The following is a 72,089-nucleotide window of genomic DNA, read 5'->3' on the forward strand; positions in this document are numbered from 1 at the left end:
CCATATCCAGTGACTTTCCTGAAACCAGTAAGTGGCTGATCTGGAACTAGAATCTAGTTCTTCCAATTATAAGTCCCATGGTCTTCCCTACAGAGGCCAACTGCCAACCTTCTAAAGCTAAAGACATCTAAATGAGAAAAATGGGAAGATGCTGGAGAAATTGGTCATGCTTATTTTTCCAGGCAGAGAAAAAGGCTGAATGGCAAAGAGATTTTTTTTCTAGCCTCCTATGTAAACTGGAGGTCAGGTGGTAGGGAACAGGGGTTGTTAAGTTACCTTTAAAAATGGCCCCATCTCAAAAGTCCTCAAATGCTGTAATCAACTTAACAGGCTCTCTAGAATCTGAAACAAGAGTCCAGTTTGGTACCCACTGAGAGAATGTCCATCTTTATCCAATGATCACCTTCAACATTCCCAGTGATGGGGAGTTTATTGCATCCCTTAACCACTATCATGTTCAGATCCCATAGATATTAAGTGTTTTCTTACGTTGGGCTTAAACATGCTTTCTCCCACATTATAGATAGTGTTACAGACTCAGAGACATAATAATCTTAATCAGGTATTACATGAATATTGCTCATGGAAAGTTATTTTCTTGCAGAACATTTACATTAATTTGTAAACATATATTTGTCTAATGCTTGTATCCCTTCTAGATCATAAATTCTAAGAAGAGTGGATGATATTGACTGCTTTTGTTTGTTATCACTAGATATCCCATACTAGCACAGGGTCAAATACATAGCAGATGCTTAATAAATATTTTAATTAGATGAATAAATAACTGAATGAATATAGAGTATCTGAGGTTTCGGTGGTTACATCCTGTTATCTTTCCTTTTTCTCATAACCTGTCCTAAATCTCTTTAGCTATTTCTCAAAGGGTCTGACTCTAGAATTCCACACCACAGAAGTCCTCATGTCAGAGTGACCAATGGATTAGTCCAGTGTAATATGAATCAGCATTGTGATTAGCTTACAACAAATCTGTAGTTTTTTCTAACACTATTTAGCAGAAATAATAACTTTCTCATCTGTAACTTTGTAATATTTCACACAGACTTTTTCTATTTTATTAAAATTACATGTTTACCTCCTTCCTGTCAGATTTTGAGCTCTTTTAGGAGCGGATTTGTACCTGGTTCATCCTGACCTTCCCAACACATGAAATGATTCTGACACAAAGATATGCTCAAAAAATCATTAATTAATAAAATATGAATATACTACTTAGGCTCTAACTGAAGTACCTTTAGTTCTTGCTTCTATATTCTAAATAAGAGTTAAACTGTCTGCATTACATGCAAAAAGTAAAGGGAACGAAGTCACATTAAGGACGTTGAAGGAATGAATGATGCTTCATTTTGACCAGAGGAGACTGCAGTAGAGACGGGTTGGGATCAGTGTGACAGGTGCTGAGCCATATATGGAGGTCACAGGGTGACAGTCTGGGGTTCATGTAAGAAACATTTTTTCTAAAATCACAATGAAATAATAAGCTTCTGGGCAGTGAAGGTGTTCATGCAAAGACTGAATAATTCTTCCTGCAAGTTGTGGAAAGAGAATGTCAGCATCTGCTGCATCGGGGTTAATGGACTTTAAACTCTCTTTCTGCTCACAGGCCTAAGGTTCCAGACTGGCAAGGTCTCTCCTATTCAGTGACAGAATCCCATGCCTGTGGATCTGTGTGGGACAGAAGAGAGGCAAGTTCTCAACTCCTTCTGTGTGATCATCCATGTGTCTTTCACTGCTAAAGCAGTCACCAGCAGGTTTATCTGAAAGTGGCTGGGAGATCACAAGGGTATTTGAATGAATATTGTTCTTTTTATAGAAAATCTAAGTAAAAGTGAGATTCAAGGATTTTTAAATTGAGGCCAACTATGCGAACATACACAGGTATTGATAGAGATTCACCCAAAGATTCAGAGACATGATAAGAGAATTTGAGAGAACCACACAGAAGCACAAACAGAATCATAGATAGAAAAATACTGATGGTATACATAACTCAAAGATTCAAACTGATCAAACTCACCTGAGAGAGCTTTGTGACATGAGAGCTGGACCAGAGGCAGAGGACCAGAGCTCACAATGGCTTCAGAATGGGCCTCAGGTGGGCACTAGCCAAGGGAGGAGGCTTACTTTATGTCTCTGTGGGAGAGTTCCCAGATGCCAGGACCCCTGGGGTCCTGTTTTGCCTGAGTGTGATGCTGTGCTGGGGATGGGGAAAGCAGAGGGGTTAGACCTTACCTTGGGAATAAAAGGAAAAAGCAAACAAAGAAACAAGAAGCCACTTCAGCTGGAGATACTGTCTTCTCTCCACTGAGAAAATGAAATTTCAACTCCTTTTTTATGATGAAGAAGTTGGAGACAAATACTCCAAACTTCATAGCAACACTCCTACAGCTATCCAGTCTCAAAACTGGTACTCGGTGCCCAGAACCCAGAGTCTAGATCCCTGAATTCTGAGCTTAAAACTCGGACCTCAGGCAGAACCTAAGCTTACATCTCAGAGACCAGAACTTGAAAGCCAGAGACAACTCCAGGATTTAAGCAATAGAGGATATGACCCGGCTGCCTCAGTTAACTTATTACTACACTTCGCTCCTGAATTCCTGCTCCCAAAGCCTGCCAAGTTCCCACAAGTTCAGGGTCTTCTCCAAAAGAAACATTCCAGGATGCTGAAGGACCATGGGCTCAAATCATACAGACCTAAGTTTAAGTCCTGGCTTTGCCACCTATGAACTTCCTATTTTAGAAGATTAATATTCCTTTAACTTAGAACCCGATTTATAAAAAGGGTAGTACCTATATACAAGGGATTGAGGTTCAAATGGGAAGAAGGAAGTAATAGCTTTGTTTCTTTGAATTTACCACACATGCTGGTTATCATAAGTTCTCTTGCAGGTTTCAATTTCAGGTCTCCCAAAGAGATTCTTTTGCCCAGCACCTGAAATTCCCATTAAATAATCCATTTTACCAGTTGTTCATTTCAGTTTTAGAGTGAAGGTGTATTGAGAGAAGGAACAGCAGGACGGCTCTCTCCCTTTTCTATCAAGTGGTGGGATGGTTCAGGGAGGGAACTCTTCCCCATGAGGGGCACTGAAATTTCAAAGGAACAGTTGCAGAAGAACACCTTCTACTTTGTATTGTTGTTATAGGACTGGCTGGATAGAAAATAATGAGTTGGGAACCAGGAGATGAAATTCAGGAGAAATCATGAATCATGACCTTATAAGTTAGGTCACAGAATCATGGACAAAGGAGAAAACAAATAAATGAGCCTCACATTGGGCATAAATCTCTGGCAAGGAGAGGCAGGGTTCTGAGAAGTCGTGATGTAAAATGACTTTAGCTATGTTATTAGAGGCAGCATGAAGGGCAGCAAGCATTGATCTGGATCCAGGTTTTTCATTCATTTAAACAGTCGTTTGGTTGTTCCCTTAATTCACATGTACTGGTGTGACTGACTCTGTGCTGGGTGCAGAGTTTTAGCTTGAACTGCCATTATCCATTTTTTAGATATTTAAAAGCTTTTTCAAAGCTCAGTTTCTGCTTCCACTAAACGAGGGGCTAAGTCAAGAACAACACTAAAGATTTGTTCACTCTGATAGTGGTAACACCGAACATAACATCTAAATCTCAAGACTGTGTTTATTGTGCTAAACGTCATTTGTGCCAAAATTTTGAAGCTTTTCTCCCCACAATAAAGTTTAAATAAAAAATAAATATATCCTGTGAAGTGGAGTTGAATTTTTAACAATGGGGCAAAGCAAAGATAGATACAATCTGCAGGTAAATGCTTGGTAAACAAAAATACAACCAGATTAAACACATCCCATCTAAAGAGAAAAAAAGTTAATAGACTGCAGAAAAGTGAAAAAAAAAAAACTAATAGACTTGCAGAAAAGTCCCAGAAGACTTCCTGACCAGGAGATTTTTATACAGTGACAAAGTTCTCTTGCCTATCTCACTGAGACAATCAACCCCCACCCCCGCCTCAGTTCTATTTGCCTGAATGAGAGCCCTAAAGTTGCAGTTTGCCTGAATTTTGAATGTCATGGGGTAAGAATTGAGGGAAATGAAGGAAATCACAATATGGGATTATGACTGTGGAGTGGCTGGAGATTGTTTATCAAATTCTCCTCTGCAGCTTTTTCTGTCTTCCACCAGCACTGCCTCATGGAGACATTAGGCTATAAGTCGGCTCTTTTTCCCTTAACCAACAATATCATATGCTTAGTTGTGATGCATTCAGCTTCCCACTTTAAATGTCATTCACAAGTTTACTTTGGCCATCTCTCAAGACCTTGTGCCCAGTGTCCCAGTTGGAAACGTCCCCTTTGTCTAAACAGTTATCTGCAACCAATATTCTAGGTTAAAATTTCTCAACCTTTAATAGGTATGGAAAGAACTTGGAGAATGAATTAAAACACAAACTTCTTGGTCTCACCCCTGATAGTTTTTTGTTCTGGTGGTCTAAGGAAAGTTCTCAGAATTTGCATCCCTAAAAAGTTCCAGTGCAAAGCTGATGACGTTGATCTGGAAATCACATATCAAGAACCACCTTTCCAAACCATCACTCATCATGAGTTTTGTTCTCTTGTTGCACAGCATATTGGCATCAATCTAACACCTGAGTGCTGTTAGAGAAGAGAAACACTGTCCTTCTCAAGCTATAAACACCCAAGTTTCTTATTAAATGCAGTTCTCATTCAGTAGGAGCTTTGTGGGGCATAAGAATCTGTTTCTCCATCAAGCCACCAGAAATGCTAATGATATTGTTTATTGGACCATTCTTGGAATAGTACTATTCTAAACCTTTCTGCCTAAGTCTTTCTTCTCAGGCAATTATGTCTACCAAAATCAGTACCCTTCTTTCTCCCCGACATCCCGAATCAAGAATTCTAACTTCGGCCGGGTGCGGTGGCTCACACCTGGAATCCCAGTATTTTGGGAGGCCAAGGCAGGTGGATGATGAAGTCAAAAGATCGAGACCATCCTGGTCAACATGGTGAAACCCTGTCTCTACTGAAAATACAAAAAATTAGCTGGGCACGGTGGCGCGTGCCTGTAATCCCAGCTACTCAGGAGGCTGAGGCAGGAGAATTGCCTGAACCCAGGAGGCGGAGGTTGCGGTGAGCTGAGATCGTGCCATTGCACTCCAGCCTGGATAACAAGAGAGAAACTCCGTCTCAAAAAAAAAAAAAAAGAATTCTAACTTTTCTCATTTTTCACAAGCTACTTCATAACCACTCAACATAGTCTGTTTTTATGACTACAAACCCAAGTAGATCTCTCTTGCATGCAACAAAAAAACCTCCATATATTTTGTCTCTCTTTAATATTTATCTCCAGCAGCAGCAGAATTATTTTTGCTAAGTTCTGTTTGCCCTGTAGAAATTCCTTTATTCCAGAATATATCAAACAAGCATTTTTCAGGATACCTGTTGCTCTTTTTAATATTTTCTATTCACATGTCTATGTGGTTACTTCACAATATTTCATACTCACCATTATAACATGCTTAGCAACTATACAAGAATTTTCACGTGATAAGTATTGAATAAATGTGCCATTTTATAGTCAAATATTATTTTATTAGTGATACATTCACTGCTATCAAGATCCTGGGTCCTCGTCCTCCTTACTTTAGCATTCCTAAAGTTGTTAACAGGTCCTAATCCTTCCTCCAAACGAGCTCTCTTGGAGCCTTCAGCCTTCCTCAGGCCTGGGGTTTATGGAAGAACTTGAGAATCCCTCTGCGGATCGCCTTGGTTTTCACACTGTAGATGATAGGATTGAGCATGGGTGGTACAAACAGGTAGACATTGGACATCGTGACATGAACAATAGGTGGAGCACTTTTCCAGAAGCGGTGAATCGTGGAGACAGCAATTATGGGTACATAAAAGGCCAGCACTGCACAGATGTGTGACATACAAGTGTTGAGTGCCTTGAGCCGCTGCTCCCGGGATGTGACGGCCAGCACAGCTCTCAGGATCAACGCATAGGAAAGCAGGATGAAAGTTGAGTCCACACCATAGGTGAAAATGACCGCGAAGAGCCCATAAATGTTGTTAACGTGGATGTCTCCACATGCTACTTTCATGAGATCTGGATGGAGGCAGTAGGAGTGGTGCAGAACATTGCCTTTGCAGAAGGGCAGTCGTTTCACCAGAAAAGGGAAAGGGAAGAGAGCGCTGAAACTCCTGGTAAGGATGCCCAGACCCACAGCCAATATACGGTTATGAGTGAGCACAGTGGCATAGCGTAGTGGATCACAAATAGCCACAAAGCGATCCAAGCTCATGGCCAGCAGTATGCCTGACTCTGTGAAAGAGAAAGTGTGGATGAAGAACATCTGAACCAAGCAAGCATTAAAACCAACATGGTTGGAGTTGAAGCAGAAAGTAGAAATCACAGTGGGAAGAGTAGAAAGGGACACTCCCAGATCATTGAGACCAAGCATAGAGAGGAAGTAGTACATTGGCTGATGCAGAGCAGGCTCCCAAAACACCAGAATGAGAATGCCGAGATTACCTACCATGGAGATCATGTAGAGGATGCAGAAAATCAGGGCAATCCAGGTGAGGCCTGTTTGTATCCCAGGAATGCCCGTCAGCTGGAGTGTTGCTGGTTGGAAGGGGGTGCCATTGAGGCCCAGCATGGTGGGAGAACACAGATGGAGAATAGACCCAAGAGGGTGTGTTGTGAGACTTCTTCACTTTCTTTTAGATATCCTGTCTCCAACAAAAGGTCATAGATTGAAAATAATTGCCTATATCCCTGCCTTCCCAGTAAGACACTGATCTCTTTAAGGAAGGAACCAAATTCTAATAGTTTTTGTACCACCAGGGCCCAGCACACTATCTAGGCCGTAGTAGAAACTCTGTGGTTTGATGATCAAATGAGTGCCCATAACACAGCAAGGCATAACAGGAGACAACAGAACAATTGTTCTTGGTAGACCAGAAAGAAGAAATACATCCTAGGCTTCGGAAAGTTTTCAGTAGATAGTATAGATGGAACATCTACTACTATAAATTTATATATTCAATAACCTGGACTCAGATTTCACCCCAGCCTCCGAATCCCAATGGCTGCCCCTGAACTTGTCATAACAAAAAACTTCTATCTCTGAAATCCTAGATTTCCTGTTTTCACGTCCTTAGGAAGCCTTCTACCTTCCAAGCTTCTCCTGCACATGCACTTGTTGGGTCTCCATGACTCCCCCATTTTCTCCTGGCCTATCTATGAACTCTTCTTCCTCACTTTTCTCCTGAACTACCCACCCACACTAAGACTGGTATTTTTACCTCCTCTTTACCTCTCTTTCACATTCACACAGTAAATGCCAACCTTTAATAAATTATATAATCAAATCGGTATGCAGCTGGATAAAATCAAAGAATAAAGTATTTTCTGGGAATGTAAAAGAGAGAATTAGTACTTAACCATTACCAAAATTTTAAACTTGTGCACAGCTTTGTCCTTCTTAACCTCTACTTTCTGAGAAAGAGATTTCCCTCCTTCTCCAAGAACAGGCTCTCCACCTTCAGGATTTCATATCCTGTCACCTCCTTCAGAGCCTTTTTTACTAATCCAGTGGATATTCATTCTCGCTCTTTCTGCCTCTTTTCCTTCAGACAATAAGTGTGTGCAAGACCATTCTATCATAAAGACACAATAACATTCTTCTCTAGCCACTGCTTTATGACCCTTTTCCAATTCTTAACCAAATTTCTTGAAAAATTGTCTCTCCAGGTACCTGGAAATAGGAGGTAGTATTTATTATTATTATTTTTTAGTTATTTGCCTGCTTCTCCAACTTGTTTCTGAGATCTTCAATGTCAGGATTCAGTCTTACTTACTTTACCTTCTAGCACTAATCATTTCACTATATTGTGACTTCCACACTCCCCTTCTCCGAGTTGTAACGAATTTCTCTATGGTCACCAAGTGACCTCTTTGTCTCTGAATCTAATGAAAACATTCTCTCTCCTAATTCACTTGATCTTCCTGCTACAGTTAGCACTGTTTTTAAGTCATCTTTTCACCATTCAAGGGCACTATTTGTCCACAGTTGTGTTTCTTTCTGGGTCTATCCTTCTCTACCATCTTTATTGAATTCTCTTTTCTGTCTTTTGTTTTTTAAGAAGCCTCAGCCTAACTTCAGGCAAAATAAATAATAATCAGAATGATGCAAACTGAGAAGTCACACCATAAGAGACTTCATCTCAACTTTTATTTAAAATAGCTCTTAAATCAAATTTTCATGGTATTTGAGATCTTAAAATTAAAACCCCATAATGGAATTTAAGCATAATGTCTCCTTTATTATTTTTCTCATTTTAGACTTCCCATTTTATTTCTACCACTTCTCATAAACACAGTGAAATTAGATGGTGACAAGGGGCTGGATAATGTCCAGATATCAGTCATAATCCCAAATATATATATAGGTAGTGAAAAGAAATTCATCTGTTCCTTGAGTTTCTCTCTCCTTCCACTAAGAAGGCAAATCATCCATTTAATAAGTAGTATTTTCTCCTCATGGGTTACTCTCCTTGCCAAACCTCTCTTCCTCCAAACCCCAGTATAAAGTCCATGTCTCTAAGAGGTCTTTTTAAATCTAACCTATTCCAATCTGCTTTCTTTTTTTCTTTGATTATCTTTGCTCCAAGATTTTCTTTGAGTCATGAAGAAATAAAAAGACTCTTGGTGGTACCAACAGACACTAAGAACTCATCCACAAGATAGGTTTACCCCACTGTCTGTAACCACTGGCATGCAAATCGAGGTAATCTAGAAGGGAGTATTTTATCTATTTTCCAATTTTTCATCGGTTAACAAACAACTTTGAAAACTTTTCCTCCATGGAGAAAATTCCACACAACCACCTACAAAATAATTTTTTTTTTTTTGTCCACAGGAGTGTTCATCAGAACTTCCTAAATGTGACCTATCTTGAAAGGTCAAGAAGGTGGAGAGACACAAGCAATGCACAGGATATTGTGAGCGCACACACACACACACAGAGTCATTCAAAGGTACCAGGAAAATATACATTTTTACACTCATATTTACACACCCAGGTACTTATAGGCACTATATCACATCCAAACATGCACTATCAAACACTTCCTTACTCACTGGCATTATGCAATATATTTCAAATATCTCCTTATGTTTAAGCCCTCTTGAATAAATGTTTACACACACACACACACACACAGTGTCACAAATGAATCAGCATCAACAAACCCACAGTAATATCTCCACTAATTATTTTCCCATACACACACATATATACTGACATACACAGTACTGAAAATCCAGCTAAGATTGACAACTACATTGTTAAATGACTTCAGTTCATTTGGCTCTGTAATTTTTCTCAAGCTGCACACGAGTAGAGTATAAAAAATAAAAAAATCAAATTGTAGAATTTTAAATAAAAAGCATAAGATATCCTTGAGACAAAAATCTATAAATGATGCAGCAGTCCCTTAACTCAATGGGATGTCATTTGGTATTATGGTGTTGATTCAGATGGAAACTTGGCATCAGAGTCTGTGATCCTGGATTTTGGAAGGGGTCAGATTTGGCTCATATTTAGAAGGGGAGACAAAAGGTTAAGGGCTGCCTGGAATTTTGGTAGAGGTGTTAAAATTTAGAATAAAGTCTAGTTAGAGCTCAGATGGGCAGTGTGAAGCAGGGAGCACTCACTGGATGGAAGATGCTTTCCTTGTAGCTGGATATACTGTGCTGTGGGTCCAGCTGGCAGTGGCATCAGCTCATTCTCCTAAGACTTATAAATTTATGAGCACTCCAGAATTCCAAGGCTTTCTTGAGTGTGGTTGTAGGAGGGACCACAAAAATAATTGGGAGGATGGTATCAGTGAAGAGTGAGTTGGGCCATAAGAGAACTGCTCCCAGAAGAATCTCTTTCTTGACCCAGTCATTCCTGATGTAATCACCCATATCTATTAGTACACTAATCCTTCCTTGATCAGGGAATGTAAACACTGCATACATGTATACGCACAAACATAAATAGCCATAGCTCTCCTGAGACCTTCACAGATATCCCCTTAGAGCCATTTAACTATTTATTTACTAACATTCACACTGCCTCTTTCAAGTTTACACACATACGAACAGATAAACACAAAGATGCTCATGCAATTGCCCAGTGTTCTAGTCACTAATTGTATATATTGACACATTGAGCACACACTACAACCTACATATTCTTACACTGATTATAAAGACCAAATTAAATACTAGACAAAACTTAGAACAAAACTATGAAATAGAGACTTACACATATACTTGAAGACATGATCAAATATATTTCAAATACATTCTCCCACTTACAAAGCTAAAAGTGTATATTTCAAATACATGTTCATATTCTCATTAACAAATAAATAAAATACCCCACAAATTCTGATCTCCACATTTATTCAGATTCATTTGTGGAATTTAAGTGTGTTATGTATTTTTTGTACAAATGCATGGTAGTATTCATATAACAAACTTTTATGCAAACATTTTTTTACTCCATCACTATATGGAACCTAAAAATTATAATCACTTTATTTCAACCAAAACAAAATGAACAAATAAAAACACATTTTTGAGCAATATTTCAGTCTAGATATTATTCTCAGCACTGATGGTATAGAGAACAATAAAGACACAGCACCTACTCTTGCAAAGAAGATAAATATTTAAAAACGAATCCACCTAACAGTCTACGTATACCTCCAAGCTCTATCTAGAAATATGCTATAAACAAGTTTCACAACAAAATCAGTGCATTTATCAGAACTTATCTAATGTGCATGTAAGATTTGCGCAGTACATGTTTGAAAGAAATCAAAGAACTGTACAATATATTGAGCTACAAATAATAATATAACTGCTGAACTATTTGTGAAGAAGTGTATTGATCTTATAACTTACTTTGAAATGCATCCAAAAGGCAAGTTGTATTGATAAATTAGTAGAAAAATAGATACATCAATAGATAAATTAGAACTCATGGGAGGGGAGCATCACACACTGCGGTCAGTAGGGCAGGGCTGGGGAGGTACAGCGGGGGTGGGGAGGGATAATGAAGGGAGAAATACCAGATACGGGTGATGGGGGGATGAAGGCAGCAAACCACCTTGCCATGTATGTACCTATGCAGCAAGCCTGCATGATCTGCATATGTACCCCAGCACCTAAAGTACAATTTAAGAAAAAGAAATCAAGCATAATAAAATATTCCCGGTAAAATTTGTGTCATGAATATACTAGTATTAACTGAAATTTTTTCAAGTTTTCTGTGTTTGAAATTTTTCATAATAAAATATTGGGAAATTTTTAATGAAAAAACGATGAAGCAAGACATAGGCTATTATGTCAAAATACAAACCATGTTCCAAACATCAGTGAAAATTCAAACTAATACATGTTAGCTCCATTTTCTTTAAAGTAACACTGAGCATTTTTTATATCAAGTCAGAATTTAGAATGTTATGGGATAAATTTTATGTATTTGGGATAATTGATAATTTTTTCATATGATTAAAGAAAAAAATTGTATTTTTCAGTTGATGCTTATTTTGCCAAATATTAACTACTTACATTTAACAAATAAACACTCCTTGCCTGCCTATGTCACATTCTAGGGACATCTGTTTCTCCACCAACAGGACTCTCTCTCCAGTGGATGCCAAAGAAACATGCAGAGTCAACTATAATAGTGTGTGTGATCACTGCCTTCATGGCACAACTGAACAGTGCTGTTAAGAAAAGAGGTGTCAATTCTACTTCAGTGAGTAATGTTTTAGAAATACAGGGATATAAATAGTACTTTATAGTGTTCCCGCTGGAAGTAGCTCCCAGAGAAATCTGGTCACCTGGCATTAAGAGAGAAGATCATTTTATACGACAGAATCGCTACTCCCTAGAACTCTAAAATGTCAATCGCTTTCATCTTTCATGAGTTGATGCTTTCCATGGTGCTGATCATGAAAATGAAAGCCCCTGGGAGATTATGTCTCTTGCAATAATAATAATACAATAAGAATGAGGTGAATAAAACATGCTTCTGTTCTGTAACAAGGCTAAGCCTGCTACCCTCAAGTCCACTCCTGACTCTTCTGAGACTCTTCATATCACACACATACAATCATTCTTTGAAGAATATGATGGACAGAGCTGGTTGGAAAGCACTGACAGATGCAAGGTGTCTCTCACTCCACTCTCCTGTCTCAGGCAGAGTCTCTAGTGTGGGGTGCATCTCTTCTACAGTTCCAGCTTCTACTGATTGGGCTCACTTTGGCTTTAGTTCTGGTAACCCTACCTTTGCGTTTCCAGTCTATAGGTGGTAGTAGCTTCCTGCTGTTACAAATCTCTAGACTATATTACTATCTGCTGGTCAGTTCCTCAGTTCTTTTGAAATCTGTATAAATAATTTCCAGGATTAAATGCATTTCATTTTATTGTACTTGTTATTATGCTATCACTGCTCAGTCTCAATCCGTATCGTCTATAGCCTGTTTGTGATAGTGGGATTGAGCCTGTGCAAACTGAATTTCTTCTTTGACAACCAGCTCCCAAGATCTACAAAAGGGGCATTAGGAAGCTGGGGTAGGAAGAAGGAACTCGTACCCTACTTCCTTTCTGTTGCTCATTCCCCGATGGCACTTCTTCACACAAGTATTAGTGGTCAATTCCAATGGCCTTAGTTGGTAATATTTTATAGTTTTTCAACACTTTTAGAACCAGCCTTACCATGTCCTCTTAAAGACCTCAGAATTAGCCAGGTAAGTCTCCCCTCAGCCCCATCTGAGAGGAGTAAGTTCTGGTCACAGGGGAAGCTCTATTCTGAATTCTTGAGACCCCAGCATCACCTAAACAGTGACCACTCCTCAAAGTCTGAGTTTCAGATTTGCAGCACTCCTCCTTCAAAATAGTAAGATTTGGAGGACTCAAGATGGCGCTGTGAGAACAACCCAGGATTGGAGCTCTCATTGATTCCGCAAAGAGGTGAGTCGGAGTTGCATTTCCAGACTGATCTTTGTTGCCCACAGAACGGGGAAACTCCCAAGTATAAAAAAGACACGGGACGCCAGGCAGTAGGTCTGCCTGGCGAAGCCGGCAGCCGGGGCAGCAGCGGCCGGCCCTACCCAGCAATCCCCACAGGGCGTGCTTGACTGGGTGCCCTGTTGAACCGGCAACCTGAGACTTGAGAGGGCTGGACTTGAGACTGAATGAGACTTGGACAGTAGGCCAGCCCAGGGGATTGCAGGGACAAAGCATTCGGGGTACCCAGTGGGATGAACAACACCGCGATTTCAAACTATCCCGGGCAAACGGTCCGAGACACTCTGTGGGGGAGAGGCGTCCACCATTACCGAGGCAACCCGCCCCAACTGAGATACACGCCCACTGCTGACGCAGCCAACCGTTGCCGAGGCAACCCGTCCCTACTGAGATACACGCCCACTGTGGATGCAGCCTCCCATTGCCAAGGCAACCCGTCCCAACTGAGATACACGCCCACTGCTGACACAGCCTGCCGTTGCCGAGGCAACACGCTACAATGAAGAGACTCCGCCGCTGGGCATGGCGGAGACCACAGCAGAGCCTGCAGGAACAGGGCGAATCACACAACAGCAGGGCGGAGACTCGGTAGGCAAAGAGTGGGTAGTCTGCCTCCTAGCTGGACAGGACACCTCAACGAACATCCAAAAATAAAGCCCAAACCCCCCAACACAGAGCATTTGAGAAAAAAAGGGTTTTTTTAATGAGCTCTGTTGCAGCAGAATCAAACATAGCAGCCTAACAGCCCTGAATGAACAACAGAGCTCACAGCTCAGAAATTGAGCTCCTAAAAAGAACAGACTGTCTCCACAAGCAGCTCCCTGACCCCTCTATATCCAAAAGACTGACATTTGGCAGGCATCATCCTGGGACAAAGATAGCAGAAAAAGAAACGGGTAGCATCCCTCACTGTGCCACAGCAGCTAGAGGTGCACCCCAGACAGCAGGGCCTGGAGTGGACCTCAGCAGTCATACAACGAAGGGGCTAGGCTGGTAGAAGGAAAACCAAGTAACAGAAATACTTCATCATCAACAATCTGGGTGTCCACTCAGAGACCCAATCGAAAAGTCAGCAACTACACATACGACAAGCGGACAAACCCACAAAGATGGGAAGAAACCAGCGAAAAAAGGAGGAAAACACCCGAAACCAGAACACCTCACCTCCTAGAAAGGACCAAAACTCCTCACCAGCAAGGGAACAAAGCTGGACAAAGAATGACTGTGATGAAATGATGGTATTAGACTTCAGAAGGTGGATAATGAGAAACTTTAGTGAGCTAAAAGAACATGTATTAAATCAATGCAAAGAAACTAAGGAACTTAAAAAAAGATATGAGGAAATGATAACAAGAATGGATAACTTAGAGAGGAATATGAATGAATTAAAAGAGCTGAAAAACACAATACGAGAACTTTGCGAAGCATGCACAAGTTTCAATAGCCGAATTGACCAAGCAGAAGAAAGAATATCTGAAGTCGAAGACCAACTCAATGAAATTAAACGAGAAACCAAGATTAGAGAAAAAGGCGCAAAAAGGAATGAACAAAGTCTCCAAGAAATGTGGGACTATGTGAAAAGACCTAACCTACGTTTGATAGGTGTACCAGAAGGAGACGAAGAGAATGAATCCAAGCTGGAAAATACTCTTCAGGACATCATCCAGGAAAACTTCCCCCACCTAGCAAGACAGGCCAACACTCAATTGGAGGAAATACAGAGAACACCACAAAGATATTCCGCAAGAAGAGCAACCCCAAGGCACATAATCGTCAGATTCAACAAGGTTGAAATAAAGGAGAAAATACTAAGGGCAGCAAGAGAAAAAGGTCGAGTTACCCACAAAGGAAAGCCCCTCAGACTCACAGCAGATCTCTCGGCAGAAACACTACAAGCCAGAAGAGAGTGGGGGCCAATATTCAACATTCTTAAAGAAAAGAACGTTCGACCCAGAAGTTCATATCCAGCCAAACTGAGCTTCAGAAGTGAAGGAAAAATAAAATCCTTTGCAAACAAGCAAGTACTCAGAGATTTTGTCACCACCAGGCCTGCTTTACAAGAGCTCCTAAAAGAGGCACTACGCATAGAAAGGAACAACCAGTACCAACCATTCCAAAATCACACTAAATGCTAAAGAGCATCAACATAATGAAGAATCTACAACAACTAACAGGCAAAACAGCCACTTAGCATCAAAATGGCAGTATCAAATTCACACATAACAATATTAACCCTAAATGTAAATGGACTAAATGCACCAATCAAAAGACACAGACTGGCAAATTGGATAAAAATCCAAAACCCATCAGTGTGCTGTATCCAGGAAACCCATCTCACATGCAAGGATACACAAAGGCTCAAAATAAACGGATGGAGGAAGATTTACCAAGCAAATGGAGAGCAAAAGAAAGCAGGAGTTGCAATTCTCATCTCTGATAAAATAGACTTTAAAGCAACAAAGATCAAAAGAGACAAAGAAGGCCATTACATAATGGTAAAAGGATCGATAAAACAAGAAGAGCTAATGATCCTAAACATATATGGACCCAATGCAGGAGCACCCAGATACATAAGGCAAGTTCTTAATGACTTACAAAGAGACTTAGACTCCCACACAATAATAGTGGGAGACTTTAGCACTCCAATGTCAATATTAGACAGATCAACCAGACAGAAAATCAACAAGGATATCCAGGGCTTGAACTCAGACCTAAAGCAGGCAAACCTGATAGACATTTACAGAACTCTCCACCCCAAATCCACAGAATATACATTCTTCTCAGCACCACATCACACCTACTCTAAAATTGACCACATAATTGGAAGTAAAGCACTGCTCAACAAATGCAAAACAACTGAGATCATAACAAACAGCCTCTCAGACCATAGTGCAATCAAGTTAGAACTCAGAATACAGAAACCAACCCAGAACCGCACAGCTTCATGGAAACTGAACAACTGGCTCTTGAATGTTGACTGGGTAAACAATGAAATGAAGGCAGAAATAAAGAAGTTCTTCGAAACCAATGAGAACGAAGACACAACATGCCAGAACCTCTGGGACACATTTAAAGCAGTCTCTAGAGGAAAGTATATAGCAATAAGTGCCCATATGAGGAGACTGGAGAGATCCAAAATTGACACCCTATCGTCAAAATTGAAAGAACTAGAGGAGCAAGATCAAAAAAACTCAAAACCCAGCAGAAGACAAGAAATAACTAAGATCAGAGCTGAAGTGAAGGAGATTGAGACACAAAAACCCCTTCAAAAAATCAATAAATCCAAGAACTGGTTTTTTGAAAAGATCAACAAAATAGACAGACCACTAGCCAGATTGATTAACAAGAAAAGAGAGAAGAACCAAATAGATGCAATAAAAAATGATAAAGGGGAAATCACCACAGATTCCACAGAAATTCAAACCATAATCAGAGAATATTACAAACAACTCTATGCACATAAACTAGTAAACCTGGAAGAAATGAATAAATTCCTGGACTCCTGCATCCTCCCAAGCCTAAACCAGGAGAAAGCTGAAACTATGAATAGACCAATAACAAGGTCAGAAGTCGAGGCAGCAATTAAGAGCCTACCACACAAAAAAAGCCCAGGTCCAGACGGATTCACAGCCGAATTCTACCAGACACACAAAAAGGAGCTGGTTCCATTCCTTCTAAAACTATTTCAAACAATCCAAAAAGAGGGAATACTTCCCAAATCATTTTATGAGACCAACATCATTCTGATACCAAAACCCGGCAGAGACCCAACAAGAAAAGAAAACTTCAGGCCAATATCCATGATAAACATAGATGCAAAAATCTTCAATAAAATATTGGCAAGCCGATTGCAACAGCAAATCAAAAAACTTATTCACCATGATCAAGTAGAATTCATCCCGGGGATGCAAGGCTGCTTCAACATACTCAAGTCTATATAAATGTAATTCACCACATAAACAGAACCAAAAACAAAAACCACATGATTATCTCAATTGACGCAGAGAAGGCACTTGACAAAATTCAACAGCCCTTTATGCTAAAAACCCTCAATAAACTCGGTATCGATGGAACGTATCTCAAAGTAATAAAAGCTATTTATGACAAACCAACAGCCAATATCATACTGAATGGGCAAAAACTGGAAGCATTCCCTTTGAAATCTGGCACTAGACAAGGATGCCCTCTTTCACCACTCCTATTCAATATAGTTCTGCAAGTTCTAGCCAGAGCAATCAGGCAAGAAAAAGAAATAAAGGGTATTCAAATAGGAAAGGTGGAAGCCAAATTGTCTCTATTTGCAGACGACATGATAGTATACCTAGAAGACCCCATCACCTCAGCCCCAAAACTTCTGAAACTGATAAGCAACTTCAGCAAAGTCTCAGAATATAAAATCAATGTGCAAAAATCACAAGCATTCATCTACACCAATAACAGACTTAAAGAAAGCCAAATCAAGAGTGAACTGCCATTCACAATTGCTACAAAAAGAATAAAATACCTAGGAATACAACTCACAAGGAAAGTAAGGGACCTCTTCAAGGAGAACTACAAACCACTGCTCAATGAAATCAGAGAGGACACAAACAGATGGAGAAACATTCCATGTTCATGGTTAGGAAGAATTAACATCGTGAAAATGGCTATACTGCCCAAAGTAATTTACAGAATCAACGCTGTCCCCATCAAGCTACCATTGACTTTCTTCACAGAACTGGAAAAAACAACCATGAACTTCATATGGAACCAAAGGAGAGCCCGCATAGCCAAGTCAATTCTAAGCAAAAAGAACACAGCGGGGGGCATCACACTACCGGATTTCAAACTATACTACAAGGCTACAGTAATCAAAACAGCATGGTACTGGTACCAAAACAGAGATATAGACCAATGCAACAAAACAGAGGCACCGGAGGCAAAACAACATATCTACAACTATACAATCTTTGATAAACCTGACAAAAACAAGCAATGGGGAAAGGATTCCCTGTTTAACAAATGGTGTTGGGAAAACTGGCTAGCCATGTGCAGAAAGCAGAAACTGGACCCCTTCCTGACACCTTACACTAAAATTAACTCCAGATGGATTAAAGACTTAAACATAAGACCTGGCACCATAAAAACCCTAGAAGGAAATCTAGGCAAAACTATCCGGGACATAGGAGTAGGCAAGGACTTCATGAACAAAACACCAAAAGCATTGGCAACAAAAGCCAAAATAGAAAAATGGGACCTAATGAAACTCCACAGCTTCTGCACGGCAAACGAAACGGTCACTAGAGTGGATCGGCAACCAACAGAATGGGAAAAAATGTTTGCAGTTTACCCATCTGACAAAGGGCTGATATCCAGAATTTACAAAGAACTCAAACGGATTTACAGGAAAAAAACAAACAAGCCCATTCAAAAGTGGGCAAAGGATATGAACAGATACTTTACAAAAGAAGACATATATGAGGCCAACAATCATATGAAAAAATGCTCATCGTCACTGGTCATCAGAGCGATGCAAATCAAAACCACATTGAGATACCATCTCACGCCAGTTAGAATGGCGATCATTAAAAAATCTGGAGACAACAGATGCTGGAGAGGATGTGGAGAAAAAGGAACACTTTTACACTGTTGGTGGGAGTGTAAATTAGTTCAACCATTGTGGAAGACAGTGTGGCGATTCCTCAAGGCCTTAGAAATAGAAATTCCATTTGACCCAGCAATCCCATTACTGGGTATATATCCAAAAGACTATAAATCGTTCTACTATAAGGACACATGTACACGAATGTTCATTGCAGCACTGTTTACAATAGCAAAGACCTGGAATCAACCCAAATGCCCATTGATAATAGACTGGATTGGAAAAATGTGGCACATATACACCATGGAATATTATGCAGCAATCAGAAATGATGAGTTCGTGTCGTTTGTAGGGACATGGATGAATCTGGAGAACATCATCCTCAGCAAACTGACACAAGAACAGAAAATGAAACACCACATATTCTCACTCATAGGCGGGTGGTGAAAAATGAGAACACATGGACACAGAAAGGGGAGTACTAAACACTGGGGTCTATTGGGGGGAAAAGGGGAGGGCCAGTGGGAGGGGGAGGTGGGGAGGGATAGCCTGGGGAGAAATGCCAAATGTGGGTGAAGGGGAGAAGGAAAGAAAAGCACACTGCCATGTGTGTTCCTACGCAACTGTCTTGCATGCTCTGCTCATGTACCCCAAAATCTAAAATGCAATAAATAAAATAGTAAGATTTAATCATCCCAGATTCCTACCTTGGTTCCTCCATTCCTAGGCTTAGAAGCTATGTCCTGAAGTTGCTGCCTACAATGACACCTTCATATTCCCTTTTTGTCTTGTGTTTTTGCCAATATTTGGTTAACAAGTCATTAATTTTTCTCAGTTAAAAGAACTGGTGTATGTCTTATATTCTACCTGGACCCTACTGAACCCTAATTTTTGTTTCTAGGTTAGATTGTGTCTGATCCATGTGTGTCAACAGAGCCACTGAATATGATTTACACCCAGCAGATGTTCAATCTAAATAAATAAACATTGATAAACGTGCCTTTCCGCTCTGATAGCAAGATTGAAGGAAAGACTATTGTTGCATTGAAATAGGGCACTTGTTGTAAAAAGTCTGACCACTACTTGAATGGGCCAAAAGCTAGAGAGAGCTGGCACAGTGTTGTCTTATGTCCTATCCACAAGGGCAATCCAGGTTGTCAATGGAGTTACAAGCAACCACACAGAATAAAGATGTATTAACTTAAATCAAGTGGAGAACAAGTAAAAGATGAAGAGAAGCTTCTAAGAATAACCTATGAAAGCACCAAATATAAGAAAGAGTCAGCTTTATACATTGAAGAGGCCCAGTTAACATGATAGCAACTGCAGCACCAATTAATTGTGAACTTTCCATTCCCCCATCTTTCTCTTCCTCAGAGGAGAAGCCAGAAACCAGAGTTAGCACGTGAAGGATGGGAGAAGGAGAAAGGATATAGCTCTGAAAGCTGGAAAGATTGACTATTATACTAGACTAAACATTCTAATTATTCACCAGAAAATATTTTATTATATGAATGTGACCAGAAAATTTAAAGAACAGTTTTCATCCAGGAATAAAAAAGAAGAACCAGCCCCATTCAATATATTTAAAGACACAAGAAGAATAAAAATAGTCACTTTCTTATTACACCTCAATTGATGGGCTTGGTCATCATATCACATAAACCCAGAATCTCTTAGAAGGTAATGAACTCCTCTCTTATAGTGCTTGTCTGTCTATCACAAGACAATGTCTTGTGTGGAGTAAAGAATTTCTCTGACATATTGCTGATGTTTTTTTCAGCTACAACAGCACATGCTTTATTCTCAGTAGTCATTAAGGACCTCAGGAGACTAAAACCTCCCTGAAGAATTTTCAGACACAAAGTCAGCATCACTGTCCTCTATTCCAGGGCCTATCATGAGACATAAAAGTGGCAGGCATGAATTCACTTCAGCAGAGAAAGGGAAGAACTTGTCCTGTCGGTGTCTTCTCAGTCTCTCTTCTGGTGAGTTCTGAAACCCTGTGAAAATTGGCCAGCTGATCCTCCTGAAGCCTGCTCCATGAAAGCATTAAAATGGGCAAGGGGTATGGTGAGGGGAAGTGAAAAAGCCTCCTGGAGGGTATCTGATAGCGGCATCTTAGTAGAATGGGCGGAGCAGCAGGAAAGATCCCTGGGCTTGGAGTTCTTGTTCAGGCACTGCCATGGACTGCTTGTATAACCCCAAGGAATTCACTGTACTTCTCTAGAGTCCTTACTTGCCATCGTCCATTTCTTTGTGACTCCAAACTTCAAAGGTCAAAGTTTCTGTGGTTCATTAACATTGCTGGAAAATTCAGAGAGGGAAGCAGGACTCAGGATACAGGCATGGTTCAGAAATCTAGAAGGGAAGTGGTCACAACCCATCCATGACAAACAGCTGAAGCACACGTGGTTTGTTTGCTCTTCCCTTATGAATTCAGTGACAACAAAATATATAAAAAGTCTCCAGGATATTAAAAGCATAGGAGAAATCAGCCATAAACTTTAGATGAATCATTAATAGCTAATAATTTTCATTATTTTATTATCCATGATATAGATTGAAAACTGTGGTCTTTAGACAGCCTTTCTGGTCATCCCTCCAGCCTCTATCTACCTGCTTTCTGCTTCCATAACAGTACCACAGCAAACTCTCACAGGCATTCCTTGATTGATTAAAAAGTAAAATAAAGTAAAAGAACATCAAAGCCATAAAGAATCTTAGAGAATGTCCTTAAAAATAAGACATAGGCCAGGCACGATGGCTCACACCTGTAATCCCAACATTTTGGGAGGCTGAAGAGGGAAGATCACCTGAGTTCAGGAGTTCGAGACCAGCCTGACCAACACGGTGAAATCCTGTCTCTACTAAAAACACAAAAATTAGACAGGTGTGGTGGTGCACACCTGTAATCACAGCTACTCAGGAGTCTGATGCACAAGAATCACTTGAACCTGAGAGGCAGAGGTTGCAGTGAGGCGACATTGTGCCCCTGCACTCTAGCCTGAGCTATAGAGCAAGACTCAGTCTCAAAAATAAAAATAAAAAATAAATAAGGCATAGGTCTCGAAAAAGAAATGGATTTCTCTAGGCTCATGTAACCAGTACCTTCCAGACCCAGACAATGCCAGGACTCCTGACACCCAACTCAGGGTCCTTTCTTCTAAACCACCTGGTTCTTATGTGTCTTCAGTAATGTTAAGATTCTAGGTTCCAGGAGTGGGAGAATTTGTGTTCAGTCTTGGAGACAGGTACTTTTGTATCATTATATTCCTGCATATCTGCTTTTAGCCATTCAATTTCTTTATTTAAGGGTACCTGTGAAATCTTTGTTCACAAATGCATTTCTCTATTTTCTTTTTAAACTTCCTCTCCAGTGCCTTAATCATGCTTCAAAGACCTTGGTAAGAGAGAAGAGAGTCATTGTTTAACTCCACCTATGAGTGAGAACATGCAGTGTTTGGTTTTCCATTCCTGTGTTAATTTGCTGAGGATGATGGCTTCCAGCCTCATCCATGTCCCCACCAAAGACAACCTGCATGCTCTGCACATGTATCCCAGAACTTAAAGTAAAAAAAAAAGAGAGAGAGAGAGAAGAGAGTCTTAAAATTCTTTAAATTGAGATTTTATCACCTAGTCTCTGTAAACTGTGAGGAAAGCTCATTTCACTGGGTGTCAGTGTCCCCATATGTTAAGGACTAAATGAGAAAACAAATGTAAAGTTCTTTTCAGGGTACCTGGCACATCATGTGTGTTCAAAAAGTATTCATTTTCTCTCTCAGCATTACTTTATTCATATGTGTCCAGACAACCCACAATGTTAGTGATCCCTGAGGTATGGGAAGGGATGTAATTCTGGAACAGTCAGGCAATCTTTCTTCTACAAATACTAAAACATAAGTTTCCAGACCCAGAATAGCTTTGGCCTTGCCCTGCACAAAATCCTGCTTTCAGTCTGTTTTCTTCTATCTTCTTTCTGTTATTTTTGCGTTGGCTTGGTTCTCTTCTATGTATTGTGATTACTTTCTACAAGACTCTATATAAAGAATGAGAGTGTAGTCAAATGGGAGAAACAAGAGGCAAACTTCAGTCCTGGATCCCAAGGAATCAGAGTTTTTGAGGAGACATAGACATGTGCAGACTGAGCTCTAAGACCAGAAGGGACATAATCAGAATAAACACAGAAGGGCAGCCACTGGCTTGCTGGAACCATAGTACTTATGAGTTATGTATTGCTGGGAAAGCAGCACATCTTGTTGTGCATGTTAAATGGTGTAAAGATCAAGAGAGAATGTGTAAATATAATTATGTAACAAGTGACTTTATGAGATATGGAGAGCGTATGTGAATGAGTGTCTTGTTAGAGTATGAATGAGCTTTCTACTAGCTGTTGTGAAGATACATTAACGTGTCCTTGTGACTAATGGGTATTTTGAGGGTACATCTAACCGTGTGAGGATATGTAAGTTTGTATTTGGAATAATTCTCTCCCACAGACTGAACACTAGTGTACCTATAGAATGTGTAGGGAAGAATACACAGATTTTCCAGAAACAGATACAACCTTGTGCCTTTGCACAAATATAGGTTGTTTCTGTTATTGCTTTTTTGCAGTAACTCTTCCAATGAAAAGCTGATACCCAGAGGCAGTCAATGACCACACCCCACTGTCCTTTTCCCTCTCTATCCAAGCACACAACATGATACAAACTTGCTCTGGGAAATTCTCTCATTAATTAGTGACACGTGAATTAAACAACATTTTCAAGAAAATATTTAAATATTTCCAATTGCTGTTGATAACACAAACTCCTGACTTTCTTCTATGGTGGCTATTTGTGAATTGTAGTTAGCATATCTCTGTGGAATGATACCTCTGAAATACATGGAAGTTTTAGGAATGTAATTTAAACATTTTCCTTTTAACTAATTTCTATTATTGAAGTATTTCTCAATGTCTTCCTTCTTCATAAAACAGAGGGAAATATTAGCTCAGCCTGGAGCCTGATCATCATAAAATATGAAGGAAAGAAGTTTGCCTGCATCAGCCCCAAACTAGTGATTTCATGAATGCATCAGTTTCCATTCATGTCAACATCATCACCTTGTCTCTTATTTCCTGATTTCTTGTCCTCCAGCAAGTGCAACTGTTAGAATTCTCCAAGTCAGAAGATCTGACTCTGAAAAATACCCTAAGTTCATTCTGCTATGGAATGGTTCAATGTCACTCAGCCTGCATTCTTTCTCCTGACTGGTATCCCTGGCCTGGAGAGCTCTCACTCCTGGCTGGCAGGGCCTCTCTGTGTGATGTACGCTGTGGCCCTTGGGGGAAATACAGTGATCCTGCAGGCTGTGCAAGTGGAGCCCAACCTCCACAAGCCTATGTACTACTTCCTGTCCATGTTGTCTTTCAGTGATGTGGCCATGTCCATAGCCACGCTGCCCACTGTACTCCGAACCTTCTGCCTCAATGCCCACAGCATAACTTTTGATGCCTGTCTAATTCAGATGTTTCTTATTCACTCCTTCTCCATGATAGAATCGGGTATTCTGCTGGCCATGAGTTTTGACCGCTACGTGGCCATTTGTAACCCCTTGCGCTATGCCACTGTGCTCACCAATGAAGTCATTGCTGCAGTGGGTTTAGGTGTGACTGCTCGAAGCTTCATCACCCTCCTCCCTCTTCCCTTTCTTATCAAGAGGCTGCCTATCTGCAGATCCAATATTCTTTCTCACTCCTACTGCCTGCACCCAGACATGATGAAGCTTGCCTGTGCTGATATCACTATCAACAGCATCTATGGACTCTTCGTTCTTGTATCCACCTTTGGCATGGACCTGTTTTTTATATTCCTCTCCTATGTGCTCATTCTGCATTCTGTCATGGCCATTGCTTCCCATGAGGAACGCCTCAAAGCTCTCAACACATGTGTGTCACATATCCTGGCTGTACTTGCATTTTATGTGCCAATGATTGGGGTCTCCACTGTGCACCGCTTTGGGAAGCATGTCCCACGCTACATACATGTCCTCATGTCAAATGTGTATCTGTTCGTGCCTCCTGTGCTCAACCCTCTCATTTATAGCACCAAGACAAAGGAAATCCGCCGAGCCATTGTCCGCATGTTTCACCACATCAAAATATGACTTTCACATTTGACTTTAGAACCTGTTGTTTATTTTGGTCATAGGCTCTCATCAGTAGCATCACCATCATCATCAAAGTATAAGATAGATGTATGTGCTGGGGAGAAAGTAGGCCAGGAAATGGTGATGCAAAACTTATAACACAAAACAAGGAGTTCCAAATGAACAGTATGTTCAGTAAACACCAACAGCATTCTTTTTTTTTTTTATTTTTTATTGGATTATAGGTTTTGGAGTACATGAACAGAGCATGCAAGACAGTTGCGTAGGTACACACATGGCAGTGTGCTTTGCTTTCCTTTTCCCCTTCACCCACATTCTTAGAAAGATAACTATGGGGGCAATTGAGTAATTAGACAAGTTTTACAAAGGAAAATTAATTTAAGCTAGGAATTATTTTCTATAATAATGAATATGACTAATATCATAATTAGTGAACTTAGTCCTAAAATGTGTCAATTCTATTATAAATTATTTATGTGCATTGGTTCACTTAATACTTGTACAAATAGTATAAGACAGAGAGAATTAAGTTAATTCTTCACACTAACATAGGTAATATGTGGTCCAATTGAGATTCAGTACTAATCTCTCTCTAGTGTTAGGCAGCACCCAACCACTGCAAATATGGCCTTACTGTCAAATTGGCATCACTTAACATTATCATTACTGCCTTTGCTTTCCCCACCACTGTCATTCTCAAACACTCATACATTGCTTTAACTTCACAAAGTGAAATAGGATTAATCATTAGAATTCACCACAAAATATATGAACAAATATTATCCAGGTAAACTGATAGATATTGACATTTAGAAAAATCTCCAGATCTCTCTTTACTACTTTTATATGCCTACCACTCAGTCCTCACCAACAGAAAACAATGTTCAGTATCTGAGACATCTGATTCATAGAATTTTGGGGGAAATCTCTTTCCTTCTTGAGATTTTAACTGTCTTCCAAAAAATGACATGTTCTAGGATTTCCAGTTGCAAAAAAAAAATTCCTAGAAACATCAGGAGAAATACCTAATGTAGGTGACGGGGGAATGGATGCAGCAAACCACCATGGTATATGTATACCTACCTATGTAACAATCCTGCACAATCTGCACATGTACCCCAGAACTTAAAGTATAATTTTAAAAAAGAAGAAAAAGCCTAGAATAGACAGATTAGAGCACTTATGATTTAGATACCAGAAAATAATTCTTTCAGACCTTCTCATACTCTTCCCTTGATACCAGAGAGGTAGGATATAGCAAGAAATATCTTGTTGCTAATTTTAGTGCTTTCAGACTAAATTTGGATTTACTTGTAGATGAAAAGAGAGAGAGAGAGGTGAGACAGAGAGACAGAGAGAAGGGAAAGAGAGAGAGAGAGAGAGAGAGGAGAGACAGAGAGAGAGAGAGAAGGAGGAGAGACAGAAGGTGGGGAGAGAGAGAGAGATGCACTATGTAGTCTAACTTGACTCACCAGGGAAACTGCTTATGCCTACAATAATGAGCATCAATGTAGCTGCAAAGAACATGACTTTGTTCTTTTTATGGATATATATGTACCACATTTTCTTTAACCAGTCAACTGTTTAAGGGCACCTTGGTTGATTTCATGTCTTTGCTATGGTAAATAGTGCTGTGATGAACATACAAGTGCATGTGTCTTTTTGGTAGAACGATTTATGCTCCTTCAGGTATATAGTAATAGGATTGCTGTGTTAATGGATAGCTCTGCTTTAAGTTCTGTGAGAAATACCCAAACTTCTTTCAACAACGGCTGAACTAATTTACATTCCTACCAACAGTGTATAAGTGCTCCATTTTCTCTGTAACCTCGCCAGTATCTCTAATTTTTTGACTTTTTAGTAATAGCCATTCTGACTGGTATGAGATGACATCTCATTGAGGTTTTGATTTGTGTTTCTCTAACAATTAGTATTGTTGAGCTTTTTTTTTTTTTTACTTTAGGTTCTGGGGTACATGTGCAGGTCATGCAGCATTGTTGCAGAGGTGCATACATAACCAGGTGGTTTGCTGCCTCTATTCCCCCTGCATCTACAGCCAGCATTTCTCTCCCTCTCCACCCTCCCCACACCCCGTTGTCCCTCCCATAGTCCCGCCACAACTGCCCCTAGTGTGTGATGCTCCTCTCCCTGAGTCCACGTGTTCTTATTGTTCAACATCTGCCTGTGAGTGAGAATATACAGTGTTTGGTTTTATATGCTTGTTGGTCACGTACATATGCCTTCTTTTGAGAAGTATGTCTTTATGTCCTTTGTTCATTTTTACTGGAGTTATATGTTTTGCATGCTAATTTAAGCTGCTTATAGATTCGGGATATTAGACATTTCTCAGGTCTATAGTTTGGAAACACTCAGTCCCATTCTGTAAGTTGTCTGTTCACTCTATTACAGCTTCTTTTGATGTGCCAAAGGTCTTTAGTTTAATTAGGTCCTACTTGTCTATTTTTGGTTTTGTTGCAACTGCTTTTGGAGATTTCATTATGAAATATTTGCCAAGGCCTGTGTCCAGAAGGGTATTTCCTAGGTTTTATGCTGGGACTTTTACAGTTTTAGTTAAAATATTACACTTAAGTTTTTAATTTATTTTGAATTGACCTTTGTGTATGATGAAAAGAAGGGGTCCAGTTTCAATCTGCTGGGTATGGTTAGTCAGTTATCCCAGCACTGTGTATTGAATAAGGAATCTTTTGCCACTCCTTGTTACTGTTAACTTTGTCAAAGATCAGATGGTTGTCAGTGTGTGGCTTTGTTTCTGGTTTCTCTGGCCTGTTCCATTGGTCTCCTCATACCAGTAACGTAGTGCTTTGGTCACTGCAGCCTTTTAATACAGTTTGAAATCAGGTGATGCGATGCCTCTGGTTCTGTAATTTTTGGTTAGGATTGTTTTGGTTCTTTGAACTCTTTTTTTTTTTTTTTTTTTTTTTTTTTTTTAGTATGTATACCTATATTTTTCCCGTAAATATTTTATTGTCTATTTATTGGTATGCTTGAACTTATTCTTTTATGTTAATAGATACAGATGTTGAGAAAGCATATGTTTAACAGGTATGTCTGTGAGAAGCAGTGGTTAATTACCTAGTTGAGCATCTATATTTGGCACGTTTTATCAAAATGTTTTATGTTCTATGAAGCATTATTTTTTCATTTCTGAGGAGCTATATTCTGAAATACATTTTTAAAGAAGCAAATTTAGAAGAACTTCAAATCAGAAGAAAATGGAAGTGGCTATAATATTTTTTTTTTAATTTTTTATTGGATTTTAGGTTTGGGGTATATGAGCAGAGCATGCAAGACAGTTGCGTAGGTACACACATGGCAGTGTGCTTTGCTTTTCTTCTCCCCTTCACCCACATTTGGCATTTCTCCCCAGGCTATCCCTCCCCACCTCCCCCTCCCACTGGCCCTCCCCTTTTCCCCCCAATAGACCCCAGTGTTTAGTACTCCCCTTTCTGTGTCCATGTGTTCTCATTTTTCATCACCCACCTATGAGTGAGAATATGCGGTGTTTCATTTTCTGTTCTTGTGTCAGTTTGCTGAGGATGATGTTCTCCAGATTCATCCATGTCCCTACAAACGACACAAACTCATCATTTCTGATTGCTGCATAATATTCCATGGTGTATATGTGCCACATTCTTCCAATCCAGTCTATTATCAATGGGCATTTGGGTTGATTCCAGGTCTTTGCTATTGTAAACAGTGCTGCAATGAACATTCGTGTACATGTGTCCTTATAGAAAAACGATTTATATTCTTTTGGATATATACCCAGTAATGGGATTGCTGGGTCAAATGGAATTTCTATTTCTAAGGCCTTGAGGAATCGCCACACTGTCTTCCACAATGGTTGAACTAATTTACACTCCCACCAACAGTGTAAAAGTGTTCCTTTTTCTCCACATCCTCTCCAGCATCTGTTGTCTCCAGATTTTTTAATGATCGCCATTCTAACTGGCGTGAGATGGTATCTCAATGTGGTTTTGATTTGCATCTCTCTGATGACCAGTGACGATGAGCATTTTTTCATATGATTGTTGGCCTCATATGTCTTCTTTCATAAAGTATCTGTTCATATCCTTTGCCCACTTTTGAATGGGCTTGTTTGTTTTTTTCCTGTAAATCTGCTTGAGTTCTTTGTAAATTCTGGATATCAGCCCTTTGTCAGATGGGTAGACTGCGAAAATTTTTTCCCATTCTGTTGGTTGCCGATCCACTCTAGTGACTGTTTCTTTTGCCGTGCAGAAGCTGTGGTTTCATTAGGTCCCATTTTTCTATTTTGGCTTTTGTTGCCAATGCTTTTGGTGTTTTGTTCATGAAGTCCTTGCCTACTCCTATGTCCTGGATAGTTTTGCCTAGATTTTCTTCTAGGGTTTTTATGGTGCCAGGTCTTATGTTTAAGTCTTTAATCCATCTGGAGTTAATTTTGGTGTAAGGTGTCAGGAAGGGGTCCAGTTTCTGCTTTCTGCACATGGCTAGCCAGTTTTCCCAACACCATTTGTTAAACATGGAATCCTTTCCCCATTGCTTGTTTTTGTCAGGTTTATCAAAGATTGTATAGTTGTATGTATGTTGTGTTGCCTCCGGTGCCTCTGTTTTGTTCCATTGGTCTATATCTCTGTTTTGGTACCAGTACCATGCTGTTTTGATTACTGTAGCCTTGTAGTATAGTTTGAAATCTGGTAGTGTGATGCCCCCGCTGTGTTCTTTTTGCTTAGAATTGACTTGGCTATGCGGGCTCTCTTTTAGTTCCATATGAAGTTCATGGTGGTTTTTTCCAGTTCTGTGAAGAAAGTCAATGGTAGCTTGATGGGGATAGCGTTGATTCTGTAAATTACTTTGGGCAGTATAGCCATTTTCACGATATTAATTCTTCCTAACCATGAACATGGAATGTTTCTCCATCTGTTTGTGTCCTCTCTGATTTCGTTGAGGAGTGGTTTGTAGTTCTCCTTGAAGAGGTCTTTTACGTTCCTTGTGAGTTGTATTCCAAGGTATTTTATTCTTTTTGTAGCAATTGCGAATGGCAATTTTCGCTCTTGATTTGGCTTTCTTTAAGTCTGTTATTGGTGTAGACGAATGCTTGTGATTTTTGCACATTGATTTTATATCCTGAGACTTTGCTGAAGTTGCTTATCAGTTTCAGGAGTTTTTGGGCTGAGGCAATGGGGTCTTCTAGGTATACTATCATGTCGTCTGCAAATAAAGACAATTTGGCTTCCACCTTTCCTATTTGAATACCCTTTATTTCTTTTTCTTGCCTGATTGCTCTGGCTAGAACTTCCAGTACTATATTGAATAGGAGTGGTGAAAGAGGGCATCCTTGTCTAGTGCCAGATTTCAAAGGGAATGCTTCCAGTTTTTGCCCATTCAGTATGATATTGGCTGTTGGTTTGTCATAAATAGCTTTTATTACTTTGAGATACGTTCCATCGATACCGAGTTTATTGAGGGTTTTTAGCATAAAGGGCTGTTGAATTTTGTCAAATGCCTTCTCTGCGTCAATTGAGATAATCATGTTGTTTTTGTTTTTGGTTCTGTTTATGTGGTGAATTACGTTGATAGACTTGCGTATGTTGAACCAGCCTTGCATCCCTGGGATGAATCCTACTTGATCATAATGGATAAGTTTTTTGATTTGCTGTTGCAATTGGCTTGCCAATATTTTATTGAAGATTTTTGCATCTATGTTCATCATGGATATTGGCCTGAAGTTTTCTTTTGTTGTTGGGTCTCTGCCGGGTTTTGGTATCAGAATGATGTTGGTCTCATAAAATGATTTAGGAAGGATTCCCTCTTTTTGGATTGTTTGAAATAGTTTTAGAAGGAATGGTACCAGCTCTTCCTTGTGTGTCTGGTAGAATTCGGCTGTGAACCCATCTGGACCTGGGCTTTTTTTGTGTGGTAGGCTCTTAATTGCTGCCTCAACTTCAGACCTTGTTATTGGTCTATTCATAGTTTCAGCTTCCTCCTGGTTTAGGCTTGGAAAAACACAGGAATCCAGGAATTTATCCATTTCTTCCAGGTTTGCTAGTTTATGCGCATAGAGTTGTTTGTAATATTCTCTGATGATGGTTTAAATTTCTGTGGAATCTGTGGTGATTTCCCCTTTATCATTTTTTATTGCATCTATTTGGTTGTTCTGTCTTTTATTTTTAATCAATCTGGCAAGTGGTCTGTCTATTTTGTTGATCTTTTCAAAAAACCAGCTCTTGGATTTATTGATTTTTTGAAGGGTTTTTCGTGTCTCAATCTCCTTCAGCTCAGCTCTGATCTTAATTATTTCTTGTCTTCTGCTGGGCTTTGAGTTTTTTTGATCTTGCTCCTCTAGCTCTTTCAATTTTGATGATAGGGTGTCAATTTTGGATCTCTCCATTCTCCTCATATGGGCACTTATTGCTATGTACTTTCCTCTAGAGACTGCTTTAAATGTGTTCCAGAGGTTCTGGCACGTTGTGTCTTCGTTCTCATTGGTTTTGAAGAACTTCTTTATTTCTGCCTTCATTTCATTGTTTACCCAGTCAACATTCAAGAGCCAGTTGTTCAGTTTCCATGAAGCTGTGCGGTTCTGGGTTAGTTTCTGTATTCTGAGTTCTAACTTGATTGCACTATGGTCTGAGAGGCTGTTTGTTATGATTTCAGTTGTTTTGCATTTGTTGAGCAGTGCTTTACTTCCAATTATGTGGTCAATTTTAGAGTAGGTGTGATGTGGTGCTGAGAAGAATGTGTATTCTGTGGATTTGGGGTGGAGAGTTCTGTAAATGTCCACCAGGTTTGCTTGCTCCAGGTCTGAGTTCAAGCCCTGGATATCCTTGTTGATTTTCTGTCTGGTTGATCTGTCTAATATTGACAGTGGAGTGTTAAAGTCTCCCACTATTATTGTGTGGGAGTCTAAGTCCTTTTGTAAGTTGTTAAGAACTTGCCTTACGTCTCTGGGTGCTCCTGCATTGGTTCCATATATGTTTAGGATCGTTAGCTCTTCTTGTTGTATCGATCCTTTTACCATTATGTAATGACCTTCTTTGTCTCTTTTGATCTTTGTTGCTTTAAAGTCTATTTTATCGGAGATGAGAATTGCAACTCCTGCTTTTTTTTGCTTTCCATTTGCTTGGTAAATCTTCCTCCATCCCTTTATTTTGAGCCTTTGTGTATCCTTGCATGTGAGATGGGTTTCCTGGATACAGCACACTGATGGGTTTTGGATTGTTATCCAATTTGCCAGTCTGTGTCTTTTGATTGGTGCGTTTAGTCCATTTACATTTAGGGTTAATATTGTTATGTGTGAATTTGATACTGCCATTTTGATGCTAAGTGGCTGTTTCGCCTGTTAGTTGTTGTAGATTCTTCATTATGTTGATGCTTTTTAGCATTCAGTGTGATTTTGGAATGACTGGTACTGGTTGATCCTTTCTATGTGTAGTGCCTCTTTTAGGAGCTCTTGTAAAGCAGGCCTGGTGGTGACAAAATCTCTGAGTACTTGCTTGTTCGCAAAGGATTTTATTTTTCCTTCACTTCTGAAGCTCAGTTTGGCTGGATATGAACTTCTGGGTTGAAAGTTCTTTTCTTTAATAATGTTGAATATTGGCCCCCACTCTCTTCTGGCTTGTAGTGTTTCTGCCGAGAGGTCTGCTGTGAGTCTGATGGGCTTCCCTTTGTGGGTGACCCGACCTTTCTCTCTGGCTGCCCTTAGTATTCTCTCCTTTATTTCAACCCTGTTGAATCTGACGATTATGTGCCTTGGGGTTGCTCTTCTTGCGGAATATCTTTGTGGTGTTCTCTGAATTTCCTGCAGTTGAGTGTTGGCCTGTCTTGCTAGGTGGGGGAAATTTTCCTGGATGATGTCCTGAAGAGTATTTTCCAGCTTGGATTCATTCTCTTCGTCCCCTTCTGGTACACCTATCAAACGTAGGTTAGGTCTTTTCACATAGTCCCACATTTCTTGGAGACCTTGTTCATTCCTTTTTGCGCTTTTTTTTTTTATCTTGGTTTCTCGTTTAATTTCATTGAGTTGGTCTTCGACTTCAGATATTCTTTCTTCTGCTTGGTCAATTCGGCTATTGAAACTTGTGCATGCTCCGCGAAGTTCTCGTATTGTGTTTTTCAGCTCCTTTAATTCATTCAAATTCCTCTCTAAGTTATCCATTCTTGTTATCATTTCCTCGAATCTTTTTTCAAATCTTTTTTTAAGGTTCTTAGTTTCTTTGCATTGATTTAATACATGATCTTTTAGCTCACAAAAGTTTCTCATTATCCATCTTCTGAAGTCTAATTCTGTCATTTCGTCACAGTCATTCTCCGTCCAGCTTTGTTCCCTTGCTGATGAGGAGTTTTGGTCCTTTCTAGGAGGCGAGGTGTTCTGGTTTCAGGTGTTTTCCTCCTGTTTGCGCTGGTTTCTTCCCATCTTTGTGGATTTGTCCGCTGGTCGTCTGCATAGTTGCTGACTTTTCGATTGGGTCTCTGAGTGGACACCCTGAATGTTGATGATGAAGTATTTCTCTTGCTTTGTTTTCCTTCTACCGGTCTAGCTCCTTCGCTGTATGACTGCTGAGGTCCACTCCAGACCCTGCTTGTCTGGGTTGCACCTCTAGCAGCCGTGGCATAGCGAGGGATGCTACCAGTTTCTTTTTCTGCTATCTTTGTCCCAGGATGATGCCTGCCTAATGTCAATCTTTTGGATATAGAGGGGTCAGGGAGCTGCTTGAGGAGACACTTTGTACTTTATAGGGGCTTAATTGCTGAGCTGTGAGCTCTGTTGTTCATTCAGGGCTGCTAGTCTGCTATGTTTGATTCTGCTGCAACAGAGCTCATTAAAAAAACCCTTTTTTTTCCTCAAATGCTCTGTGTTGAGGGGTTTGGGCTTTATTTTTGGATGTCCATTGAGGTCCTGCCCAGCTAGGACGCAGACTAGCCACTGTTTGCCTGCCGAGGCTCCACCCTGCTGTTGTGAGGGTCGCCCTGGCTCCGCTGTTCTGCTGTGTTCTCCACCACGCCCTGCGGTGGAGTCTCTCTGTTGTAGCGGGTTGCCTCGGCAACGGCAGGCTGCGTCAGCAGTGGGCGTGTATCTCAGTAGGGACGGGTTGCCTCGGCAATGGCTGGCTGCGTCAGCAATGGGCGTGTATCTCAGTTGGGGCGGGTTGCCAAGGTAACGGTGGCCGCCCCTCCCCCTCAGAGCGTCTCAGGCCGTCTGCACGAGGCTTGTTTGAAATCGCGGTTTTGTTCGTCCCACTGGGCCAACCCTAACGCTCTGTTCCTGCAATCCCCTGGGCTGGCCCACTGTCCAAGTCTAGCTCAGTCTCAAGTCCAGCCCTCTCACGTCTCCGGTTGCCGGTTCAACGGGGCACCCGGACAAGCGCGCCCTGTGGGGAGCGCTGGGTAGGGCCGGCCGCCGCCACCCCAGCTGCCTGGCGTCCCACGTCTCCTCTTCACTTGGGAATTTCCCCTTTCCGTGGGCAACAAAGATCAGTCTGGAAATGCAGCTCAGACTCACCTCTCCGCAGACACAACAAGAACTCCAATCCTCCTTTGCACTCTTTTTTATTTGTTTTATATGACTTTTAGAATAGTTTCTCTAATTCTGAGAAGAATGACATTGATAGTGTGATAGAAATAGTATTAAATCTCTGAATTGCTTTGGGCAGTATGGCCATTTCAACAAAATTGATTTTTTATCCCTGAGCATAGAATGTTTTTCCATTTGTGTCCTGATTTCTTTCCATGGTGTTTTGTAATTCTCATCGTAGAGATCATTCACCTGTATGCTTAACTCTAAACCTACGTATTTTATTCTTTTTGTAACTATTTTGTTTGGGACTGAGGTCTTGATGTGGCTCTCAGCTTGAATGTTATTGATATGTAGAAATGCTATAACTTTTGTACACTGATGTGTCTTAAATTTTCACTGAAATTGTTTATCATATCTAGGAGCCTTTAGGCAAAGACTATGGAATTTTCTTGGTATAGAAACATGTCATCTGAAAACAGGGACAGTTTAACTTCCTCTCTTCCTATTTGGATGCCTTTTATTTCTTTTCTTGCCTAACGCTCTGGCTAGGACTTCTAGAATAAGAATGGTAAAAGTGGGCAGCCTTGCTCTGTTTCAGTTCTCAAAAGGAATGCTTCCAGCATGTGCCCATTCGGTACAATGCTGGCTATGAGTTTCTCATAGACATCTCTTATTATTTTGAGGTATAATCCTTCAATGCCTCATTGATTGTTTTTAACATAAAAGGATATTGAATTATATCGAAAGCCTTTTCTGTGTCTATTGAGATGATTACCTGGTTTTTGTTTTCAGTTCTGTTTAAGAGATGAGTCACATTTATTAATTTGTGTGTGTTGAACCAGCCTTGCATCCTAGGAACATAAAGCCAACTTGATTATGAAGGATTAGCTCTTTCTTTTGCTGCTGGACTAAGTTTTCCAGTATTTTGTTGAGGATTTTTTTATCTACTTTCATCAGGAATATTGGCCTGAAGTTGTTGTTGAATCTCTGCAAGTTTTGTTATCAGGATGAAGCTGGCTTCATGGAATGACCTTTGTCCGATGTATGCTTTACAGATATTTTCTTCCATGCTAAACAAATCTATAAGAAAAAAAAACATTAAAAAGTAGGCAAAAGAAATGAACAGACACTTCTTCAAAGAAAACATACAAGTGGCCAAAAAGCATATGAAATAAAAGCTCAATATTACTGATCTTTAGAGAAATGCAAGTAAAAACCATAATGGGATGCCAACTCCCATGAGTCAGAATGGCTATTTTTAGAAGTCAAAAATAACAGATGCTGGCAAGGTTGTGGAGAAAAGGGAATGCTTATACACTGTTGGTAGGAGTGTATATTAGTTCAACCATTGTGGAAAGCAGTGTGATGATTCTTCAAAGAGCTAACAATAGAACAATGATTCAACCCATTAACCCTCTTAGTGGGTAGGATTACAAATTGTTCTACCATAAAGACGTATGCATGTGTATGTTCATTGCATCACTATTCACAATAGCAAAGACATGGAATCAACCCAAATGCCCATCAATGGTATACTGGATAATAAAAATGTCATACACTTACACCACGGAATACTACACAGCCATAAAAAATGAGATCATGTCCTTTGCAGAAATATGAATAGAGCTAGAGGCCATTAGTCATAGCAAACTGATAAAGGAACAGCAAACATGTTCTCACCTATAAGGGGGAGCTAAATGGTGAAAACACATGGACACAGAGAAGAGAACAACATATACTGGGGCCTACTAGAGGATGGAGGATGTGAAGAGGGAGAGGTTCAGAAAAAAAATAACTATTGGATACTAGGCGTAGTACCTTGGTGACAAAATAATCCATATAATAAACCCCCATGACTCAAGTTTACCCATATAACAAACCTGCACATATACCCCTGAACCTAAAAGTTTTGAAAAAAGAAATTCTTACAGTGATTTTTTTCATTTCCAGAAGTTCAGTTTTGTTATTTCTTAAAATGGTCGTGTCAACTTTCAACTCTTGCATTATTTTCTGCTTCCCTTGTGTTTTAACCTTCTTCAGTATCACATTGAGGCTGCAGGCCAGCAGTGCAGGCAAGTGCAAGAGGGCAAGGAAGGCTGCAAGCAGGTGCACACCTGCAAAGATCTAGCTGCAAAAGTGCTGTAAAGATCAAGCTAGTGAGGCCAGGTGGGGACCCTGGGAGAGGATGGCAGACAGGGACTAATTCAGATCAGACTTGCCCTGTCCTGTGGGCAAGAGCGCCCTGCTCTCTCCAGGTTTCACTGCTAAAGCTAAAGTCACCTAGAGGAGTGTGGCAAGCTTTGGGGGAGTGGGCATCTATGGCCATACTCCATTGCAGCCTTTCCCATGCCAAACCCTTTGGGCCTTGCACAGACTGGAGTTCTGTGTCTGCCAGCTCTCTGGGCTGTTCTCCCTGCTGACTCAAATATCTGTGGGGATTGTGGGTTCTCCTGCAGGTAGGATCCTGAAGGTCTGTGGCAAGAGTGGGTCACTACATTTCTATGTTTCTCATCCCTTCTCTACAAGCACTCAGGGCCAGGAAGGAGTGTTGGTGCTCGGCAACCCCACACAGGATTTCCGGCTTCTCCCTGTTTCAGCCCCCAGGGTCCGCATCCTGTATTTCAGCCCCCATCCTGTATCCACTCTGGATGCCTTCTTTCCAAAGCTCTGTTCAGGGTGTGTTGGTCTCCTTGATGATCTGGTCCCTTGGTAAGAGAAGGTCCTATTAGCTGTGGCTAATCAACTATCATGGCTCTCTCCCTCATCAAAGAAAATTTGTACTTTTTTTTTTTTTAGCCTTGTTAGGCTTGCCTTTAACTTTAAAAAAAAACTGAATATAGGTTTAAGATGTATGGAAAAAAATATCTGAGTAATAACGCTTTTGTCTTGCCCTGTCATGGTTATGTTTCTCATCCTCCAGGGCCGGTGCCGGGGTGGTTGGTAGGAGAGAGAGAGGATAAACTCAGAAGAATTACAGTAGGATGAAATTCTTGCTCTCTGTGCTTCATGGGTAAGACCCGCAGAGTGGTTAAGAAAACTAGAATCTAATGCAGAATGAAAAAAATACAAATTTATGTTGCTTGGAGTTTTATAGAATCAATTTCTGTGTGAACTCTGGGAAGAGGGGAAAGGAGAAAGGAGAGCTTGGTAGAAGAGGGTATGTCCCTCGGATGGCTGACCATCAGCCTCATTTTCTGAATACCGCAAAGAGGTCCTGACCTATCTCAATTTAGCCACCTTCAGAGCTGATCAAGCCACCTTCAGACCTGATTGGCTCTACCGGGGCAAGAACTTCTTTGCTCTTGCAGTTATAGTTCAGTTGGATAAAAAGTTCTTTTCATGCAGATAGTGTTTTTAAAAGCAATAAATGGGCAGCAGAGCCACAAAGTTTATCTTCTGAGTTGAGTAATATGCAGCAAGGGCACTTCCTCATCAGAAGGATATCCAATATTCCGTTATCAACTGGATACATTTTCTATCTAGGCTGAGGCACTACTTTGGACCCAGGACCCTCTATTGTTTAATTTTATTGTCAGATAAGAAGAAATCTATTTGTTGGTGCTTGTATATTTGAGCAAAGGCAACCAGATGCCCTCCAGACAGCTGAGGAGAGCATTTGCTTGTAAATGCATTCAGGATTCCTATAAACAGCATACAGCATATGAAGTCCTCAGTTACTTTGTAAATTTTTATCTTCCTAATCTCAAAACACTCATCAAGAATCTGTTCCAAGAATTTACCCACTGCAGGGAATAGGAGGACAATTAAGCAAACAGTAACTTGAAATGTACGTCAGAAATCAAGATGGTTTCATTGTTTTGTCATATTAGGGGCAGGCGAGTATGGTTTCTGTTCATATTTATAAAGAAGTATTTCTGTTACCATTATGCGTGGAAGACTTGTCCATCAAAAATATGTATGAAAATACATAGAATAAATTATCCATTGAATAAGCATTAGTTCATTTGATTTGTACATGTATCATTCGGCTGTCAGTTGACAATAAATATTTGCACAAATCAAAAATTTGCACAAGCCTCCAGTACTCTTCAGCTGTAAAGCATAATTGCTAGCCAAAAGTTTCTAAAAATTTCTGGAGGCATGTGTAACTTATCCAAAGAATTGGTGAGTGATAGGCTTTATTAAAGGTGGAGATGACAAACTGATCTCAACTAAAAGAAATGCAAACAGCAGTGCTGACTGACAGGCCACCTTGATATATCATTTACTACCAGCCATGTTAATCAAGATACTCTCCCTAACGTATTTCTCAGCCTTCATTCTTCCCAGCAGAGATATTTAGTTACTGTCCTTTATTCAATCCCAGTTTTAAAACAACATGGAGATATTTTGGGGAGTGGATATAATTCTGGTGGTTGTACATTTTTCCTCCCAGCTTTAAGTTTTTGTTTGTTTGCTTATAAGGAATATAACAACAGCTCATTCATTTATTTTTTTCACAACACAATATTTACTGAAACCTACTATGTGCCAATCCCAGTATTAGATTTGAGGACTCAGTGATCATGGGATTTAGTAATGAGGGTTTGTGGGAGAAACCTATCTAAAGAGGTATAGGAGGGATATGTCAATCTATCTTGGGATTTGTTTACTAACTAAATATTTCTTTTAAAATGCTTTTAAATTCCTGCTTACAAAGCTTCACCATGATTAGAATGGCTGCACTGTGAGGGCAGTGTGTTACTGGTGGACACGTTAATGTTCATGTGAACTGCATGACGGCAGAACAACAGCTCAGGACCAAGCACAGTGCTATGTATTTAAGGCAAGTACCCCATAACTACGAGCTGGGGAAATTGATATTTTACAATGAAAAACAGAAAATAAGCAACTGTGACTGAGAGTCCGTTTTTAATTAGTCTTAATAGCTAACCCTAATGTCTCTGACTGGGGCAAATTATTCAGTGAATGTTGAACAAGATAGAACTTGATCATTTGCCAAGTGAGTTTTTCTACATTTGAAAAAGCAAATATATATTGAGAAAAAATGTATTGAGTGATTTTAACACAAAAATCTGGGAATTAGAAAGTTAGTAGATGCTGACTAAATGCTGAAGTGCAAGTAAAAAGAAAAATCTAAAACTCAAGGAAATTCCTTCTAAAAAGGTAGATTCAAAACCTGTGTAACTGGGTTACAGAAATGGAGGTATTTCACATATCACTTATTCAAGAAGATATGGAGATTGATTGCATTCAACAGGAAATATTCAATATTTAGAATTGAAATATCTATAAGTAAATTTTTACAAATAACATAAAAAAATTATTATAAAATGGAAAAAAATTGACTTGAAAAATTTATATAAACTAGACAATATAACCTTATTTTAAAACATATCTAGATTTTTTCAAAGTAATTTGTTAATAAACCCTCTCAGCCTTCCATAATAAAACATATAAACAGGTTGATAATTTATTATTTACTTAGATGATATACACTGTAAAATATTTAATTGCCAATTTGAACAAATATATTTTATTGCATAAAGATGAGGCTTATTTTTCACAAGTCTGTTAATTAAGGAATTAGGCAATATTCATTAGACAACAGTAAAACTATATACATATATATATATGTGTGTGATGAAGTAAACAATAGGAATACTTTTAGTGTTGCAGAAATACTCACTCTTCCCATCCATATGCCTTGTTATGAGAATTCTCAATTTTACAATGGAAATAAAAGGATGCATTTTTTTAAAGTCTAAAAAATATTGAAGTCAGTAATGTGATTTCTGATATTTAGATGCAGATAGTAAAATGTTAGGATTTTTAAAAACACTGAAACAAAAAGGAGGAAGATTCCTATCATCAGCATGATCCTAAGTGCTGTGGATTCATCTTTGTCATCGATGTTTTTCTTTTATTTTTGCTCATAACTGTGTATAGAGTTAGCACATATCCCTTTTTGTCTCTCTGTATAAATAAATACAGCTTTCTGGGATGACTTGCAGGATCCTCTGGAAGGAGAGGCAATGGCAGAGTAGCTTTTACAGCTTCACTGCTCTAGGGCTGCCTCTGTTGCTGCACAAATGGCTCAAAGTAGCACTTTATTTGAGGCCACTTCTGTGTGTTAGAGCAAAGTCTGGTCCTGGAGGGTGTTCTGCTTCCCTCTGTTCCCGCCCTAGAACTCCACAGGCCTTGAGAAGCTGTATTTAGCTGCTGCACCACTTTCTTATGACTGCTTTCTCTAAGCCCTTTTGCTACCATCAGAGTCTTCTTTCTCTCTTATGCAGTAGATCTTTATTTGCTTATTGTGCTTTCCTTTGGGCTGAGGCTATATCCTTTTGGAAGAGCTCATTTGCTTAACCTTTTTGAGATTTTCAAATGCTGAGGACCACCACAGCATGGCTTTATCCTCTTATGTTTATGAGAACTTAGAGCCTGCAGCTATTGTTCCCAGTTTTACCAGTCAATTCAAAAACACCTGCCCAGGTTTTTCTTAGTATATAGTCCTCTACAACTGGGAGCAAGACTTTTCTGTCATGTGGTTTTGCTGAAGATGTCATCTCTATAAGTTTTTATTTTGTTTTGTTTTCTGTCCTGGTTGTTTAATGAGACACTCAGAAGGTGTTTGAGAGCAATTCAAGGCTATACTGCAATTATGTCAAGGAAATGATCATGTTATTTGATCCCTATGACTTTATTTTAGAAAAGTTATTCATAATCCTATGAGGAAAAAAAATTATTGGCTATTGCACTTTAAAAAGTAATTTTTTTAAATGCCTTTATTCCCTAATCATGCATTGGGGTTGAGTTATGCCATGACCTGTCCATTGCCTGTTTATTCTCCACTTAAAGTCCACATGTCATTTGCTTTAAATCTGCTAAGTGTGCACCTGCCTGTATGGTCTGGGTTGTGTTTTCTTGGCATGGGTTTTCTGAGGATTTCTCTCTAGTGCCTTTAATTCTCTGTGAATTTGCCTTCAGCTATCCCTCCTCTGCTCAGGCACATGCTTAAGCTTGTTGTCTGGGTTGCAGGACATGGCCCATATATCAGCCAACTACGCAGCCAAGCTGCCACTGCCAATGAAGTGGACTTGCCACCCCATCAATCAACAACCTCTGTTAAGCTTCCATTTGGAGTGCTCTTTAGCTTCCTCTAGTCATTCAGTTCTCTCTGTAGTCATGCCCAAAGGATGAAAGCATGTGACGTTTCCTTAAGACACTTTTCTTTGTACTAAACTTCTGAATTCCAAATGTTGCATGGTTTATATTTTTGTTCTATTTTATAGAATTCTGGAGTATTCTTATTTATTTCAAAAGTATACAGTTGGTCATAGCTATTATGTATCTTTAGTTTTTAAGTTTAAAGATGTTCAAAATGATTATTTAAATATTCTGGGCTGATATGATCTCAGGTAACATAATCTACATTATGTTTTTGTCTGTTTCTGATAATTACTTGAAAGCATAGATGCTACTAGGATATTGAGACAAAAAGGATTTAATTCAAGACTTTCTTTCTTGTTGGGTCTGAGAAGCCACTTGTGGCAACCTGTGACACAATTAATTACAACATAGGGCAGCCTGATGTTTTGAGTTACAAGCTGAAGCCTGGCTAACTCATATAACTACCAACAGGTACACAACTGTAGATGCATGTCTAAAGAGACTGAAAGGCTCTAAAAGAAGCTGTCACACCCGAACATCAGCAACACAAAGAACCTCTAAGGCTTTCCAGGACGGTTCTCCTCCATCAGAACTTAGTTCCCAATAACATCTTGTGTAGCCTCCTGCGAATCTCCTTAGTCTTGATGGAATAGATAATTGGGTTGAGCATAGGAGGTACAAAGAGATAGACCAGAGACATAAACTTGTGCACATCTTCAGGAGCATGCTTCCCAAATCTATGAACCATGGACACACTAACCATAGGCACATAGAAGATTAGCACAGCACAGATATGTGACACACGTGTTGAGTGTCTTAAGCCTCTCATCCCTGGAGGCGATGGCCAGCACAGAGTGTAGAATGAGCATATAGGAGAGGAGGATGAGCAGTGAATCTATACCAAAGGCAGAGATGACAATGAACAGGCCATACATACTGTTGATGGTAGTGTCTCCACAGGGTAGGCATCAGGTCAGGGTGCAGGCAGTAGGAATGGGTCAGCACCACATTGGCCTTGCAAGAAGGCAGCCTCTTCAGGAGGAAGGGAAGTGGGAAGACCATGCAGAGGCTGCGGATGATGATGGATATGCCAATGTGGGCCACACGGACATCAGTGAGCACTGTGGAATAGCGCAGCAGGTTACAGATGGCCACATAGTAGTCAAAACTCATGGACAGCAGGATGCCAGACTCTGTCCAGGAGAAAAAGTGGATGAAGAACATCTGGGCCAGGCAGGCATCAAAAGTCATCTCTGGGGCGTGAAAACACAGAGTCACCAGTATAGTAGAAAATGACACACCCAGGTCATTAGCAGACAAAAGAGACAAGAAGTAGTACATCGGCTGGTGCAAGCTCTGCTCTTCCTTGATGATATAGAGGATAAGGATGTTGCCCAGGAAGGAAATAGCATAAAGCAGCAGCAGAAGGGCAGCCAGCCAGTGCTCCAGACCCTTCGTCTCTGGGAAGCCAGTTAGGGTGAAGCTGGTAGTACTTGAGATGTTAGTCCCAAGCCCTCCCATCAGGGTTTCTGAGTGAATTTAGGGAAACAACCAGAGTGAACTGAGGTGAGACGGTGGGAGAAGTGAAGACGAGGAATGGTTGATATCTAAAACTAGGAGAGACAATGATGCTTATATTCTAGTGCCAAAGATTTGGAAAATTCAGAAAAAAGCCGATTGCATTTCAGACCTTCTATAGTCTGGCAGCACCCCTAGATCTGTCATGAGCCGCAGGTTCATGCCCATAAACTCCTTTGACTGGTTTTTAGGTATTATCCTTTATTTTTCTTGTGTCTATGTATTTTTTTACATTGCTTCAAATCTTTCTCTAATGGTGAAAAATTGTTTCCTCTTACTCTCTCATCGAGTCATGGCCATCAGTTTCTTCCATAATAAGTGAGGTGCACCATGTCCTCCATGAAGTCTTTCCATAATATTCCCACCTACTCACTGATTCCCTCTTGTGCAAGTGAGACACCTTTCATGCATATTCTAAGCTGACTCTCCTCTCTTGCCTATACTCAAGCATTATTTCAGTTCATTCACCAAGAATCCAGAATGTCACACTCCTCCACACCTTATTCTCTTGGTTTTTCTCTTGTATATTTTAACATGGGTTTTAAAATCTCTGTTTAGATCACAGATTCTCAAATTCTGCTGTATGTTAGACTCAGTTAAGAAGCATTAAAATATTTCTTTCCTCAGAAGAAACCTATACCAATTAAACTTGGCTATGTGCAAGTAGAACTTACAAATCAACATGTGCTTAAACTCCTAGGCAATTCCAATGAGAAGCCAAGTGTGATAATCAGGAATTTAGATCACTCCTATCAGCATTCAAATATGTCCCACCCACATCACTTCTTCCCCCAAGCATCAATTTTGGGAGTTACTATCATAGGAAACAAACAATCACAAACTACAGCAAACCTCTTAACTGCCCCTTCATATCTTCCTAGTAATTTTCACTCACTTTCCCATTTTCCACTCACCATTTCCACACTCCCATTTTCCACTCGCTTTCACAACTAATACTTTTGAAATTATCGTCTACCCATAACGTCCTCTTTGTTTCTGCTCTGTACCTCAGTTATCCCAAATACGTGTCTACTGCTCAGGCTTCTCTTCTCAATATGTGTTCGTGCATCGAATTTCCTATTGGACTTCCAAATGTAAGAGTTCATTGTCATCTCAAACACAAGTGCAAAATTGAACTTTATGTCAATTACTATGTCTTATCATCTTCAAACTTATCATCTCATCACCAACCACTGTCTATTCGTGTGGTCATGCCAGAAAACCCTGGAAGTCATTCTTGTTATTTCTCACCTTCTCCTGTTCACTTATCTATTAATACATTGTAACCCTGGTTTCATCTCTCCATCTCACTTCCAACTGTCACTCATCCCTCAAAGTCTTTAACCAGAATGTCTGTAGAACCTTCCTGAGGATCTCTCAGCTTAGTGTCATGTATCTGTCTAATCCATTCTACACAAAGCAGCCAAATTATTTGTTTTTAATGTAAATAGAATGTTGTTACTCTCCTACTAAAAACCTTTCAATGGCTTCACTTACCTTATGAAATAAGAACTTAAATCAAAGTTCACATCCTTACCAGAGCTCATAGAAGCTGAAAGGTGACCTCAGAACTTACCATTTTCCTGTAATTTTAATCATTCATTTCATTTTTTTCTCCTGGTTTTGCTTGTTAAATGCCCTCACACATATTTTTCTTTGTGGCTTGTCTGATCATACCTTAAAGTATAGTGCATTTATCATGCATTTGTTGAGTTAGTTGATTAGTATCTTTGTTTCCCCAGCAATTTATATGTCCCTGTAACTGTCTATGTTCTTCTCACTATATTCTCAATGCTTAGGTGAGTGACTGGACATATAGAGACCTAGACTAGGACTCAGAGATTACCAGTTCTACTTTTAATGGTTAAAATATTGATCAAATAAACAAACTATTTTATTAATGGGAAGAATGTATTAAAATATGAACTACATATTTTGAGTGTAAAATAATTTAGATAAGTAAAAATAGTTACCCTAGCATCTAACAACTGAGTTTTTATTTCACCTTTGCTGCCTACCAGCTGTGAATTTAGTTAGCTTCCTCACATCTTATTTTTACATCTCTAGAATAGAAAAAGTAATGCAAAGTAAAGCATTAATGGTGCCCATTCTTGTCCCTGGCACAGGATGTACTGAATAAATGGCAACTCGGAGAGTTGTGATATAGAGGGACATTGAGGGGCTGGGAGTTCCTGGTCCTAGCTCCAAACTGTCTTCCCACATTCAGTCTCCCAATCAAAGGTTCCCTTCTTTTGTTTCAGCATTTTATCCACTGTCTATGAGAATACTGGCATATGAGTTAATCACACTGAGGCTTTCACACTAAACAAAGGCCTCAGAAGATGCCCCTCTGAGCCAGAGCTGTGCATGTTCAGAGCCACAGAGTGAAGCTACAAAAATGAAACCCGCATAATGGCATTTCAGGCACCAACTAGATGGGAATGTGTATGTGGGGATAGAAGTGGAGTGCAGGGAAAAAAATTCAAACTTAAATCACAGACTGCCTCTTCTACAAATCCTTGTACCCTAATCACTTAAGGATTTTGAAACTGTGAAGGAGGTTCCTGAGTGCCTCAATAAGGGAAGAGATGAGGTCTCCACTTAACCTCCTCAGGGTAGCTCTGGTGGGTGGGAGAAGAAAGGCTGATGAAGTATCCACTGAAGGGAGAAACACACAGCCCCACTGCCAGCCTCCACTCACTCCCTGCTCTGAGCTCTAATAAAGCTGCATCTTCAGAGTCCCCTGGGTCTGGTAAGTCCAAAGGCTCTGTGAGGTAGCTGGGCAGCAGGGAATGTGAAAAATCTTGAATGAGCAACTCCTCTGTTATCTGTCTTTTCTCCCACGTGGAGGTTTCAAAGAAATTGAGAATGAAGACTGGGTTGACCTGGACTGATCAACATATTTAGCTCCTTATTTTGTAGGAGAGCTGAAGCCCAGGAATAATCCATTCAGTAAGCCAGCAACAAAGTAGAATTGAATTCCAGACCACTGATTCTGACTGATTTTCAGAATAGTGTTATTTCCACTAAGCATACCACACTTAAATGGACTTCAAAAAGTCAAATGGCATATCTACTAACAGCCTAATTATCAAATAAGGTGACCATCCTTTGTTTCCCCAAACTTTACTGGTTTTAACACTGAAAGTCCTGCATTAGGAGAAACTCCTTAGTTTTGGCCAGTTCATATAACTTGCCACCCTAATGCCAGATCTGGATTCCAAACAAGCTCCTTCCCTGTCTAAATTAATGTCTTTAAGGAAATTAGTCAATTTGTTCATGTTTCAAATTTCTCATTTGTAAAATTATATACGAATTCCTATAGATCTGGGCATATTTGAAAGAGTATGACGTTGTAAACACTTATTAAGCAAGAACTGTCATAAGAACGTGACATTTTTTCATCTTCCAGAAAAAAAAACTTGACAAATATTTGCAAATGCCTGTTGGCTCCAGGATTTTTGAGGATTCTGAGGGCAGCCTGACTTTTAAGACACTAATGTAAGGGTCTTAAATTTTGTAAAAGAATGTTGGGGCCATCTTGTATCACATGCAAACTTTCATAATGAAGAAATGGAGACTTTTAACGGGTAAAAACTTGCTAATATGCACAGACAAATTACTTACAGAGTTAAAACTTGTGCAGATGATCAGAGTTAGATAATTATAATTATCCTGATGCAGACCCAAATTATCTGCAGTTTTCATGGTGGAGGAGTTATGGTGAGAACAACAAATATTTATTTACTAAGTATCTGTGATTCTGCTAGGTTTTTTGATACAGTTAGTTCATTTAGTTAAAGCAGTATAGAAATATTTAAAGGAAAAATGAGCATATACATTTAGAGCATCAGAAAAGAAGAGTATTGAAATTCTTTATATATATGTCTGTATGTAGTATTTGATTTTTTTAAAAAAATCAGACTTCCTCACGAAAAGTTAGAACATAATTGAAAATTTTACAACTATTTTAAATTTATAAGACAAAAAATTATTTTAAATTACAAAATGAACATGTGTGCTAGTGTGCGTAAATATGTGTATGAGAATGAGGAGAGTGTGTGCAGGAAAAAGTGCCTATAGTTACTGGAAAATGAGAAAAATAAGTCTGTCTTCTTAGAATTAGTAATTCTGTCACATCAGAAAAAGGACATAAAAAGACACCCTTATAAGAAATACTGATTCCCAAACATTTGAGATTTGACTGATCTAATCTGATTACAAATATAAGCCATGGAAAATAATTACTATTTATTGACCATCAATGATATACCATAAACTTGCTACAATCTTCATATGCATTATTTATTATGCAAAGAATTTCAGTTCATATTTTTATTCACCTTTTGTAGATGAAATATCTACAATATTTCCAGATTCAAAGAGATTACGCAATTTACCCTATCATAAAATTATTGGGTGAGACAAGATTTCATTCCAATCCAGGATCAAAATTCATGATTATAAACAGATGCCCTACCCCCAATACACACATAAAATTGCCACTTGTAAGAGGAGATACAAGCGAAGAACAAAAGAGATTGAAGGACAACATTAATTAAGCAGTTTTATAGAGAAGACCCAACCAGCTCACTAAACACCAGAGATTATTAAACTAATGAATTGGTTTTTTGGAGATTGATATTTATCTATCCAAACTTAAGACACAACATTTTTGAATATTGTAGTTAAGGCTTTTGCCTTTTGTTTCTTGTTTACCCAGAAATATAATTATGATGTGTTTCTCCCCAGATAGTGTTTACTATTCAGGTGGACAAGGTAATTTGTGCTAATACAATAATTCTATTTCTCATTAGAAATTAATAACATCACACAGACATTTCAATGTGTTGGTTACTGTAAACTCATCTTAGAGAAAAAAAAAAACACACTGAAGGAGGTGCTCAGGTATGACAGTGAACAGGATAAGCCTTTTCTCCGATCTCACAGTGATCAGGACAACAGGCTAAACAAATAATTGCATGCACTAATTTGCTTTAGAGAATAAGTTAAGGGTGGTAGGAATAGGAACCATTTTAAAGAAGAAGACCTAAAACAATCTGGTAGATTAGTGTAATTGAGACCTGAAAGGTAAATAGAAATTGCCGGGGTAGAGAGGAGTAAGCTCAAAAAATACATGTTTGACTTACGAACTCTACTTGCAAAAATATTATATCCTTTTGAATCCAAATCCTGAATATCTTTCTATTTCATTGACTTCTTACCACTTCCACAGTCACTCTAGATCCATATATCAACATTTCCATAATGTCTTAATGGATTTCCCCACATTATTCAGTTCTCTTCTAGTTCATTTTCCAAATTACATCAACATTAAGTCAAATTTCATCATGGTATTTTCATGGTGATAAAATCCAAACACTCATATTACCTGTAAAGCACTGGCTAATATGATCTTCATTTTCAACTTACGATGAATCACTGTTCTCCGGTTCTTCTCTTCTGACCAAAATGACCACCTTTCAGTTCCTTGAAGATGCAAGGATCACTCCAACCTCAAGGCCTTAACAAACGCTGTTTCACATGCCCTGGAAGCTTTTCTCCATGTCCTTTCCCTTCACTTCACTGGGCTAGTTATTCATCCGCCAACTCTTGGCTTAAACATACTGCATTATGAATCCCCCTAACCAATTAGCCAAGATGAGGATCTACTAACACTCTACTAATAGCTCTTGGTCAAAGGGTACAATATTCCAGTTATACAAGATGAGTAAGTCCTAAATATCTACTGTACTAAATGGTGACAGTGGTAAACAATACTATTTTGTGTATTTAAAAATGTGCTGAGAGGGTAGATCTTAAGTGTTCTCATTACCATAAATAAATAGAGTAAGAGGGAACTTTTGGAGGTAATGCATACGTTTATGATATGGATTGCTGTGATGGTTTCATAGCTGTTACTTATCTCCAAACTCATCAACTCGTAGATATTAGATATGTAGTTTTTTGTATGTCAATTACATCTTAATAAAGCAGTAAAAAAGTGAAAGAAATGTTATTATTTGTATCAGTTAGCCACTGTTAAAATAAGCATCAGAGGTTTTAAATGACTGGTCTAATTGGTCCAGATAAATGAAGAGATCAGGTGACATTAGTAGTCCTGATTATCAGCCGAACCATACATCAAATGTTGTGTTGTTTCATTTCAGATTAGTTACCTGATGCTATCCTTTGGCTACAGACAATACATTCTGGTTAGCACTGCCTTCTGGTGAAGAGGGAGCTGGGGAGTTGAAGATAAGATTGTTCCCACTATATACTGAATTCCCTGAGTGCCAGGGGAAATTAGTCTCTTGGGGGCCCCATGGGTAATGATGATGGGCCCTTTGCAGCCCATAGTCACATCTGGATAAAATGGCTCTATAGGAAACAGGAACATTTATCCCTTGAGATGAGCAGAGTGGTGCACTCAGAGAGCACCTCAGTGGAGAACCAGAGAGTATCAACAATCTGACTGCTCCCTTTGAGGCTCACCTCCTTAAAGCTCTCAGATTACTCTCAGTTTCTGGCATTCATCTAAAAATCTGTCTTCTTTCTTTTTCTCTTTCTGCCTCAGATTATTACACATTTAATTTATATGTATTGTAGAAAAGCAGAAAATGCATTTTTCTGAATCTCACTAGCCAGATACTAATAACATTTCTGATAATCCTTTGAAATACTTGTTCTAGAAAAAATGTACAAATATTTAACAATGGCATGTTCGTGTTTTTATCAAAACAAAAGTCAGTATCTATAATACTATTTGATAAGTACTTTATTTGAAAATATTCTTTTACTTGGTTTCGACACTCTTTTCAGCTATTCTGTGCTAGAAATCTGTTCTGGCAGCACGTGTTCTATTTTAATTAATACCGCTTCTTTGTTTTTATCTCCACATTTTAACATTTGGAAGGTCTACTATATTTCTGTTCTGATTCGATCACCTTTTTAAAACTTTTGAGGGTAGACAGTCTCTACGTAAAAGAATTACAAACTAACTTGAAAATTATTTTGTTGGATTACCAAAAACATTCAGAATTGAACAAGCTGAATTGAGAACTGACACCTTTACATTATTTGTTTGATCTTTCCATTCAGACACATGCTTTTGTATTCATTCATCCATCCAATCTTATTTTTAAATCTATGCATAATGTTTTGGAATTTTCTTCTATAAAATTTCTCATTAAAATATTTCCAAAATAAATTAATTTGTTAAGAATTAAATCATTTATTAATTCAAGTAATTTACAGTATTTCGAAATTAAAGGTTTTATATTATTGTATCATATATGTAAAATTTTATCAGTTTTCAGTAATATTTACACTTAAGCCTTTGTGTTTTCTTGATCCATAAGAAATATTATTTGTGAATAATGACAGTATGGTTACATTAATTCATTTATGTATTCTATAAGTATGCATTAAAATGTATTATGTAATCTTACAGTGCTAAACTCTAAAAGATAAAAATCTGGTTACCATAAGAGTTTTTTTATTAAGTATGTGTGATATGCTAACCAGTATTACAACCATCTTACATACATTATCTTTAGACTTTATAAAAAATCAACAATCTAGTCATTTTAAAAATCAATTTTATAAATGATTAAATTGAGTCTCAGGGAGACTGGCATTTTCTAAGGCCATGAAATACCTTTCAAAAACTTTGTACTTATTCTAATATTAAGAAAATAATTCATTCTCTCAAGAAACTTATCATTCAAATAGACAACTATATGCAGGAAATAGAAAAGGACAGAATGGTATCTAAGTGCTGTGATATTCTACATTTAAAAATACATTAGTATAATAATAATGGAATATCTATATTATTAGTTTTTGAGGTAGGAGGAGCAGGTAGGCAGAGCTCATGTAGTAAACAAAGGGCTGAAAATTCTTCATAGAGTGGATAACCCAAAAGCTGAGTCAGTGCCTGGCCCATGGTATCTGTTTAATAAATATTGTTTTGATGGATAAATAGACTGATGTGCAGTGTCAAGAATATGCACATAGAGAACTTCTAAATAGAGGCTACTAGAACAAAACTGCAGAAGCATAAAGCAGCCTGTTGTTTCAGGAACCACACGTAGTTTAGAATAGCTAGAGCAAATTATTTTGGGGTGAGAAAAATGGTTGAGGATAATAAGACATAAAAGATAGACACTTGGTGCTGTGATAATAATGGGACTTGATTCTTAGGTAATATAAAACTTAAGGGGGATGATACATTTTATAATCAGATATACTCTTTAGGAAGATTGTTATAGTTGTGGCATGGAAAGTGAAAAAAGAGAATGGCAATCAACAAGATCAGTTTGGAAGACAATGCCATGTGAAGTGACAGGAGAAAATAAAGGCCCCAAATAAGGTAGCAACAGTGATGATGTAGACACAGTGACAGAGACAGGATAAGTCCAAGTCTCATCAGGGTTGTCAGGATTTAGTGTTCAATCACAGATAAAAGGATAAGGTAAAATAGCTCCTTCTGTCTCAAGTTTCACTACATTGGTCAAGGATTCCTTCAAGTAAATGATAAAAAATTATAGTTTTTTTTTAAATTATTTTAATCACAAAGCATATGATCTGACAAGCTCATATACCAAAAACAATTGCTTTATTTTTATGTAAAACACATTTTTGTTTCATTTCACCTTTTCTGAAGCCTATGGCTTACATAGAGTTTTTATTATTTCAACCATTAAGGTGTTGAATTATATTAAATAATTTATTTTAAAATTACTTTAATCCTAGATGTATATATATACACACACATGTACATATATATATAAATCTCTATATATATTTCATATATTTTACCACATAGTCTTTCTATTTATTATTTTGTTAACTCCTATTACTATACACAGACATACAATGTAAACTATCCTACAAACTTTACCAACTTTTAATATTACTTAAAGTTATACAATTTAATATAATTTACATGTAGTTACACATATCATTTCTGAACACCAAGTGGATGGTGCATATTATATGAAATAAATAGTGGCATGCATACCTATTGGGTTGCGAGGTGTGTGTGTGTGTGTGTGTGTGTGTGTGAGAGAGAGAGAGAGAGATTTTTAACTAATATCTCTTTGACATAATACTTGGGAATAGAAACTCTTCCCCATAATGGCAGTGCATCCATGATAATCAGTTATTTCCTTTCTGAAGATTCACATTAAACAAAAGATAATAGCTACATATTGTGACAAGATGAACAATTAATTACGAGAATGTATATTATTAGATTTAAAAAGAAGAAAATTGAGCAAATACATGTTCTAAATTATAGCCCAGTTTACCTTGGCAACCTGTTATCTTGAGTGTTAACTATTGCCAGGATCCAGCACCTGATGGCAGGAATTCTAATAGAAAGTCAGTGCCCTATAGGATATTAAAAATGTCCTCTTGAAGCAAGTCTTGAAAACTCAGATTTGTGGAGTAAAGATAAACATCTTCTGTATCTCTTCTTTCCAACAAGTATCCTGCTCAAATCCTGGTTGCCAGTAGTATTTTGCAAACCCTCCGACGAATCTGTTTGGTTTTAATGGAATAGATGACAGGGTTGAGCATTGGAGGCACAAAGAGATAGATAAGGGACATGAGTGTGTGTATGTACCGTGGGGCATGCCTCCCATACCAAGCAGCCATGGACACACACACCATGGGCACATAAAAAATGAGCACAGCGGCTGGGCACGGTGGCTCAAGCCTGTAATCCCAGCACTTTGGGAGGCCGAGGCGGGTGGATCACGAGGTCAGCAGATCGGGACCATCCTGGTCAACATGGTGAAACCCCATCTCTACTAAAAATACAAAAAAATTAGCTGGGCACAGTGGTGCGTGCCTGTAATCCCAGCTACTCGGGAGGCTGAGGCAGGAGAATTGCCTGAACCCAGGAGGCGGAGGTTGCGGTGAGCCGAGATTGCGCCATTGCACTCCAGCCTGGGTAACAAGAGCGAAACTCCGTCTCAAAAAAAAAAAAAAAAAAAAAAAAAAAAATGAGCACAGCACACATGTGTGACACACAGGTGTTAAGAGTCTTTAATCGCTCCTCCTGGGAGGCAATGGCAAGTACAGAGTGGAGTATGAGCACATAGGAGAGGAGAATGAGGGCAGAATCCAGGCCAAAGGAAAAGATGACAATGAATAGACCATAGATATAACTGATGGTGATGTCGCCACAGGGCAGGCGGATCAGATCTGGATGCAGACAGTAGGCATGGGAGAGTACGTTGGCCTTGCAGAAGGATAATCTCTTCAGCAGGAAAGGCAGTGGGAAAACCATGCAGAAACTGCGGACAATAATGAACATGCCCATATGCACCACACGGGCATCAGTGAGCACTGCGGAATAGCGCAGCGGGTTACAGATGGCCACATAGCGATCAAAACTCATGGACAGCAGGATGCCAGACTCTGTCCAGGAGAAAAAGTGGATGAAGAACATCTGGGCCAGGCAGGCATCAAAAGTCATCTCTGGGGCATGAAAACACAGAGTAACCAGTACGGTAGGCAATGTAGAAAATGACACACCCAGGTCATTAACAGACAAAAGAGACAAGAAGTAGTACATCGGCTGGTGCAAGCTCTGCTCTTCCTTGATGATATAGAGGATTAGGATGTTGCCCAGGAAGGAAATAGCATAAAGCAGCAGCAGAAGGGCAGCCAGCCAGTGCTCCAGACCCTTCGTCTCTGGGAAGCCAGTTAGGGTGAAGCTGGTAGTACTTGAGATGTTAGTCCCAAGCTCTCCCATCAGGGTTTCTGAGTGAATTTAGGGAAACAACCAGAGTGAACTGAGGTGAGACGGTGGGAGAAGTAAAGATGAGGAGTGGTTGATATCTAAAACTAGGAGAGACAATGATGCTTAGATTCTGGTGCCCAACACTTGGAAAGTTCATAAAAAAGCAGGTTACATTCATACCTTCTATATTCTGGCAGCACCTCTAGACCTGTCATGAGCTCCAGGTTCTTCCTCATAGACATCTTTGACTAATTTTTAGATATTATTCTTTATTTTTCTTGTGTCTATATATCTTTTTACATTGGTTCAAATCTTTCTCTAATGGTGAAAAATGACTTTCCCTTTCTCTCTACCGGGTCATAGCCATCAGTTTCTTCCATAAGTGAGGTGTACCATGTCACCCGTGCAGTCTTTCCGTAATATTCCCACCTCCTGATGGATATTGTGACAAGATGAACAATTAATTATTAGAATGCATAATCTTGGATTTAAAAAAAAGAAATTGAGGAAATCCTTTTTCTAAATCATGCCCAGTTACCTTGGCAAAACCTCTTAACTATTCCCAGGATCCAACACCTGATGGCAGGAATCCTAATGGAGGGTCAGTGCCATAAATGATATAAAAAATGCCCTGTTGAAGCAGGTCTTAAAAACTCAAATTTATGGAGTAAATTTGAGTTAACTACATAAACATCCTCTGAATTATTTATGTTTATTATGTTAATAAACATCCTCTGAATCTCTTCTTTTAAACGAGTCTACTGCTCAAACTCTGCCAGTAGTGTTTTGCAAAGCCTTCAAAGAATCTATGTGGTTTTATTGAAATAGATGACAGGGTTGAGCATCAGAGGCACAAAGAGATACATAAGGAACATGAAGTCCCTTGTGCAAGTGATGACTCCTTTTGTGTATATTTTAAGCTGCCTCTCCTCTCTTGCCTATACTCAAGTATTATTTCAGTTCTCTGTCCTTTCTTTGTGCCTTGAACCCCTCATTTATTTGCCAAGGGTCCAGAATGTCACATTCCTCCACATCTTATTCTCTTGATTTTTCTCTTCTATATTTTAATATTTTTTATGTCTGTTTAGATCACAGATTCTCAAATTCTGCTGTGTCTTAGACTCAATTAAGAAGCTTTACAAAATTCCTTTGCTCAGAAGAAAACTATACTATTTAAATTTGAATCTGGCAGGTAGAACTCAGGAATAAACATGTGTTTAAACTCCTAGGCAATTCCAATAGGAAGCCAAGTGTGGGAATCAGGAATTTAGATCACTCCTATCAGCATTCAAATATGTCCCACCAACATCACTTCTTCCCCCGAGCATCAATTTTGGGAGTTACGATCATAGGAAACAAACCATCACAAACTACAGCAAACTTCTTAACTGCCCCTTCATATCTTACTAGTAATCACCCATTTTTCACTCACTTTCACAACTAATACTTTTGAAATTATTGTCTACCCGCAACGTCCTCTTTGTTTTTGCTCTGTACCTCAGTTATCCCAAATACGTGTCTGCTGCTCAGGCTTCTCTTCTCAATATGTGTTCATGCATCCAATTTCCTCTTGGATTTCCAAATGTAAGAGTTCATTGTCATCTCAAACACATCAAGTGCAAAATTGAACTTTATGTCAATTACTATGTCTTATCATCTTCAAACTTATCATCTCATCACCAATCACTGTCTATTCATGTGGTCATGCCAGAAAACCCTGGAAGTCATTCTTGTTATTTCTCACCTTCTCCTGTTCACTTATCTATTAATCCATTGTAACCCTGGTTTCGTCTCTCCATCTCACTTCCAACTGTCACTCATCCCTCAAAGTCTTTAACCAGAATGTCTGTAGAACCTTCCTGAGGATCTCTCAGCTTAGTGTCATGTATCTGTCTAATCCATTCTACCCAAAGCAGCCAAATTAATTGTTTTTAATATGAATAACATGATGTTACTCTCCTACTAGAAACCTTTTAATGGCTTCACTTACCTTATGAAATAAGAATTTAAATAAAAGTTCAAGTCCTTATCATGGATTATAGAAGCTGAAAGGCGACGTAAGAACTTGCCATCTTCCTATAATTCTAATCATTCATTTCATTTCTTCTCATGGTTTTGAATGTTAAACACTCTCACACATATTTTTCTTTGTGGCTTTTCTGATCACACCTTGAAGTATAGTGCATTTATTATGTATTTGTTGAGTTAGTTGATTAGTATTTTTGTTTCCCCAGCAATTTATATGTCCCTGTAACTGTCTATGTTCTTCTCACTATATTCTCAATGCTTAGGTGAGTGACTGGGCATATAGACTAGGACTCAGAGATTACCAGTTCTACTTTTAATGGTTAAAATATTGATCAAATAAATAAACTATTTTATTAATAGAAAAAACATATTAAGAGCTACATGTTTTGAGTGTAAAATAATTTAGGTAAGTACAAATAGCTCCCCTAGCATCTTATGACTGAGTTTTTATGTCACCATTGCTACATACCTGCTGTGAATTTAATTAGCTTCTTCACCTCTTATTTCGCATCTCTAGAACAGAAAGAGTAATGCAAAGTGAAGCATTGATGGTGCACATTTTTGTCCCAGGCACAAGGCATGTACTGAATAAATAGCAACTAGGAAAGTTGTGATAAAGAGGGACATTGAAGGGCTGAGAGTTCCTGGTCCTATCTCCAAACCGTCTTCCTACATTCAGTTTCCCAGTCAAAGGTTTCCTTCTTTTATTTCAGCATTTTATTCACTGTCTATGAGAATAGTGGCATGAGTTAATCACACCGAGGCATTCACACCAAACAAAGGCTTCAGAAGATGCCCCTCTGAGCCAGAGCTGTGCACACTCAGAACCACAGAGTAAAGCTACAAGAAAGAAGCTAGTGTGTGGCATTTCAGGCACCACAACTAGATGGGAAATGTTCATGTGGGGATAGAAATAGAGTGCAAGAAAAAAAATTCAAACTTAAATCACAGAGAGCCTCTTCTTCAGATCCTTGTATCTTAATCACTTAAGAATTTTGAAGTTATGAAGGAGGTTCCTGAGTGCCTCTGTGAGGAAAGAGAGCAGGACCTCACTTCTTACCTCCTCAGGGTAGCTCTGGTGAATGGGAGAAGAGAGGCTGGTGAAGTTTCCACTGAAGGGAGAAATACCAAGAACTGCACAAACTGTGCACATAGCCCCACTGCCAGCCTCCACCCACTGCCTGCTCTGAGCTCTATAAAGCTGCATCTTCAGAGTCCCCTGGGTCTGCTAAGACCACGGGCTCCAAGAGGTAACTGGACAGCAGGGAATATGAAAATTCTTGAGTGAACAACTCCTCTGTGCTCTGTCTTTTCTCCTATTTGGAGGTTTCAAAGAAATTGAGAATGAAGACTGGGTTGACCTAGAGTGATCAACATATTCAGCTCCTCATGTTGAAGGGGAGCTGAAGCCCAGGAAGAATCCATTCAGTAAGCCAACAACAGAGCTAAATTGAATCCCAGACCACTGATTCTCACTGATTTTCAGATTAGAGTTCTTTTCAGTAAGCATACCACAATTTAAATGGTCTTCAAGAAGTCAAATGGCATACCAGATAAGAGCCCAATTATTTAGAATCATCAAATAATGTGACATCCTTGTTTTCCCCAGACTGTACTGGCTTAACACCAAAAGTCCTGCGTTAGGAGAAACTCTTTAGTTTTGGGAAACGGGTATAACTTGCCACCCTACCTCCAGACCTGGATTCAGAACCAGCTCCTTTCTTGTCTAAATCAATGCCATTAAGAAAATTAGTTGAGGAGGACTCAAGATGGCGCTGTGAGAACAACCCAGGATTGGAGCTCTTCTCGTTGAATCTGCAAACGGTGAGTCAGAGCAGCATTTCCAGACTGATCTTTGTTGCCCACAGAACGGGGAAACTCCCAAATATAAAAAAGACATGGGACACCAGGCAGTAGGTCTGCCTGGCGAAGCCGGCAGCCGGGGCAGCGGCGTCCGGCCCTACCCAGCAATCCCCACAGGGCGCACTTGTCCGGGTGCCCTGTTGAACCGGCAACCTGAGACTTGAGAGGGCTGGACTTGAGACTGAACGAGACTTGGACAGTAGGCCAGCCCAGGGGATTGCAGAGATTGGGATACCCAGTGGGACAAACAAAACCGCGATTTCAAACTATCCAGAGCAGACTGTCCGAGACACTCTGTGGGGGAGGGGCGTCTACCACTACCGAGGCAACCCGCCCCAACTAAGATACACGCCCACTGCTGACGCAGCCAGCCGTTGCCGAGGCAACCCGCCCCAACTGAGATACACGCCCATTGCTGACTCAGCCAGCCGTTGCCGAGGCAACCCGTCCCTACTGAGATACACGCTCACTGCTGACGCAGCCTGCCGTTGCTGAGGCAACATGCTACAACGAAGAGACTCCGCTGCAGGGCGTGGCGGAGACCACAGCAGAGCCGGCAGGAACAGCGCGAATCACACAACAGCAGGGCGGAGCCTCGGCAGCCAAACAGTGGCTAGTCTGCCTTCTAGCTGGGCAGGACACCTGATCGGACATCCAAAAATAAAGCCCAAACCCCTCAACACAGAGCATTTGAGAAAAAAAAAAAAGGGGGTTTTTTAATGAGCTCTGTTGCAGCAGAATCAAACATAGCAGCCTAACAGCCCTGAATGAACAACAGAGTGCACAGCTCAGCAATTAAACCCCTATAAAGTACAAACTGTTTCCTCAAGCAGCTCCCTGACCCCTCTATATCCAAAAGACTGATATTAGGCAGGCATCATCCTGGGACAAAGATAGCAGAAAAAGAAACTGGTAGCATCCCTCGCTGTGCCACAGCTACTAGAGGTGCACCCCAGACAAGCAGGGTCTGGAGTGGACCTCAGCAGTCGTACAGAGAAGGGGCTAGATTGGTAGAAGGAAAACCAAGCAACAGAAATACCTCATCATCAACATTCTGGGTGTCCACTCAGAGACCCAAACGAAAAGTCAGCAACTAGGCAGACGACCAGCGGACAAATCCACAAAGATGGGAAGAAACCAGCGCAAACAGGAGGAAAACACCTGAAACCAGAACACCTCACCTCCTAGAAAGGACCAAAACTCCTCACCAGCAAGGGAGCAAAGCTGGATGGAGAATGACTGTGACGAAATGACGGAATTAGACTTCAGAAGATGGATAATGAGAAACTTTTGTGAGCTAAAAGATCATGTATTAAATCAATGCAAAGAAACTAAGAACCTTGAAAAAAGATTTGAAAAAAGATTCAAGGAAATGATAAGAATGGATACCTTAGAGAGGAATATGAATGAATTAAAGGAGCTGAAAAACAAAATACGAGAACTTCGCGAAGCAAACACAAGTTTCAATAGCCGAATTGACCAAGCAGAAGAAAGAATATCTGAAGTCGAAGACCAACTCAATGAAATAAAACGAGAAACCAAGATCAGAGAAAACAGCGCAAAAAGGAATGAACAAAGTCTCCAAGAAATGTGGGACTATGTGAAAAGACCTAACCTATGTTTGATAGGTGTACCAGAAGGGGACGAAGAGAATGAATCCAAGCTGGAAAATACTCTTCAGGACATCATCCAGGAAAATTTCCCCCACCTAGCAAGACAAGCCAACACTCAATTGCAGGAAATACAGAGAACACCACAAAGATATTCCGCAAAAAGAGCAACCCCAAGGCACATAATCGTCAGATTCAACAGGGTTGAAATAAAGGAGAGAATACTAAGGGCAGCCAGAGAGAAAGGTCGGGTCACCCACAAAGGGAAGCCCATCAGACTCACAGCAGATCTCTCGGCAGAAACACTACAAGCCAGAAGAGAGTGGGGGCCAATATTCAACATTCTTAAAGAAAAGAACTTTCAACCCAGAATTTCATATCCAGCCAAACTGAGCTTCAGAAGTGAAGGAAGAATAAAATCCTTTGCGAGCAAGCAAGTACTCAGAGATTTTGTCACCACCAGGCCTGCTTTACAAGAGCTCCTAAAAGAGGCACTACACATAGAAAGAATCAATCAGTACCAGCCACTCCAAAATCACACTGAATGCTAAAGAGCTTCAACATAATGAAGAATCTACAACAACTAACAGGCAAAACAGCCACTTAGCATCAAAATGGCAGTATCAAATTCACACATAACAATATTAACCCTAAATGTAAATGGACTAAATGCACCAATCAAAAGACACAGACTGGCAAATTGGATAAAAAGCCAAAACCCAGCAGTGTGCTGTATCCAGGAAACCCATCTCACATGCAAGGATACACAAAGGCTCAAAATAAAGGGATGGAGGAAGATTTACCAAGCTAATGGAAAGCAAAAAAAAGCAGGAGTTGCAATTCTCATCTCTGATAAAATAGACTTTAAAGCAACAAAGATCAAAAGAGACAAAGAAGGCCATTACATAATGGTAAAAGGATCGAGACAACAAGAAGAGCTAACGATCCTAAACATATATGGACCCAACAAAGGAGCACCCAGATACATAAGGCAAGTTCTTAATGACTTACAAAAGGACTTAGACTCCCACACAATAATAGTTGGAGATTTTAACACTCCACTGTCAATACTAGACAGATCAACCAGACAGAAAATCAACAAGGATATCCAGGGCTTGAACTCAGACCTGGAGCAAGCAAACCTGATAGAAATTTACAGAACTCTCCACCCCAAATCCACAGAATACACATTCTTCTCAGCACCACATCACACCTACTCTAAAATTGACCACATAATTGGAAGTAAAGCACTGCTCAACAAATGCAAAACAACTGAAATCATAACAAACAGCCTCTCAGACCATAGTGCAATCAAGTTAGAACTCAGAATTCAGAAACCGACCCAGAATCGCACAGCTTCATGGAAACTGAACAACTGGCTCTTGAATGTTGACTGGGTAAACAACGAAATGAAGGCAGAAATAAAGAAGTTCTTCAAAACCAATGAGAACGAAGACACAACGTGCCAGAACCTCTGGGACACATTTAAAGCAGTCTCTAGAGGAAAGTATATAGCAATAAGTGCCCATATGAGGAGAATGGAGAGATCCAAAATTGACACCCTATCGTCAAAATTGAAAGAGCTAGAGGAGCAAGATCAACAAAACTCAAAACCCAGCAGAAGACAAGAAATTACTAAGATCAGAGCTGAGCTGAAGGAGATTGAGACACGACAAACCCTTCAAAAAATCAATAAATCCAAGAGCTGGTTTTTTGAAAAGATCAACAAAATAGACCACTTGCCAGATTGATTAAAAATAAAAGACAGAACAACCAAATAGATGCAATAAAAAATGATAAAGGGGAAATCACCACAGATTCCACAGAAATTCAAACCATCATCAGAGAATATTACAAACAACTCTATGTGCATAAACTAGTAAACCCGGAAGAAATGCATAAATTCCTGGACTCCTGTGTCCTCCCAAGCCTAAACCAGGAGGAAGCTGAAACTATGAATAGACCAATAACAAGGTCTGAAGTCGAGGCAGCAATTAAGAGCCTACCTCACAAAAAAAGCCCAGGTCCAGACGGGTTCACAGCTGAATTCTACCAGACACACAAAGAGGAGCTGGTACCATTCCTTCTAAAACTATTTCAAACAATCCAAAAAGAGGGAATCCTTCCCAAATCATTTTATGAGACCAATATCATCCTGATACCAAAACACGGCAGAGACCCAACGAGAAAAGAAAACTTCAGGCCAATATCCATGATGAACATAGATGCAAAAATCTTCAATAAAATATTGGCAAGCCGATTGCAACAGCAAATCAAAAAACTTATTCATCATGATCAAGTAGGATTCATCCCGGGGATGCAAGGCTGGTTCAACATACGCAAGTCTATCAACGTAATTCACCACATAAACAGAACCAAAAACAAAAACCACATGATTATCTCAATTGACGCAGAGAAGGCATTTGACAAAATTCAACAGCCCTTTATGCTAAAAACCCTCAATAAACTCGGTATCGATGGAACGTATCTCAAAGTAATAAAAGCTATTTATGACAAACCAACAGCCAATATCATACTGAATGGGCAAAAACTGGAAGCATTCCCTTTGAAATCTGGCACTAGACAAGGATGCCCTCTTTCACCACTCGTATTCAATATAGTACTGGAAGTTCTAGCCAGAGCAATCAGGCAAGAAAAAGAAATAAAGGGTATTCAAATAGGAAAGGTGGAAGCCAAATTGTCTCTATTTGCAGACGACATGATAGTATACCTAGAAGATCTCATCGCCTCAGCCCAAAAACTCCTGAAACTGATAAACAACTTCAGCAAAGTCTCAGGATATAAAATCAATGTGCAAAACTCACAAACATTCGTCTACACCAATAACAGACTTAAAGAAAGCCAAATCAAGAGTGAACTGCCATTCGCAATTGCTACAAAAAGAATAAAATACCTTGGAATACAACTCACAAGGAACGTAAGGGACCTCTTCAAGGAGAACTACAAACCACTGCTCAACGAAATCAGAGAGGACACAAACAGATGGAGAAACATTCCATGTTCATGGTTAGGAAGAATTAATATCGTGAAAATGGCTATACTGCCCAAAGTAATTTACAGAATCAACGCTATCCCCATCAAGCTACCATTGACTTTCTTCACAGAACTGGAAAAAACAACCATGAACTTCATATGGAACCAAAAGAGAGCCCGCATAGCCAAGTCAATTCTAAGCAAAAAGAACACAGCGGGGGGCATCACACTACCGGATTTCAAACTATACTACAAGGCTACAGTAATCAAAACAGCATGGTACTGGTACCAAAACAGAGATATAGACCAATGGAATAAAACAGAGGCACCGGAGGCAACACAACATACATACAACTATACAATCTTTGATAAACCTGACAAAAACAAGCAATGGGGCAAGGATTCCATGTTTAACAAATGGTGTTGGGAAAACTGGCTAGCCATGTGCAGAAAGCAGAAACTGGACCCCTTCCTGACACCTTACACTAAAATTAACTCCAGATGGATTAAAGACTTAAACATAAGACCTGGCACCATAAAAACCCTAGAAGGAAATCTAGGCAAAACTATCCAGGACATAGGAGTAGGCAAGGACTTCATGAACAAAACACCAAAAGCATTGGCAACAAAAGCCAAAATAGACAAATGGGACCTAATCAAACTCCACAGCTTCTGCACGGCAAAAGAAACAGTCACTAGAGTGGATCGGCAACCAACAGAATGGGAAAAAATTTTCGCAGTCTACCCATCTGACAAAGGGCTGATATCCAGAATTTACAAAGAACTCAAGCAGATTTACAGGAAAAAAACAAACAAGCCCATTCAAAAGTGGGCAAAGGATATGAACAGATACTTTACGAAAGAAGACATATATGAGGCCAACAATCATATGAAAAAATGCTCATCGTCACTGGTCATCAGAGAGATGCAAATCAAAACCACATTGAGATACCATCTCACGCCAGTTAGAATGGTGATCATTAAAAAATCTGGAGACAACAGATGCTGGAGAGGATGTGGAGAAAAAGGAACACTTTTACACTGTTGGTGGGAGTGTAAATTAGTTCAACCATTGTGGAAGACAGTGTGGCGATTCCTCAAGGCCTTAGAAATAGAAATTCCATTTGACCCAGCAATCCCATTACTGGGTATATATCCAAAAGACTATAAATCATTCTACTATAAGGACACATGTACACGAATGTTCATTGCAGCACTGTTTACAATAGCAAAGACCTGGAATCAACCCAAATGCCCATTGATAATAGACTGGATTGGAAAAATGTGGCACATATACACCATGGAATATTATGCAGCAATCAGAAATGATGAGTTCGTGTCGTTTGTAGGGACATGGATGAATTTGGAAAACATCATCCTCAGCAAACTGACACAAGAACAGAAAATGAAACACCGCATATTCTCACTCATAGGTGGGTGATGAAAAATGAGAACACATGGACACAGAAAGGGGAGTACTAAACACTGGGGTCTATTGGGGGGAAAAGGGGAGGACCAGTGGGAGGGGGAGGTGGGAAGGGATAGTCTGGGGAGAAATGCCAAATGTGGGTGAAGGGGAGAAGAAAAGCAAAGCACACTGCCATGTGTGTACCTACGCAACTGTCTTGCATGCTCTGCTCATGTACCCCAAAACCTATAATCCAATAAAAAATTAAAAAAAAAAAAAAGAAAATTAGTTGATTTGTTCATGTTTCAAATTTCTTGTTTGTAAAATGATATATAAATTTCTATAGATCTGGGCACATTTGAAACAGTATCACACTGTAAACACTTAAACAAAAACTATCATAAGGATTTGCCAATTTTTCATCCGCCAGAAAAAAAATTGAATAAGAGACACAAATGCCTGTTGGCTCTGGGAGTCCTGAAGATTCTGAAAGGAGGCGGACTTCTAAGACACTCATTCATGTAAGGGTCTGACATTTTGTAAAAGAATTTTGGGGCCATCTTCTAGCACACTTAAACTTTAGTAATGAAGAAGTGGAGAGTTTAAGAGGTAACAAGCTTTGCTAATATGCACAGAGAAATTATTTGCAGAGTTAAAATTTGTATGGAGTTTGAACAGAGTTGGATCATTATAATTATCCTAATGCAGACCCAAATTATCTTCATTTATCATGGCAGAGGAAATAAAGTGAGAGTAAATAATATCCATTTACTAAGTATCTGTGATGCTGCTAGGATTTTGATATAGTTAGCTCATTTAGTTATCAGTGAAAACCCTATGAATACATGTTATTATAACTAAAAAGCACTATGAAATTATTGAAAGGAAAAATATGCATACACATTTAGAGCATCAGAAAAGGAGAGTATTCAAATTCTTTATACAAATGTGTGTATGTGTGTAATAGCTGATATTTTAAAGAACATTAAAAACTTCCTCATGAAAAACTAGAATTTTATTGAAAATTTTACAACTGTTTTAAATTTATAGGACAAAAAAAATAATCGTTTTAAATTACAAAATGAGTATGTGTGTGAGTGTGCGTAAATGTGTGCCTGAGAATGGGGAGAGAATGTGCATGAGAAAGTGCCTCTGTAGTTAGTGGGAAATGAAAAAATAAGTCTTCCTTCTTTTTTTCGAGACGGAGTTTTGCTCTTGTTACCCAGGCTGGAGTGCAATGGCGCGATCTCAGCTCACCGCAACCTCTGCCTCCTGGGTTCAGGCAATTCTCCTGCCTCAGCCTGAGTAGCTGGGATTACAGGCACGCACCACCGTGCCCAGCTAATTATTTGTGTTTTTAGTAGAGACGGGGTTTCACCATGTTGACCAGGATGGTCTCGATCTCTTGACCTTGTGATCCACCTGCCTCGGCCTCCCAAAGTGCTGGGATTACAGGCATGAGCCACGGAAGTCTTCCTTCTTAGAAATAATCAGTAATTCTATCACAGGACATCAAGGAGGAACACAAAAAGACCCCCTTGTAAGAAATACTGATTCCCAAACATTTCAGATTTGACTGATTTAACCTGGTTACAAATATAAATCATGGAAAATAATTAGTTTATTGCCCATCAACCACATGTGACAAACTTACTACAATCTTCATATGCATTATTTAATACTCAAAGAATCTATGAGTTCATATTTTTATTCACCTTTTGTAGATGAAATACCTGAGATTCAGATTATGCAACTTGCCATATCATAAAACCACTGGGTGAGACAAGATTTTGTTCCAATCCAGGATCAAAAGTCATGATTACAAACAGATTCCATCCCCCCAACATACAAACATACAATCACCACTTGCAAGAGGAGATAAAAGAATAAAAGAGACTTGAAGGACAACTCAGGAAGTTTTATAGAGAAGACCAAACTAACCCACTAAACAACAGGGGTTAATAAACGAATGAATTTGTTTTTTGGAGATTGATATTTATCTATCCAAACTTAAGGCATGAAATTTTAGAATCATGTAATTAAGGCTTTTGCCTCTTGTTTCTTTTTTACCCAGAAATATAATTATGATGTGTTTCTCCCCAGGTAGTGTTTACTATTCAGGTGGACAAGGTAATTTATGCCAATGCAATAATTCTATTTCTCATTGGAAATTAATAACATCACACAGACATTTATTTCAATGTGTTGGTTACTGTAAACTCATCTTCGAGAAAAAAAAAACACGCTGAAGGAGGTGCTCAGGTATGACAGTGAACAGGATAAGCCTTTTCTCCGATCTCACAGTGATCAGGACAACAGGCTAAACAAATAATTGCATGCACTAATTTGCTTTAGAGAATAAGTTACGGGTGGTAGGAATAGGAACCACTTTAAAGAAGAAGACCTAAAACAGTCTGGAAGATTAGTGTAATTCAGACCTGAAAGAGAAACTAGAAATGGCCAGAGGAAGAGAGGAGTGACCTCAATAAATAAGCGTTTGAATTATTAACTCTGCTTGCAAAGGTATTATATCCTTTCAGTTCCAAATCCCTGAATACCTTTCTATTTCGTTGACTTCTTACCAGTCCCACAGTCACTCTAGATCCATCAACATTTCAATAGCATCTTAACAGATTTCCCCACATTATTCAGTCCTCTTCTAATTCATTTTCCAAATTACATCAACATTAAGTTCAATTTCATCATGCTATTTTCATGATGATAAAATCCAAACACTCATATTGCCTGTAAAGCACTGGCTAATATGAACTTCATTTTCAACTTATGTTGAATCACTGTTCTGTTCTCGTCTTCCAACCAAAATGACCTCCTTTCAGTTCCTTGAAGATGCAAGGATCACGCCAAACTCAAGGCCTTAACAAATGCTGTCTCACATGCCCTGGAAGCTTTTCTCCATGCACTTGCCCTTCATTGGGCTAGTTTTTCATCCACCAACTTTTGGCTTAAATATTACTACCTTATGGATTCCCCTACACCTTTAGCCTGAATGAGGATCGACTAATAAATATTTATATAACTTTCTCCAGTGATCTTTTCTAATACCTTGCAGAGTTTTGATTAAATGATCTCATATATGCACTTAATGCCCTTCTTCTATATTATTATGTAAATTCTCTGAAACATGACCATCTCTCTTATTCTTTAATGTATTCAATGCACTTAGCAGGATGTTTAGCAAATACTAGGCATACGACTAATGTTTTTGCCATAACCAACACCATCAGTATAAAGCATCAGTGTTCTTTCTGTAAGCTTTTGCAAAACTGGATGAATCACATGGTAAGGTACATGTAATTAACATACACCTATTCAAGCTATGGTTTCTTTGCTGTTGTATCCAGATGCATAGCAGCTGCACAGTACTATCTTGTAAAATGAATCACACTGGAGTCTTGAGTCACCGAATTCCAATCCAAACTCTTTTCATTCCTCATGTAAAATCTTTGTAAAGAGATTTACTCACTTTTCTACCTTAATTCATCAAGTCCATTTGCAGTAGAAAAATCTCTAGCTCTACAGGCTGTATAAGAGACTCCTTTTCTGGTATACCAGATAGAGCATGACATCTCATCTCAGTGGATTATAACTATTTCCCCCCAGTAGTAACATTCATGTGTACTTACTGAGAGCTTTCCGTGTTGACTAAACTCATTTAAATTTTACAACTACATTATGACACAGATACATATCTTGCATATCAAAAGGAAGCCACTGAGCTAAATAATTTACCTACAGACACAAAACACCCAAGTGACAGCACTAGCATTTGAATTTAGGTACTCTTAACTATTATGCTGTATGGCCACAATGGGGCACTCAGAGGATAAGTGCTTTTGTGACTCATGCTCAAAGGATTCCCTTAGATCCTAATGGAGTCTGACCTGTTTAGGTACCCAACAAATAGGCACTGGTGGAAAGAATAAGCCTACTTTGTGACTTGGTATGTCTTAGGCCTCCAGCCTAAACTAAGACCATCAGTATTAAATGTATTTAAGTTGAATAAGCCAGTAAGAGGAAAGACAGGAACCGTAAGACTTTTCACAGTGATTTCACCAACCCAAAATAACACCAGTCTTGTATTTGGGAGTCAGACTATGTGAATTTCACCTCCTGTTCTTTCACTTACTAGGTGTGCTGTCCTAGACAAGTTACTTAATCTGTTCTTTGCGCTTCAGTGTCTTATGCTGTAAAACAAGAATAATATTTTACCCAGGAGGCAGAGGTTGCAGTGAGCCAAGATTGCACCATTGCACTCCAGCCTGGGCAACAAGAGCGAAACTCCATCTCATAAAAACAAAACAAAACAAAGTTTTCAGGTTTTTTTTTAGTGTACCTAAAAGTAAAATTGCTAGCTCATTTGATAATGCTGTTAAATGTTTGAAGAAGGCCGGGCGTGGTGGCTCAAGCCTGTAATCCCAGCACTTTGGGAGTCCGAGGCGGATGGATCACAAGGTCAAGAGATCGAGACCATCCTGGTCAACATGGTGAAACCCCGTCTCTACTAAAAATACAAAAAATTAGCTGGGCATGGTGGTGCGTGTCTGTGATCCCAGCTCCTCGGGAGGCTGAGGCAGGAGAACTGCCTGAACCCAGGAGGCGGAGGTTGCGGTGAGCCGAGATCGCGCCATTGCACTCCAGCCTGGGTAACAAGAGCGAAACTCCGTCTCAAAAAAAAAAAAAATGTTTGAAGAAAAGCCAAACTGTTTTCCAAAGAGGTTGCAACGATTTGTATTTCACCAGTAAAAGTATGAGGATTCCAATACTCCACGTCCTCATAAACACTTTATATTTTTTGTTTGTGGTCTGATTTTGTTTGTTTGTTTGTTTGTTTAGAGCCATGTGAATGAATGTGGAATATTATCTCATAGTGGTTGTGATGTGTCTTTCCCAAATGAATAATGATGTTGAATATCTTTTTATGTGCTTATGGCTATTTCTATATTTTCTTTACAGGAATATCTACTCAAATCTTTTAGCCATTTTTAAATTGGCTTATTTGTCATTTCTTTGGTTAAGTTTTAAGGGTTACCTATGTATTGTGAATATGAAACACTTGTCAGATATATGATTTGCAAATATTTTCTTCTATTCTGTGTGTTTTCTTTTCACCTCTTAACCCTGACTTTAGGAGCACAAAAGGTTTGTTTTTAATGAAGTACAATCTGTCAGATTATGTTTAGTTCTTTGTGCTTTGGTTGTCATATCAAAAAAATTGCTTAATATAAGAACACAAAGATTTATAAGTTTTCTATGAAAAATGTTATAGTTTTACATCTAATATGTAGGTATTAGGTAATTTTTGTCTATAGTTTGAGCTTGACTTCATACTTCTGCATGTGCATATCCACTTATCCTACCAACATTTGTTGAAAAAACTATTCTTTCCACATTTAACAGTCTTGGCATCATTGTTGAAAATCAATTGACTATACATGTATGGGTTTACTTTTACATTCCCAATTCTATTCCATTGATCTATGTGTATTAATATCTTATGTAAATATCACAGTCTTAATGTAAATTTGTAATAAATTATGAAATATGAAAGTGTGAGTTCTCCAACTTAGCTCTTTTAAGTTTGTTTTGGATACTATGAGCCCTTTGAAGGTCTATGAATTTCAGGAGCAGCTTGTCAATTTAAGCACAATAGATTGCTGGAGTTTGAAAGAAATTGCTTTTAATATGCAGAACAATATGGAGAGAAACTACCTGTCAGATATTACTAATTTTTTGAATCCAGGAATATGGCATGTCTTTCCATTTACTTGAGTTTTGAATTTTTCTTTAAATAATATTTTATAGTTTTCCATTTACAAACTTCACACTTGTTTGTAAAATTCATTCCTAAAATTTTATTATTTTTGCTATTGTAGATAAAATTGTTAATTCTTAACTTCATTTTTGAATTAGAACTGATTTTGTGTGCTTATTTTGCATTCTGTAATCTTGCTTGTTTCTTAGTTCTAATTGTGTGTGTGTGTGTGTGTGTGTGTGTGTGTGTATTCTTAAGGATTTTTCAGATGCAAAATCATGTCATCTGCAAGTAGGAATAATTCACTTATTCCTTCCTATTCTAGCTGTTCTCTGTTTTCTATTCTCTTTGCTTGCTCCCTATCTAGAACCTCCAGTACAATGTTAAATAGAAGTAGCAAGCAATAGCTTCCTTCTCTTGTTTCTAATCTTAGGAAGAAAACTTTCAGTACTGAGTATGAGGTTACCTGTGGGTTTTCTACATCAATATCCTTTATCTAGATGAGAAACTTTTCCTTTATTACTAGTTTGTTGATAGTTTTTATAATGCACGTGTGTTTTGTTTTTCAAAATCCTTTTTCTACATCTGCTGAGATAATTATGTGAATCTTACCCTCTCCAACACTATTTTTACAAAAACACAAATTATTTTTTTAAAGTAATATGAAATTCCTAGGTATCCCAAGTGGCCAAAACTATCTTGAAAAAAAGAGATAAAAATGGAGAACTCAAATTTTCCTATTTCAAAACATACCACAAAGCTATAGTAATCAAAGAAGTGTGGACCTGGCATAAGAATAGACATTACATTAAAGGAATAGACTAATTGAGATAATTGTTTTTTGTGGTAATTTTTTTTGACTAAGGTGACAGGCACACTCAATAGAAAAAAAAATAATCTCTTTCACAAATGGGTGCTGGGACAATTTGGTATCTTATGTAACAGAACAAAGTTAAACCCTTACCCCATATCATACAAAAAATTAACTCTAAATGGATTAAAGAATGAAATATAAGACGGAAAACAATAAAACTCTTAGAAGAAAATATAGGAATAAGTCTTCATGACCTTGTACTTTGCAATGGATTCTTAGATATAACATCAAACATGAGCAAAAAAAAAAAAAAAAGAAGAAGTAGGGAAATTTGACTTACCAAAACTATATACTTTTGTGTATCAAAGAATACTGTCAAGAGAGTGAAAAGATAACACATAAAAATGCTGACTCTGATCATTTTTACCAATTTTCTAGTTGCTTTTTAAAGATATTTGCTCTGCTTTTTCCCTGACATCACCCTATGTCTTGGTAGACATAAGAACAAAAAAAAATTATATTTATGAAAAGAAGAGGAAGTATGCTATATTTTGGTTTAAAAACAACAAAAAACAAAGAAAGAAAAATAATATTGAATCAGACCCAGAATAATATCAAGTCATTACTTTATCAGTGATACAATACTAAAGCATAATTGAAGCCACAATTTCTTCATCATCAAAGTGGAGATGATAGTATCTTACACAACTGCTCTTTCAACTCTGCTAGAAATCATCCATTTCTTCCCTCAGCTGACAAAAGGATTTTCCTAAATTCCAAATCTCCCTCAAGTTCTTCAAAAAATACATATTACCCTTTGTTTAAAACTAACTAATGATCCTGGCATGTGTCATATTTCAGGAACTGATCTAAACTCACCTCTCTACTTCTCTGACCCATTGACTTTGGGGCTGGAACATTTTATTCCTTTCTCCACTCTTTGATCAGTAAAAGAAGTGCATTCATTACATCTGGTGCCAGTCATTAAGCCATGAGCTATGCAGCAGCCATCCAATTTCTTTATGTCTTCTTATACCTCATTCATTCCTAAATGGATTGTATTTCAGTATTACCACATCATAAAACCGTGCATCCACTGTCACCACTGAACTCTAGAGCTTATAGATATCATTTTAGCTCAAAAGCTTATCAATATCATTATATGCAATGGACTCTCAGGGCAGACATTGATATAACTGAATGTTTCTTATTTATTGTTTTTATCTTTCTTGTGTCAGTAACATTATGCTTGCCTGGTTCTCTTTCTATACTTTCATGTCTACATTTCTTCAGTTTTCTTTTAAAATGACCCTCCCTACCTTCTCTCCTAGCAGTAACAATCTCCACAGCTCTTTTCTAAAATGACTTTATATACTCTCCCTGGGTGATCTTGGAAAATGTCCAGTTTTTACTACCTCGGACACACTGATGATTCTCAAATCTATGTCTTTAGTTATAATTTATTCTCTTTTTTTCCAAGAACTGTTTAGTACCTATAATTGACTATTTCATAGAAATTTTAAAGTCAACACGTCTTCTTTCTAGTTTCCTTTTCTCAATGAATGGCATGATTTTTATAGTCCATTAAACAACCACAAAAAAGTTTGGGCTTCATTCTGCATGTATTTCTCTCATTATCCCCTGCATTCATTTAGGTAGTCACCAAATTTGGTTGTATTTGGAAATAGAGTTTTTAAAAGTAATTTAAATGAAGTGAAGTCATAAGGGTAGGAACTTAGCTTTGTAAAATTAGTGTTCTTATATGAAGAG

The 72,089-nt window shown here is 39.0% G+C and overlaps 3 protein-coding genes and 1 pseudogene across 3 annotated transcripts; 1 reads left to right on the top strand and 3 right to left on the bottom strand.

Annotated features, from left to right (window-relative positions):
* Positions 1–3,637: 3,637 nt before the first annotated feature.
* LOC100414193 (olfactory receptor 51I1) lies at positions 3,638–9,880 on the bottom strand. Its single transcript, XM_002754899.6, has 2 exons — positions 9,736–9,880; positions 3,638–6,746 (listed from the first exon to the last, which is right to left on the bottom strand). Exon 2 carries the CDS (start codon positions 6,671–6,673, stop codon positions 5,729–5,731), a length of 945 nt encoding a protein of 314 aa, XP_002754945.1. The 5' UTR covers positions 6,674–6,746; positions 9,736–9,880; the 3' UTR covers positions 3,638–5,728.
* Positions 9,881–23,715: 13,835 nt separating this feature from the next.
* LOC100414558 (olfactory receptor 51I2) lies at positions 23,716–24,854 on the top strand. Its single transcript, XM_002754900.5, has one exon. The coding sequence runs from the start codon at positions 23,903–23,905 to the stop codon at positions 24,839–24,841; it is 939 nt and encodes a 312-aa protein (XP_002754946.1). The 5' UTR covers positions 23,716–23,902; the 3' UTR covers positions 24,842–24,854.
* A 17,227-nt stretch (positions 24,855–42,081) lies between these two features.
* LOC100414913 (olfactory receptor 51I2-like) lies at positions 42,082–43,016 on the bottom strand (annotated as a pseudogene).
* A 9,459-nt stretch (positions 43,017–52,475) lies between these two features.
* LOC100390907 (olfactory receptor 51I2-like) lies at positions 52,476–53,917 on the bottom strand. Its single transcript, XM_009007578.3, has 2 exons — positions 53,100–53,917; positions 52,476–52,777 (listed from the first exon to the last, which is right to left on the bottom strand). Exons 1-2 carry the CDS (start codon positions 53,839–53,841, stop codon positions 52,575–52,577), a joined length of 945 nt encoding a protein of 314 aa, XP_009005826.2. The 5' UTR covers positions 53,842–53,917; the 3' UTR covers positions 52,476–52,574.
* Between the last annotated feature and the right edge of the window lie 18,172 nt (positions 53,918–72,089).

This window comes from Callithrix jacchus, chromosome 10, assembly GCF_049354715.1.
Source record: "Callithrix jacchus isolate 240 chromosome 10, calJac240_pri, whole genome shotgun sequence".
Classification (NCBI taxonomy): domain Eukaryota; kingdom Metazoa; phylum Chordata; class Mammalia; order Primates; family Cebidae; genus Callithrix; species Callithrix jacchus.

Coding starts and splice junctions, on each gene's coding strand:
- LOC100414193 (XM_002754899.6), bottom strand. CDS start 6,673: ATGCTGGGCCTCAATGGCACCCCCTTCCAACCAGCAACACTCCAGCTG.
- LOC100414558 (XM_002754900.5), top strand. CDS start 23,903: ATGGAATGGTTCAATGTCACTCAGCCTGCATTCTTTCTCCTGACTGGT.
- LOC100390907 (XM_009007578.3), bottom strand. CDS start 53,841: ATGGGAGAGCTTGGGACTAACATCTCAAGTACTACCAGCTTCACCCTA. Junction 52,778..53,099: donor CACCTGTGTGTCACACATGT/GTGCTGTGCTCA, acceptor CACCGTGCCCAG/CCGCTGTGCTCATTTTTTAT.